Source organism: Phaenicophaeus curvirostris, unplaced genomic scaffold, assembly GCF_032191515.1.
Source record: "Phaenicophaeus curvirostris isolate KB17595 unplaced genomic scaffold, BPBGC_Pcur_1.0 scaffold_127, whole genome shotgun sequence".
NCBI lineage: Eukaryota > Metazoa > Chordata > Aves > Cuculiformes > Cuculidae > Phaenicophaeus > Phaenicophaeus curvirostris.
This window is the reverse complement of record NW_027206748.1, coordinates 65,784-118,222: the sequence shown is the minus strand read 5'-3', so window position 1 is coordinate 118,222 and position 52,439 is coordinate 65,784. Positions and strand designations below refer to the sequence as shown.

Sequence of the window (52,439 nt, the reverse complement as noted above, 5' to 3'; positions counted from 1 at the left end):
CCTCCTTCCATTCTCTCTTCCTCCTTCCCTGCCTTCCTCCTCCGTCTTCCTCTTGTTCTTCGTCCTCCTCCCTGCCTTCCTCCACCCTCCCTCCTCATCTTCCTCCTCGTCCCAGTCTTCCTCTTGCTCTTCATCCTCCTTGCCTTCCTCCCTCCATCCTCCTTTTCCTCCATCCTCCTTTTCCTCCATCCTCCTTTTCCTCCATCCTCCTTTTCCTCCATCCTCCTCTTCCTCCATCCTCTTCCTCCTTCCCTGCTTTCCTCTTCTGTCTTCCTCTTGTTCTTCATCCTCTTCCCGGCCTTCCTCCCACCCTCCCTCCTCATCTTCCTCCTCCTCCCAGTCTTCCTCTTGCTCTCCATCCTCCTTGCCTTCCTCCCTCCATCCTCCTTTTCCTCCATCCTCCTTTTCCTCCATCCTCCTCTTCCTCCTTCCCTGCCTTCCTCCTCTGTCTTCCTCTTGTTCTTCATCCTCTTCCCGGCCTTCCTCCAACCCTCCCTCCTCATCTTCCTCCTCCTCCCCGTCTTCCTCTTGCTCTTCATCCTCCTTGCCTCCTCTTCCTCCATCCTCCCCTCCCTCCATCCTCCCCTCCCTCCATCCTCCCCTCCCTCCATCCTCCCCTGCCTCCTTCCCTGCCTTCCTCCTTCCCTGCCTTCCTCCCTCCATCCTCCTCCTCGTGCGGCTGTGCCCTCAGAGATGACGCTGCGGGAGGTGTCGGGCTTCGCCATCGGGGGCCTGAGCGGGGGCGAGGACAAGGCCGAGTTCTGGCGGGCGGTGAAGCTGAGCACCGAGCGGGCTGCCGCCCCACAAACCCCGCTACCTCATGGGCGTCGGGTGAGCCCCGCGACGGGGGACGTGGGGCTGGGGGACGTGGGGTGGGGGACGTGGGGTGGGGGACGTGGGGCTGGGGGACGTGGGGGTGGGGGACGTGGGGGTGGGGGACGTGGGGCTGGGGGACGTGGGGCTGGGGACGTGGGGCTGGGGGACGTGGGGCTGGAATGGGGACGTGGGGCTGGAATGGGGACGTGGGGCTGGGGGACGTGGGGCTGGGGGACGTGGGGCTGAGGGACGTGGGGCTGGAATGGGGACGTGGGGCTGGAATGGGACGTGGGGCTGGAATGGGAACGTGGGGCTGGAATGGGGACGTGGGGCTGGGGAACGTGGGGCTGGAATGGGGACGTGGGGCTGGAATGGGGACGTGGGGCTGGGGGACGTGGGGGCTGGGGGACGTGGGGCTGAGGGACGTGGGGCTGGAATGGGGACGTGGGGCTGGGGGGACGTGGGGCTGGGGGACGTGGGGCTGGGATGGGGACGTGGGGCTGGGGGACGTGGGGCTGGGATGGGGACGTGGGCTGGGGGACGTGGGGCTGGGATGGGGGACGTGGGGCTGGGGGACGTGGGGCTGGGATGGGGACGTGGGGCTGGGGGACGTGGGGCTGGGGCAGGGACGTGGGGCTGGGATGGAGGACGTGGGGCTGGGGACGTGGGGCTGGGGGACGTGGGGGCTGGGATGGGGACGTGGGGCTGGGGCAGGGACGTGGGGCTGGGATGGGGGACGTGGGGCTGGGATGGGGGACGTGGGGCTGGAATTGGGGACGTGGGGCTGGGGACGGGGCTGGGATGGGGACGTGGGGCTGGACGTGGGGCTGGGACGTGGGGCTGGGATGGGGGACGTGGGGCTGGGGACGTGGGGCTTGGGGGACGTGGGGCTGGGGGACGTGGGGCTGGGACGGGGGACGTGGGGCTGGAATTGGGGACGTGGGGCTGGGGGACGTGGGGCTGGGATGGGGACGTGGGGCTGGGGGACGTGGGCTGGGATGGGGACGTGGGGCTGGGGCGGGGACGTGGGGCTGGGATGGGGACGTGGGGCTGGGATGGAGGACGTGGGGCTGGGGACGTGGGGCTGGGATGGGGGACGTGGGGCTGGGATGGAGGACGTGGGGCTGGGGACGTGGGGCTGGGATGGGGACGTGGGGCTGGGATGGAGGACGTGGGGCTGGGGACGGGGCTGGGATGGGGGACGTGGGGCTGGGATGCGGCTGTGGGGCTGGAATGGGATGGGAATGTGGGGCAGGGATGGGGACGTGGGGCTGGGACGGGGCTTTGGGGCTGGGACGGGCTTTGGGGCTGGGATGGGGACGTGGGGCTGGGATGGGGACGTGGGGCTGGAATGGGAATGTGGGGCAGGGATGGGGATGGGGCTGTGGGGCTGGGTTGGGGGTGTGGGGCAGGGATGTGGGGCAGGATGTGGGGCTGTGGGGCAGGGACTGGGGGGCACACCACAAGTGGAACGCAGGGCGGGGCTGTGGGGCAGGATGTGGGGCAGGATGTGGCCTGTGGGGTCAGGCTATAGGGCAGGGGCACTGTGGGGCAGGCTATGGGTCAGGCTGTGGGGCAGGGCCGCTGTGGGGCACGGGCACTGTGGGTCAGGCTATGGGTCAGCACTGCTGTGGGTCCGGCTATGGGGCAGGGCCACTATGGGGCAGGCCGTGAGTCCAGCTATGGGTCCGGCTATGGGTCAGGGCTGCTATGGGTCCGGCTGTGGGTCCGGCTATGGGGCAGGGCTGCTATGGGGCAGCCTGTGAGTCTAGCTATGGGTCAGACTATGGGTCAGGGCCTCTATGGGTCCGGCTGTGGGTCAGGCTATGGGTGAGGGCCACTATGGGGCAGGCCGTGGGTCCGGCTATGGGTCCGGCTATGGGTCAGGGCCGCTATGGGTCAGGCCGTGGGTCCGGCTATGGGTCAGGCTGTGGGTCAGGCTATGGGTCAGGCTGTGGGTCCAGCTATGGGTCAGGGCCTCTATGGGGCAGGCTGTGGGTCTGGCTATGGGTCAGGGGCCGCTGTGGGTCCGGCTGTGGGTCCGGCTGTGGGTCAGGCTCTGGGTCAGGGCTGCTATGGGGCAGCCTGTGAGTCTGGCTATGGGTCAGACTATGGGTCAGGGCCTCTATGGGTCCGGCTGTGGGGTCAGGCTATGGGTCAGGGCCGCTATGGGTCCAGCTATGGGTCCGGCTATGGGTCAGGGCCACTATGGGTCCGGCTGTGGATCAGGCTCTGGGTCAGGGCCGCTATGGGGCAGGCCTTGGGTCCGGCTATGGGTCAGACTATGGGTCAGGGCCTCTATGGGTCCGGCTATGGGTCAGACTATGGGTCAGGGCCTCTATGGGTCCGGCTGTGGGTCAGGCTATGGGTCAGGGCCACTATGGGGCAGGCCGTGGGTCCAGCTATGGGTCAGACTATGGGTCAGGGCCTCTATGGGTCCGGCTATGGGTCAGACTATGGGTCAGGGCCTCTATGGGTCCGGCTGTGGGTCAGGCTATGGGTCAGGGCCACTATGGGGCAGGCTGTGGGTCAGGGCCACTATGGGGCAGGGCCGTGGGTCTGGCTATGGGTCTGGCTATGGGTCAGGGCCGCTATGGGTCCAGCTGTGGTCTGGCTATGGGTCTGGCTATGGGTCAGGGCCTCTATGGGTCCGGCTGTGGGTCAGGCTATGGGTCAGGGCCACTATGGGGCAGGCCGTGGGTCTGGCTATGGGTCTGGCTATGGGTCAGGGCCTCTATGGGTCCAGCTGTGGGTCTGGCTATGGGTCAGGGCCTCTATGGGTCCAGCTGTGGGTCTGGCTATGGGTCAGGGCCTCTATGGGGCAGGCCGTGGGTCCGGCTATGGGTCAGGGCCGCTATGGGGCAGGCCGTGGGTCCATCTCTGGGTCCGAGCCCCCCACCTGCCCCCCAGTTACCCCACGGACCTGGTGGTGTGCGTGGCCCTCGGGCTGCGACATGTTCGACTGCGTCTTCCCCACGCGCACGGCGGTGAGGAGCCCGTGTGGGGCGGGATGTGGGGCACAGGCTCCCCCTGCCCCATAGATTTGGGGGGGGGGCGGTTGCCCTGACCCCTAAGTGCCCCCCCCCTCTCTCTCGCCCCCACGCCCCAGCGCTTCGGCTCGGCCCCTGGTCCCCGAGGGGTCCCTGCAGCTCAAGAACCGGCGCTTCGCCAAGGATTTCCGCCCCCATCGACGAGCGCTGCTCCTGCCCCACGTGTCAGAGGTGAGGAGGGTGGGGGAAAGGGGGTGCCCCCCTCAAAAAAAAAAACCCCTCAATTGCCCCCGAATGCTGGTGCCCCCCCCAGACACAGCCGAGCCTTCCTGCACGCCCTGCTGCGCACCGACCCGGCCGCCCTGCACCACATCACCCTGCACAACATCGCCTACCAGGTGGGGGGGGGGCTCGAAATGGGGCTGAGGGGGTGAAAAGTGGGGCTGGGGGGGTGAAAAGTGGGGCTGGGGGGTGAAAAGTGGGGCTGGGGGGGTGAAAAGTGGGGCTGGGGGGGTGAAAAGTGGGGCTGAGGGGGCTTAAAATGGGGCTGGGGGGGTGAAAAGTGGGGCTGGGGGGCCTTAAAATGGGGCTGGGGGGGCTCAAGTGGGGCTGGGGGGGTGAAAAGTGGGGCTGGGGGGCTTAAAATGGGGCTGGGGGGGGCTTAAAGTGGGGCTGGGGGTGTGAAAAATGGGGCTGAGGGGCCTTAAAATGGGACTAGGAGGGCTTAAAATGGGGCTGGGGGGTTAAAAGTGGGGTGGGGGGGTGAAAAATGGGGCTGAGGGGCCTTAAAGTGGGGCTGGGGGGTTGAAAAGTGGGGCTGGGGGGCCTTAAAATGGGGCTAGGGGGGCTCAAGTGGGGCTGCGGGGGTGAAAAGTGGGGCTGGGGGGGTGGAAAATGGGGCTGGGGGGGTGAAAAGTGGGGCTGGGGGAGTGGAAAATGGGGCTGGGGGGCTTAGAGTGGGGCTTGAGGGGCTTAAAGTGGGGCTGGGTGGTGAAAAATGGGGCTTGGGGGGCTTAAAATGGGGCTGGGGGGGTGAAAAGTGGGGCTGAGGGGCCTTAAAATGGGGCTAGGGGTGCTCAAGTGGGGCTGAAGGGACTTAAAATGGGGCTGGGGGGGTGAAAAGTGGGGCTGAGGGGGCTCAAAGTGGGGTTGGGGGGGCTTAAAATGGGGCTGGGGGGGTGAAATGGGGCTCAAAGAGGGGCGCGCATGGGGTTGGGGGGGTCTGGGGGGGCTCAAATGGGGCTGGAGGGGTCAAAGAGGGGCTCAAATGGGTCTGGGGGGGCTCAAATGAGGCTCAAAGAGGGGCTCAGATGGGTCTGGGGGGGCTCAAATGGGGCTGGGGGGTGAAAAGTGGGGCTGGGGGTGAAAAGAGGGGGCAAAATGGGTCAGGGGGGCTCAAATGGGGCTGAAAGAGGGGCTCAAATGGGTCTGGGGGGCTGAAATGGGGCTCAAAGAGGGGCTGAAATGGGTCTGGGGGGGCTCAATTGGGGCTGGGGGGTGAAAAGTGGGGCTGGGGGGTGAAAAGAGGGGGCAAAATGGGTCTGGGGGGCTGAAATGGGGCTCAAAGAGGGGCTGAAATGGGTCTCAAAGAGGGGCTTAGATGGGTCTGGGGGGGCTCAAATGGGGCTAGGGGGTGAAAAGTGGGTCTGGGGGGTGAAAAGAGGGGGCAAAATGGGTCAGGGGGGCTCAAATGGGGCTCAAAGAGGGGCTCAAATGGGTCTGGGGGGCTGAAATGGGGCTCAAAGAGGGGCTTAGATGGGTCTGGGGGGGCTCAAATGGGTCTGGGGGGCTCAAGGGGGGCTGGAGGGGTCAAAGAGGGGCTCAAATGGTTCTGGGGGGGCTCAAATAGGGCTGGGGGGGGCTGAAATCGGGCTCGAAGAGGGGCTGAAATGGGTCTGGGGGGCTGAAATGGGGCTCAAAGAGGGGCTCAGATGGGTTGGGGGGGGCTCAAATGGGTCTGGGGGGTGAAAGGTGGGGCTGGGGGGGCTGAACTGGGGCTCAAAGAGGGGCTCAAATGGGTCTGGGGGTCTCAAAAGGGGCTGAAATGGGTCTGGGGGGGCTCAGAGAGGGGCTCAAATGGGTCTGGGGGGGGCTGAACTGGGGCTGGGGGGTGAAAAGTGGGGCTGGGGGGGTGAAATGGGTCTGGGGGGGCCCTTGGGGGGGGCTCAAAATCAGGCTTTGGGGGGGTCATAGTGGGGCGAGAGGGTGAAATGGGGCTCTAAGTGGGGCTCAAATGGAGCTGGGAGGGGCTCGGGGTGGGGGGGGTCCCACTGCTTTGGGGTCCCCCCCTTTTTTTTTTATTTTTGGGGGGGGGGGGGGGGGGTCCTCACGGTGCCCCCCCAGCTGTCTCTGATGGGCGCCGCGCGCGAGAGCATCGTGGAGCGGCGCTTCCCGGCCTTCGTGCGGGGGTTCCTGCGGCAGCGGTACGGGGGGGCCGAGGGGGGGCCCCCCCCAGTGGGTGCGCGACGCCCTCGCCTCCGTCGGCATCGACGTCGACTAGGGGAACCCCCCCCGCACCCCAAAAACCGGAGGAGAAGTGTGGAGACCCCCCCCTGCACCCCAAAAACCAGAGGAGAAGTGTGGAGACCCCCCCCTGCACCCCAAAAACTGCAGGAGAAGTGTGGAGACCCCCAAAACCTGGAGGAGAAGTGTGGAGACCCCCCCCTGCACCCCAAAAAATGGAGGAGAAGTATGGAGACCCCCCTGCACCCCAAAAAATGGAGGAGAAGTATGGAGACCCCCCCTGCACCCCAAAAACTGGAGGAGAAGTGTGGAGACCCCCCTGCACCCCAAAAACTGGAGGAGAAGTGTGGAGACCCCCAAAAACCAGAGGAGAAGTGTGGAGACCCCCCCTACACCCCAAAGCCTGGAAGCGAAGCGTGGAGACCCCCCCCCACACCCCAAAAACTGCAGGAGAAGTGTGGAGACACCCCCCTGCACCCCAAAAACTGGAAGAGAAGTGTGGAGACCCCCAAAAACTGGAGGAGAAGTGTGGAGACCCACCCCGCACCCCAAAACCTGGAGGAGAAGTGTGGAGACCCCCCCTGCACCCCAAAACTTGAGGGGCCCCAAAACCTGGGGGGGGGGGAGTTGGGACCCCCCCCCAGACCCCCAAACTGGGGGGACAGAGCTTGTGGGGACCCCCCCCTGCACCCCAAAATTTGAGGACATCACCCCCTGTACCCCAAAACCTGGGGGGGGAAGCTTGGGGACCCCCCCCGCACCCCAAACTCCAGTCGCTTTTTCCCCCCCCCCCCCCGAGAATTTTATACTTTTTTATGGATTTTTATGACTTTGAGGGTTTTTTGGGGGTGGGGGGGGGATCCCGGTTGCTGACGTCACACCCGGATCGGCCTCTGACGTCATCGGTGTCACCGGGACCCCACCCTGAGGGAAAGGGGGGGGGGGGGGACTGGGAGGGACTGGGAGGACTGGGAGGGACTGGGAGGACTGGGAGGGACTGGGAGCAGCAGCTGTGCTGGACTGGGAGGGACTGGGAGGGACTGGGAGGACTGGGAGCAGCAGCTGTGCTGAACTGGGAGGGACTGGGAAGCACTGGGAGGACTGGGAGCAGCAACTGTGCTGAACTGGGAGGCACTGGGAAGCACTGGGAGGACTGGGAACAGCAGCTGTGCTGGACTGGGAGGGACTGGGAGGCACTGGGAGGACTGGGAGCAGCAGCTGTGCTGAACTGGGAGGGACTGGGAGGCACTGGGAGGACTGGGAGCAGCAGCTGTGCTGAACTGGGAGGGACTGGGAGGCACTGGGAGGACTGGGAGCAGCAGCTGGGCTGAACTGGGAGGGACTGGGAAGCACTGGGAGGGACTGGGAAGCACTGGGAGGACTGGGAGCAGCAGCTGGGCTGAACTGGGAGGACTGGGAAGCACTGGGAGGGACTGGGAGCAGCAGCTGTGCTGGACTGGGAGGCACTGGGTAGCACTGGGAGCAGCACCTGTGCTATACTGGGAGGACTGGGAGGACTGGGAGGGACTGGGAGCAGGAGCTGTGCTGAACTGGGAGGACTGGGAAGCACTGGGAGGACTGGGAACAGCAGCTTTGCTGAACTGGGAGGGACTGGGAGCTACTGGGAAGGCGGAAAGCGGCACCTGCGCTGAACTGGGAGGACTGGGAGCGACCTCTGCTCTGACCTGGGAGCTCCCGGGTGTGTCTGGGAGGGGCCCCGGAGCGAACTGGGAACAACTGGGAGGGGCCACGAGCTGCACCTGGAGGCAACTGGGAGAACTGGGCAGAGCCGGCAGCGGCGCCTGCGGGGACTGGGAGAACTGGGAGCTGCAGCTGAGGTGAACTGGGAGAACTGGGAGCTGAAGCCAGGGGGAACTGGGAGAACTGGGAGCTGAAGCCGGAGGAAACTGGGAGAACTGGGAGCTGAAGCCAGAGAGAACTGGGAGAACTGGGAGCTGAAGCCAGAGGGAACTGGGAGAACTGGGAGCTGAAGCCAAAGGGAACTGGGAGAACTGGGAGCTGAAGCCAGAGGGAACTGGGAGAACTGGGAGCTGAAGCCGGAGGGAACTGGGAGAACTGGGGGCTGAAGCCAGAGAGAACTGGGAGAACTGGGAGCTGAAGCCAGAGGGAACTGGGAGAACTGGGAGCTGCAGCTGAGGTGAACTGGGAGAACTGGGAGCTGAAGCCAGGGGGAACTGGGAGAACTGGGAGCTGAAGCCGGAGGAAACTGGGAGAACTGGGAGCTGAAGCCAGAGAAAACTGGGAGAACTGGGAGCTGAAGCCAGAGGGAACTGGGAGAACTGGGAGCTGAAGCCATAGGGAACTGGGAGAACTGGGAGCTGAAGCCGGAGGGAACTGGGAGAACTGGGAGCTGAAGCCAGAGGGAACTGGGAGAACTGGGAGCTGAAGCCATAGGGAACTGGGAGAACTGGGAGCTGAAGCCGGAGGGAACTGGGAGAACTGGGAGCTGAAGCCGGAGGGAACTGGGAGAACTGGGAGCTGAAGCCAGAGGGAACTGGGAGAACTGGGAGCTGAAGCCAGAGGGAACTGGGAGAACTGGGAGCTGAAGCCAGAGGGAACTGGGAGAACTGGGAGCTGAAGCCAGAGGGAACTGGGAGAACTGGGAGCTGAAGCCAGAGGGAACTGGGAGAACTGGGAGCTGAAGCCAGGGGGAACTGGGAGAACTGGGAGCTGAAGCCAGAGGGAACTGGGAGAACTGGGAACTGTAGCCAGAGAGAACTGGGAGAACTGGGAGCTACAGCCGTAGGGAACTGGGAGAACTGGGAGCTGAAGCCAGAGGGAACTGGGAGAACTGGGAGCTGAAGCCAGAGGGAACTGGGAGAACTGGGAGCTGAAGCCAGAGAGAACTGGGAGAACTGGGAGCTGAAGCCAGAGAGAACTGGGAGAACTGGGAGCTGAAGCCAGAGGGAACTGGGAGAACTGGGAGCTGAAGCCAGAGGGAACTGGGAGAACTGGGGGCTGAAGCCAGAGAGAACTGGGAGAACTGGGAGCTGAAGCCGGAGGGAACTGGGAGAACTGGGAGCTGAAGCCGGAGGGAACTGGGAGAACTGGGAGCTGAAGCCAAAGGGAACTGGGAGAACTGGGAGCTGAAGCCGGAGGGAACTGGGAGAACTGGGAGCTGAAGCCGGAGGGAACTGGGAGAACTGGGAGCTGAAGCCAGGGGGAACTGGGAGAACTGGGAGCTGCACCTGAGGGTAACTGGCAGAACTGGGAGCTGAAGCCAGAGGGAACTGGGAGAACTGGGGGCTGAAGCCAGAGAGAACTGGGAGAACTGGGAGCTGAAGCCAGAGGGAACTGGGAGAACTGGGAGCTGAAGCCAGAGGGAACTGGGAGAACTGGGAGCTGAAGCCAGAGGGAACTGGGAGAACTGGGAGCTGAAGCCAGAGGGAACTGGGAGAACTGGGAGCTGAAGCCAGAGGGAACTGGGAGAACTGGGAGCTGAAGCCAGAGGGAACTGGGAGAACTGGGAGCTGAAGCCAGGGGGAACTGGGAGAACTGGGAGCTGAAGCCAGAGGGAACTGGGAGAACTGGGAACTGTAGCCAGAGAGAACTGGGAGAACTGGGAGCTACAGCCGTAGGGAACTGGGAGAACTGGGAGCTGAAGCCAGAGGGAACTGGGAGAACTGGGAGCTGAAGCCAGAGGGAACTGGGAGAACTGGGAGCTGAAGCCAGAGGGAACTGGGAGAACTGGGAACTGTAGCCAGAGAGAACTGGGAGAACTGGGAGCTACAGCCGTAGGGAACTGGGAGAACTGGGAGCTGAAGCCAGAGGGAACTGGGAGAACTGGGAGCTGAAGCCAGAGGGAACTGGGAGAACTGGGAGCTGAAGCCAGAGAGAACTGGGAGAACTGGGAGCTGAAGCCAGAGAGAACTGGGAGAACTGGGAGCTGAAGCCAGAGGGAACTGGGAGAACTGGGAGCTGAAGCCAGAGGGAACTGGGAGAACTGGGGGCTGAAGCCAGAGAGAACTGGGAGAACTGGGAGCTGAAGCCGGAGGGAACTGGTAGAACTGGGAGCTGAAGCCGGAGGGAACTGGGAGAACTGGGAGCTGAAGCCAAAGGGAACTGGGAGAACTGGGAGCTGAAGCCGGAGAGAACTGGGAGAACTGGGAGCTGAAGCCGGAGGGAACTGGGAGAACTGGGAGCTGAAGCCAGGGGGAACTGGGAGAACTGGGAGCTGAAGCCAGAGGGAACTGGGAGAACTGGGGGCTGAAGCCAGAGAGAACTGGGAGAACTGGGAGCTGAAGCCAGAGGGAACTGGGAGAACTGGGAGCTGAAGCCAGAGGGAACTGGGAGAACTGGGAGCTGAAGCCAGAGGGAACTGGGAGAACTGGGAGCTGAAGCCAGAGGGAACTGGGAGAACTGGGAGCTGAAGCCAGAGGGAACTGGGAGAACTGGGAGCTGAAGCCAGAGGGAACTGGGAGAACTGGGAGCTGAAGCCAGAGGGAACTGGGAGAACTGGGAACTGTAGCCAGAGAGAACTGGGAGAACTGGGAGCTACAGCCGTAGGGAACTGGGAGAACTGGGAGCTGAAGCCAGAGGGAACTGGGAGAACTGGGAGCTGAAGCCAGAGGGAACTGGGAGAACTGGGAGCTGAAGCCAGAGAGAACTGGGAGAACTGGGAGCTGAAGCCAGAGAGAACTGGGAGAACTGGGAGCTGAAGCCAGAGGGAACTGGGAGAACTGGGAGCTGAAGCCAGAGGGAACTGGGAGAACTGGGGGCTGAAGCCAGAGAGAACTGGGAGAACTGGGAGCTGAAGCCAGAGGGAACTGGGAGAACTGGGAGCTGAAGCCGGAGGGAACTGGGAGAACTGGGAGCTGAAGCCGGAGGGAACTGGGAGAACTGGGAGCTGAAGCCAAAGGGAACTGGGAGAACTGGGAGCTGAAGCCGGAGAGAACTGGGAGAACTGGGAGCTGAAGCCGGAGGGAACTGGGAGAACTGGGAGCTGAAGCCAGAGGGAACTGGGAGAACTGGGAGCTGAAGCCGGAGAGAACTGGGAGAACTGGGAGCTGAAGCCGGAGGGAACTGGGAGAACTGGGAGCTGAAGCCAGAGAGAACTGGGAGAACTGGGAGCTGAAGCCAAAGGGAACTGGGAGAACTGGGAGCTGAAGCCAGAGGGAACTGGGAGAACTGGGAGCTGAAGCCAGAGGGAACTGGGAGAACTGGGAGCTGAAGCCAGAGGGAACTGGGAGAACTGGGGGCTGAAGCCAGAGGGAACTGGGAGAACTGGGAGCTGAAGCCGGAGGGAACTGGGAGAACTGGGAGCTACAGCCAGGGGGAACTGGGAGAACTGGGAGCTGAAGCCGGAGGGAACTGGGAGAACTGGGATCTGATGCCAGAGGGAACTGGGAGAACTGGGAGCTGAAGCCAGAGGGAACTGGGAGAACTGGGAGCTGAAGCCAGAGGGAACTGGGAGAACTGGGAGCTGAAGCCGGAGGGAACTGGGAGAACTGGGAGCTGAAGCCAGAGGGAACTGGGAGAACTGGGATCTGATGCCAGAGGAAACTGGGAGAACTGGGAGCTGAAGCCGGAGGGAACTGGGAGAACTGGGAGCTGAAGCCAAAGGGAACTGGGAGAACTGGGAGCTGAAGCCGGAGGGAACTGGGAGAACTGGGAGCTGCACCTGAGGGTAACTGGGAGAACTGGGGGCTGAAGCCGGAGGGAACTGGGAGAACTGGGAGCTGAAGCCAAAGGGAACTGGGAGAACTGGGAGCTGAAGCCAAAGGGAACTGGGAGAACTGGGAGCTACAGCCAAAGCGAACTGGGAGAACTGGGAGCTGAAGCCAAAGGGAACTGGGAGAACTGGGAGCTGAAGCCGGAGGGAACTGGGAGAACTGGGAGCTGAAGCCGGAGAGAACTGGGAGAACTGGGAGCTGAAGCCGGAGGGAACTGGGAGAACTGGGAGCTGAAGCCAAAGGGAACTGGGAGAACTGGGAGCTGAAGCCGGAGAGAACTGGGAGAACTGGGAGCTGAAGCCAGAGGGAACTGGGAGAACTGGGAGCTGAAGCCAGAGGGAACTGGGAGAACTGGGAGCTGAAGCCAGAGGGAACTGGGAGAACTGGGAGCTGAAGCCAGAGGGAACTGGGAGAACTGGGAGCTGAAGCCAGAGGGAACTGGGAGAACTGGGGGCTGAAGCCAGAGGGAACTGGGAGAACTGGGAGCTGAAGCCAAAGGGAACTGGGAGAACTGGGAGCTGAAGCCGGAGAGAACTGGGAGAACTGGGAGCTGAAGCCAGAGGGAACTGGGAGAACTGGGAGCTGAAGCCGGAGGGAACTGGGAGAACTGGGAGCTGAAGCCGGAGGGAACTGGGAGAACTGGGAGCTGAAGCCAAAGGGAACTGGGAGAACTGGGAGCTGAAGCCGGAGAGAACTGGGAGAACTGGGAGCTGAAGCCAGAGGGAACTGGGAGAACTGGGAGCTGAAGCCGGAGGGAACTGGGAGAACTGGGAGCTGAAGCCGTAGGGAACTGGGAGAACTGGGAGCTGAAGCCAGAGGGAACTGGGAGAACTGGGAGCTGAAGCCAGAGGGAACTGGGAGAACTGGGAGCTGAAGCCGGAGGGAACTGGGAGAACTGGGAGCTGAAGCCAAAGGGAACTGGGAGAACTGGGAGCTGAAGCCGGAGGGAACTGGGAGAACTGGGAGCTGAAGCCGGAGGGAACTGGGAGAACTGGGGGCTGAAGCCAGAGGGAACTGGGAGAACTGGGAGCTGAAGCCGGACGGAACTGGGAGAACTGGGAGCTACAGCCAGGGGGAACTGGGAGAACTGGGAGCTGAAGCCGGAGGGAACTGGGAGAACTGGGAGCTACAGCCAGGGGGAACTGGGAGAACTGGGAGCTGAAGCCGGAGGGAACTGGGAGAACTGGGATCTGATGCCAGAGGGAACTGGGAGAACTGGGAGCTGAAGCCAGAGGGAACTGGGAGAACTGGGAGCTGAAGCCAGAGGGAACTGGGAGAACTGGGAGCTGAAGCCGGAGAGAACTGGGAGAACTGGGAGCTGAAGCCGGAGGGAACTGGGAGAACTGGGAGCTGAAGCCAAAGGGAACTGGGAGAACTGGGAGCTGAAGCCGGAGGGAACTGGGAGAACTGGGAGCTGAAGCCGGAGAGAACTGGGAGAACTGGGAGCTGAAGCCGGAGGGAACTGGGAGAACTGGGAGCTGAAGCCAAAGGGAACTGGGAGAACTGGGAGCTGAAGCCGGAGGGAACTGGGAGAACTGGGAGCTGAAGCCGGAGAGAACTGGGAGAACTGGGAGCTGAAGCCAGAGGGAACTGGGAGAACTGGGAGCTGAAGCCAGAGGGAACTGGGAGAACTGGGGGCTGAAGCCGGAGGGAACTGGGAGAACTGGGAGCTGAAGCCAAAGGGAACTGGGAGAACTGGGAGCTGAAGCCGGACGGAACTGGGAGAACTGGGAGCTGAAGCCAGAGGGAACTGGGAGAACTGGGAGCTGAAGCCGGAGAGAACTGGGAGAACTGGGAGCTGAAGCCAGAGGGAACTGGGAGAACTGGGAGCTGAAGCCGGAGGGAACTGGGAGAACTGGGAGCTGAAGCCGGAGGGAACTGGGAGAACTGGGAGCTGAAGCCAAAGGGAACTGGGAGAACTGGGAGCTGAAGCCAGAGGGAACTGGGAGAACTGGGAGCTGAAGCCAGAGGGAACTGGGAGAACTGGGAGCTGAAGCCAGAGGGAACTGGGAGAACTGGGGGCTGAAGCCAGAGGGAACTGGGAGAACTGGGAGCTGAAGCCGGACGGAACTGGGAGAACTGGGAGCTACAGCCAGGGGGAACTGGGAGAACTGGGAGCTGAAGCCGGAGGGAACTGGGAGAACTGGGAGCTACAGCCAGGGGGAACTGGGAGAACTGGGAGCTGAAGCCGGAGGGAACTGGGAGAACTGGGATCTGATGCCAGAGGGAACTGGGAGAACTGGGAGCTGAAGCCAGAGGGAACTGGGAGAACTGGGAGCTGAAGCCAGAGGGAACTGGGAGAACTGGGAGCTGAAGCCGGAGGGAACTGGGAGAACTGGGAGCTGAAGCCGGAGGGAACTGGGAGAACTGGGAGCTGAAGCCAAAGGGAACTGGGAGAACTGGGAGCTGAAGCCGGAGAGAACTGGGAGAACTGGGAGCTGAAGCCAGAGGGAACTGGGAGAACTGGGAGCTGAAGCCAGAGAGAACTGGGAGAACTGGGAGCTGAAGCCAGAGAGAACTGGGAGAACTGGGAGCTGAAGCCAGAGGGAACTGGGAGAACTGGGAACTGTAGCCAGAGAGAACTGGGAGAACTGGGAGCTGAAGCCAGAGGGAACTGGGAGAACTGGGAGCTGAAGCCGGAGGGAACTGGGAGAACTGGGATCTGATGCCAGAGGGAACTGGGAGAACTGGGAGCTGAAGCCAGAGGGAACTGGGAGAACTGGGAGCTGAAGCCAGAGGGAACTGGGAGAACTGGGAGCTGAAGCCGTAGGGAACTGGGAGAACTGGGAGCTGAAGCCAGAGGGAACTGGGAGAACTGGGATCTGATGCCAGAGGAAACTGGGAGAACTGGGAGCTGAAGCCGGAGGGAACTGGGAGAACTGGGAGCTGAAGCCAAAGGGAACTGGGAGAACTGGGAGCTGAAGCCGGAGGGAACTGGGAGAACTGGGAGCTGAAGCCGGAGGGAACTGGGAGAACTGGGAGCTGAAGCCAAAGGGAACTGGGAGAACTGGGAGCTGAAGCCGGAGAGAACTGGGAGAACTGGGAGCTGAAGCCGGAGGGAACTGGGAGAACTGGGAGCTGAAGCCAGAGGGAACTGGGAGAACTGGGGGCTGAAGCCAGAGAGAACTGGGAGAACTGGGAACTGTAGCCAGAGAGAACTGGGAGAACTGGGAGCTACAGCCGTAGGGAACTGGGAGAACTGGGAGCTGAAGCCAGAGGGAACTGGGAGAACTGGGAGCTGAAGCCAGAGGGAACTGGGAGAACTGGGAGCTGAAGCCAGAGGGAACTGGGAGAACTGGGAACTGTAGCCAGAGAGAACTGGGAGAACTGGGAGCTACAGCCGTAGGGAACTGGGAGAACTGGGAGCTGAAGCCAGAGGGAACTGGGAGAACTGGGAGCTGAAGCCAGAGGGAACTGGGAGAACTGGGAGCTGAAGCCAGAGAGAACTGGGAGAACTGGGAGCTGAAGCCAGAGAGAACTGGGAGAACTGGGAGCTGAAGCCAGAGGGAACTGGGAGAACTGGGAGCTGAAGCCAGAGGGAACTGGGAGAACTGGGGGCTGAAGCCAGAGAGAACTGGGAGAACTGGGAGCTGAAGCCGGAGGGAACTGGTAGAACTGGGAGCTGAAGCCGGAGGGAACTGGGAGAACTGGGAGCTGAAGCCAAAGGGAACTGGGAGAACTGGGAGCTGAAGCCGGAGAGAACTGGGAGAACTGGGAGCTGAAGCCGGAGGGAACTGGGAGAACTGGGAGCTGAAGCCAGGGGGAACTGGGAGAACTGGGAGCTGAAGCCAGAGGGAACTGGGAGAACTGGGGGCTGAAGCCAGAGAGAACTGGGAGAACTGGGAGCTGAAGCCAGAGGGAACTGGGAGAACTGGGAGCTGAAGCCAGAGGGAACTGGGAGAACTGGGAGCTGAAGCCAGAGGGAACTGGGAGAACTGGGAGCTGAAGCCAGAGGGAACTGGGAGAACTGGGAGCTGAAGCCAGAGGGAACTGGGAGAACTGGGAGCTGAAGCCAGAGGGAACTGGGAGAACTGGGAGCTGAAGCCAGAGGGAACTGGGAGAACTGGGAGCTGAAGCCAGAGGGAACTGGGAGAACTGGGAACTGTAGCCAGAGAGAACTGGGAGAACTGGGAGCTACAGCCGTAGGGAACTGGGAGAACTGGGAGCTGAAGCCAGAGGGAACTGGGAGAACTGGGAGCTGAAGCCAGAGGGAACTGGGAGAACTGGGAGCTGAAGCCAGAGAGAACTGGGAGAACTGGGAGCTGAAGCCAGAGAGAACTGGGAGAACTGGGAGCTGAAGCCAGAGGGAACTGGGAGAACTGGGAGCTGAAGCCAGAGGGAACTGGGAGAACTGGGGGCTGAAGCCAGAGAGAACTGGGAGAACTGGGAGCTGAAGCCAGAGGGAACTGGGAGAACTGGGAGCTGAAGCCGGAGGGAACTGGGAGAACTGGGAGCTGAAGCCGGAGGGAACTGGGAGAACTGGGAGCTGAAGCCAAAGGGAACTGGGAGAACTGGGAGCTGAAGCCGGAGAGAACTGGGAGAACTGGGAGCTGAAGCCGGAGGGAACTGGGAGAACTGGGAGCTGAAGCCAGAGGGAACTGGGAGAACTGGGAGCTGAAGCCGGAGAGAACTGGGAGAACTGGGAGCTGAAGCCGGAGGGAACTGGGAGAACTGGGAGCTGAAGCCAGAGAGAACTGGGAGAACTGGGAGCTGAAGCCAAAGGGAACTGGGAGAACTGGGAGCTGAAGCCAGAGGGAACTGGGAGAACTGGGAGCTGAAGCCAGAGGGAACTGGGAGAACTGGGAGCTGAAGCCAGAGGGAACTGGGAGAACTGGGGGCTGAAGCCAGAGGGAACTGGGAGAACTGGGAGCTGAAGCCGGAGGGAACTGGGAGAACTGGGAGCTACAGCCAGGGGGAACTGGGAGAACTGGGAGCTGAAGCCGGAGGGAACTGGGAGAACTGGGATCTGATGCCAGAGGGAACTGGGAGAACTGGGAGCTGAAGCCAGAGGGAACTGGGAGAACTGGGAGCTGAAGCCAGAGGGAACTGGGAGAACTGGGAGCTGAAGCCGGAGGGAACTGGGAGAACTGGGAGCTGAAGCCAGAGGGAACTGGGAGAACTGGGATCTGATGCCAGAGGAAACTGGGAGAACTGGGAGCTGAAGCCGGAGGGAACTGGGAGAACTGGGAGCTGAAGCCAAAGGGAACTGGGAGAACTGGGAGCTGAAGCCGGAGGGAACTGGGAGAACTGGGAGCTGCACCTGAGGGTAACTGGGAGAACTGGGGGCTGAAGCCGGAGGGAACTGGGAGAACTGGGAGCTGAAGCCAAAGGGAACTGGGAGAACTGGGAGCTGAAGCCAAAGGGAACTGGGAGAACTGGGAGCTACAGCCAAAGCGAACTGGGAGAACTGGGAGCTGAAGCCAAAGGGAACTGGGAGAACTGGGAGCTGAAGCCGGAGGGAACTGGGAGAACTGGGAGCTGAAGCCGGAGAGAACTGGGAGAACTGGGAGCTGAAGCCGGAGGGAACTGGGAGAACTGGGAGCTGAAGCCAAAGGGAACTGGGAGAACTGGGAGCTGAAGCCGGAGAGAACTGGGAGAACTGGGAGCTGAAGCCAGAGGGAACTGGGAGAACTGGGAGCTGAAGCCAGAGGGAACTGGGAGAACTGGGAGCTGAAGCCAGAGGGAACTGGGAGAACTGGGAGCTGAAGCCAGAGGGAACTGGGAGAACTGGGGGCTGAAGCCAGAGAGAACTGGGAGAACTGGGAGCTGAAGCCGGAGGGAACTGGGAGAACTGGGAGCTGAAGCCGGAGGGAACTGGGAGAACTGGGAGCTGAAGCCAAAGGGAACTGGGAGAACTGGGAGCTGAAGCCGGAGAGAACTGGGAGAACTGGGAGCTGAAGCCAGAGGGAACTGGGAGAACTGGGAGCTGAAGCCGTAGGGAACTGGGAGAACTGGGAGCTGAAGCCGGAGAGAACTGGGAGAACTGGGAGCTGAAGCCAGAGGGAACTGGGAGAACTGGGAGCTGAAGCCAGAGAGAACTGGGAGAACTGGGAGCTGAAGCCAGAGAGAACTGGGAGAACTGGGAGCTGAAGCCAGAGGGAACTGGGAGAACTGGGAGCTGAAGCCAGAGAGAACTGGGAGAACTGGGAGCTGAAGCCAGAGAGAACTGGGAGAACTGGGAGCTGAAGCCAGAGGGAACTGGGAGAACTGGGGGCTGAAGCCAGAGAGAACTGGGAGAACTGGGAGCTGAAGCCGGAGGGAACTGGGAGAACTGGGAGCTGAAGCCGGAGGGAACTGGGAGAACTGGGAGCTGAAGCCAAAGGGAACTGGGAGAACTGGGAGCTGAAGCCGGAGGGAACTGGGAGAACTGGGAGCTGAAGCCAGAGGGAACTGGGAGAACTGGGAGCTGAAGCCAAAGGGAACTGGGAGAACTGGGAGCTGAAGCCAGAGAGAACTGGGAGAACTGGGAGCTGAAGCCGGAGGGAACTGGGAGAACTGGGAGCTGAAGCCAAAGGGAACTGGGAGAACTGGGAGCTGAAGCCGGACGGAACTGGGAGAACTGGGAGCTGAAGCCAGAGGGAACTGGGAGAACTGGGAGCTGAAGCCGGAGAGAACTGGGAGAACTGGGAGCTGAAGCCAGAGGGAACTGGGAGAACTGGGAGCTGAAGCCGGAGGGAACTGGGAGAACTGGGAGCTGAAGCCGGAGGGAACTGGGAGAACTGGGAGCTGAAGCCAAAGGGAACTGGGAGAACTGGGAGCTGAAGCCAGAGGGAACTGGGAGAACTGGGAGCTGAAGCCAGAGGGAACTGGGAGAACTGGGAGCTGAAGCCAGAGGGAACTGGGAGAACTGGGGGCTGAAGCCAGAGGGAACTGGGAGAACTGGGAGCTGAAGCCGGACGGAACTGGGAGAACTGGGAGCTACAGCCAGGGGGAACTGGGAGAACTGGGAGCTGAAGCCGGAGGGAACTGGGAGAACTGGGAGCTACAGCCAGGGGGAACTGGGAGAACTGGGAGCTGAAGCCGGAGGGAACTGGGAGAACTGGGATCTGATGCCAGAGGGAACTGGGAGAACTGGGAGCTGAAGCCAGAGGGAACTGGGAGAACTGGGAGCTGAAGCCAGAGGGAACTGGGAGAACTGGGAGCTGAAGCCGGAGGGAACTGGGAGAACTGGGAGCTGAAGCCGGAGGGAACTGGGAGAACTGGGAGCTGAAGCCAAAGGGAACTGGGAGAACTGGGAGCTGAAGCCGGAGAGAACTGGGAGAACTGGGAGCTGAAGCCAGAGGGAACTGGGAGAACTGGGAGCTGAAGCCAGAGAGAACTGGGAGAACTGGGAGCTGAAGCCAGAGAGAACTGGGAGAACTGGGAGCTGAAGCCAGAGGGAACTGGGAGAACTGGGAACTGTAGCCAGAGAGAACTGGGAGAACTGGGAGCTGAAGCCAGAGGGAACTGGGAGAACTGGGAGCTGAAGCCGGAGGGAACTGGGAGAACTGGGATCTGATGCCAGAGGGAACTGGGAGAACTGGGAGCTGAAGCCAGAGGGAACTGGGAGAACTGGGAGCTGAAGCCAGAGGGAACTGGGAGAACTGGGAGCTGAAGCCGTAGGGAACTGGGAGAACTGGGAGCTGAAGCCAGAGGGAACTGGGAGAACTGGGATCTGATGCCAGAGGAAACTGGGAGAACTGGGAGCTGAAGCCGGAGGGAACTGGGAGAACTGGGAGCTGAAGCCAAAGGGAACTGGGAGAACTGGGAGCTGAAGCCGGAGGGAACTGGGAGAACTGGGAGCTGAAGCCGGAGGGAACTGGGAGAACTGGGAGCTGAAGCCAGGGGGAACTGGGAGAACTGGGAGCTGAAGCCAAAGGGAACTGGGAGAACTGGGAGCTGAAGCCGGAGGAAACTGGGAGAACTGGGAGCTGCATGTGAGGTGAACTGGGAGGACTGAGAATTGAAGCCGGAGGGAACTGGGAGAACTGGGAGCACTGGGTGGTTTTGGGGTGCAGGGGGAGCCCTCCGGTGGTTTGGGGGCTCTGTGGGATTTGGGGGCTCTGTGGGATTTTTGGGGTTCTGTGGGGTTTTTGGGGTGCCACAGGGATTTTTTGGGGTGCTGTGGCATTTTTGGGGTTCCACAGGGTTTTTTTGGGGTGCTGTGGCATTTTTGGGGTGCTGGGGGGTTTTGGGGATGTCACAGGTTTTTTTGGGGGGGCTGCCACAGGGTTTTTTCGGGGCTCTGTGTGATTATGGGGGCTCTGTGTGATTTTTGGGGTGCTGTGTGATTTTCGGGACTCCGTGTGATTTCGGGGCTCTGATTTTTGGGGCTCTGTGTGATTTTGGGGCTCTGATTTTTGGGGCTCTGATTTTCGGGGTGCTGTGTGATTTTTGGGTCTCTGTGAGATTTTGGGGCTCTGTGTGATTTTGGGGCTCTGATTTTTGGGGTGCTGTGTGGTTTCCGGGCTCTGATTTTGGGGCTCCATGTGATTTCAGGGCTCTGATTTTTGGGGTGCTGTGTGATTTCAGGGCTCTGCGTGATTTTGGGGCTCTGATTTTGGGGGTCCATGTGATTTTGGGGCTCTGTGTGATTTTTGGGGCTCTGTGTGATTTTGGGGCTCTGATTTTTGGGGTGCTGTGTGATTTTCGGCCTCTGTGTGATTTTCGGGGCTCTGTGTGATTTCGGGGCTCTGTGTGAATTTTGAGGCTCTGTGTGATTTTTGGGGTGCTGTGTGGTTTCCGGGCTCTGATTTTGGGGCTCTGTGTGATTTTGGGGCTCTGATTTCGGGGCTCCATGTGATTTCAGGGCTCTGATTTTCGGGGTGCCGTGTGCTTTCGGGGCTCTGTGTGATTTCAGGGCTCTGATTTTTGGGGCTCTGTGTGATTTCGGGGTTCTGATTTTTGGGGTGCTGTGTGATTTCGGGGCTCCGTGTGATTTCAGGGCTCTGATATTTGGTCTCTGTGTGATTTTTGGGCTCTGTGTGCTTTTGGGGCTCTGATTTTGGGGCTCTCTGTGATTTCAGGGCTCTGATTTTCGGGCCTCTGTGTGATTTTGGGGCTCTGATTTTGGGGCTCTGATTTTGGGGACTCCATGTGATTTCAGGGCTCTGATTTTTGGGGCTCCATGTGATTTCGGGGCTCTGATTTCGGGGCTCTGATTTTGGGTCTCTGTGTGATTTCTGGGCTCTGATTTTGGGGCTCTGATTTCGGGGCTCCATGTGATTTCAAGGCTCTGATTTCGGGGCTCCGTGTGATTTCAGGGCTCTGATTTTTGGGGCTCCATGTGATTTCCGGGCTCTGATTTCGGGGCTCTGTGTGATTTCAGGGCTCTGATTTTGGGGCTCCATGTGATTTCTGGGCTCTGATTTTGGGGCTCTGATTTTGGGTCTCTGTGTGATTTCTGGGCTCTGATTTCGGGGCTCCATGTGATTTCTGGGCTCTGATTTCGGGGCTCTGTGTGATTTCGGGGCTCTGATTTTTGGGGCTCCGTGTGATTTTGGGGCTCCATGTGATTTCCGGGCTCTGATTTCGGGGCTCCATGTGATTTCCGGGCTCTGATTTTGGGGCTCCGTGTGATTTCAGGGCTCTGATTTTGGGGCTCTGATTTCGGGGCTCCATGTGATTTCTGGGCTCTGATTTTGGGGCTCTGACTTTGGGGCTCTGATTTTGGGGCTCTGTGTGATTTCAGGGCTCTGATTTTGGGGCTCTGATATTCGGGGCTCCATGTGGCTTCAGGGCTCTGATTTTGGGGCTCCGTGTGATTTCAGGGCTCTGATTTCGGGGCTCCATGTGATTTTCGGGGCGCCGTGTGCTCCCGGGTCCCCCCTGACCCCCTTTTTCCGCAGGGGATGCTTCCGGGCTCGCCGTGGTGGCCGCGGCTGCTGCTGCTGCTGCCGCTCTCGCTCTGGCTGCTGCTCCTTGTGCCGCGGGTCCCGCTGGTGCCGCGAGCGTCCGAGGAGCCCGCGACGCCCCATCCTGACGCGGCTCCGAGCCGGCACCCGCTGCGGCCCCCGTACCCCCATCCCTACCGCTTCCTCCTCAACCAGCCCCACAAGTGCCGCCGGCGGGCGCCGTTCCTGGTGCTGCTGGTGGCGACGGAGCCGCGCGACGTGGCCGCCCGCGACGCCATCCGCGCCACGTGGGGCTGCGAGGCCGCGGTGCCCGGCGGCTCCGTCCTGCGGCTCTTCCTGCTGGGCGTGCCGGCGGCCTTCGCCGCGGAGCTGCAGCCGGTGCTGGAGGAGGAGAACGAGCGGCACGGGGACCTCCTCCAGCAGGACTTCGTGGACACCTACAACAACCTGACGCTCAAGACGCTGATGGGCTTCGAGTGGGTGGCCAAGTACTGCCCCGGCGCCGCCTACGTGGTGAAGGCCGACCAAGACGTCTTCCTCAACTTGGACTTCCTCGCCGAGCGCTTCCTCCTGCCGCCCAAGAAGAACTTCATGACGGGCTTCATCTACCGCGGGACGGGGCCGATCCGGCGCAAGAGCTCCAAGTGGTACGTGCCGCGCGAGCTCTACCCCAACGCCACCTACCCGCCCTACTGCGGCGGCCCCGGCTACGTCCTCTCCGCGGATTTGGCCGCCAAGGTGTACGCGGTGGCTCCGACGGTGCCGCTCATCAACATGGAGGACGCCTACGTGGGCATCTGCCTGCGGGCCTTGGGCGTGGACGTGGCCGCCAGCCCCCGCGGCGCCTTCAACATGGGCCGCGTGGCCTACGAGCCGTGTCGCTTCGCCCGCCTCGTCATGGTCCATCGCTACCAGCCCGGCGAGATGCGGCACCTCTGGCCGCGCTTCCAACGCGAGAGGCGGCTGTGCCGGCGTTAGCCGCGACGCCGTTAGCCACGACGCCGTTAGCCGCGCCCGCGGGGCCCGGCCGCCGCCTTCGCCCTCCGCCAGGACTCGCCCAGGCGCGGGGAGCCCCTCGGGGCCGCCGGCAGCACGGAGGCCGCCCCCCCTGAGCCGCGGCCGCGCCGGCGGGGCCGAGCGCCGGGGCCACGCGCCGCGCCGTTTTAGTCTGTATAGTATTATTAATTATTATTTAATAAAATAATAATGAAAGGGCTCGTTTTGATGAGAAAAGGGGGGGTTTGGTAAGAAAATGGGTGGGTTTGGTGAGAAAAGGGGTGATTTTGGTAAGAAAAGGGTGATTTTGGTGAGAAAAGGGGTGATTTTGGTGAGAAAAGGGTGATTTTGGTGAGAAAAGGGGTGGGTTTGGTGAGAAAAGGGGTGATTTTGGTAAGAAAAGGGGTGGGTTTGGTGAGAAAAGGGGTGATTTTGGTAAGAAAAGGGGTGGGTTTGGTGAGAAAAGGGCTCATTTCCATTAGAAAACGGCGCAATGTGGTTAGAAAAGGTGGTTTTGGTGAGGAAAGGGGTGATTTTGTGGGAAAAGGGTGATTTTGATGAGAAAACGGGTGATTTTGGTAAGAAAAGGGGTGGGTTTGGTGAGAAAAGGGCTGGTTTTGGTAAGAAAATGGGTGGTTTTGGTGAGAAAATGGTTGGTTTTATGAGAAAAAGGGTGGTTTTGTTGAGAAAAGGGTTTGGTTTGGTGAGAAAAGCGGTGATTTTAGGGAAAAAAAGCTGGGTTTGGTGGGAAATAGGCTGGTTTTAGTGAGAAAAGGGGTGATTTTGATGAGAAAAGGGGCGATTTTGGTAAGAAAATGGGTGGTTTTGGTAAGAAAATGGGTGGTTTTGGTGGGAAAAGGTGGTTTTGGTGAGAAAGGGGGTGGTTTTGATGAAAAAAAGGGCTGGCTTTGGTGGCAAAAAGGCTGGTTATGGTGGGAAAAGGGCTCATTTTGGTGAGAAAAGAGCTGGTTTTGTGAGAAAAGGGCTGTTTTTTGTGGGAAAAGGGGTTTTTTTTGTGGGAAAAGGGCTGGTTTTGGTGAGAAAAGGTGAGAAAACAGCTGGTTTTGGTGGGAAAAGGGGATTTTTTTGGTGAGAAAAGGGGATTTGGTGAGAACACGGCTGGTGTTGGTGCGTAAAGGGCTCATTTTGGTTAGAAAAGGTGTTTTTGGTGAGAAAAGGGGTGATTTTGGTGAGACAAGCTCTGGGTTTGGTGGGAAAAGGGCTGGTTTTCATGAGAAAAGGGGTGATTTTAGTGAGAAAAGGGCTGGTTTTGGTGAGAAAAGGGCTGGTTTTGGTTGGAAAAGGGCTGGTTTTGGTGAGAAAAGGGCTCATTTCCATTAGAAAACGGCACAATGTGGTTAGAAAAGGTCGTTTTGGTGAGGAAAGGGCTGGTTTTGGTGGGAAAAGGGCTGGTTTTGGTGAGAAAAGGGCTCATTTCCATTAGAAAACGGTTCAATGTGGTTAGAAAAGGTGGTTTTGGTGAGGAAAGGGGTGTTTTTGGTGAGAAAAGGGCTGGTTTTGGAGGAAAAAGGGCTGGGTTTGGTTAGAAAAGGGGTGATTTTGGTGCGAAAAGTGGTCCTTTTAGTGATAAAAGGGCTCTTTTTAGTGAGAGATAAGCTGGTTTCAGTGGGAAAAAGGCTTTTTTGGTGAGAAAAGGGGCGATTTTGGCGAGTCACCCTATGGGTTTGGTGGGAAAAGGGCTGGTGTTCATAAGAAAAGGGCTGATTTGGTTAGAAAGGGGGTGATTTTGGTGGAAAAGGGGTGTTTTGGGTGAGAAAAGGGCTGGTTTTGGTGGGAAAAGGGCTGGTTTTGGTGAGAAAAGGGGTGATTTTGGTAAGAAAACGGGTGGTTTTGGTGAGAAAAGGGCTGGGTTTGGTGGGAAAAAGGGGGATTTTGGTGAGAAAAGGGCTCGTTTTCGTTAGAAAAGGGCTCAATGTGGTTAGAAAAGGTGTTTTTGGTGAGCAAAGGGTTGGTTTTCGTGGGAAAAGGGGCTCGTTTTGGTGAGAAAAGGTGGGTTTGGAGAAAAAAGGGCTGGGTTTGGTTAGAAAAGGGGTGATTTTGGTGCGAAAAGTGGTCCTTTTAGTGATAAAAGGGCTCTTTTTAGTGAGAAAACAGCTGGTTTCAGTGGGAAAGGGTTTTTTTGGTGAGAAAAGCAGTGATTTTGGTGAGAAAAGGGCTGGTTTTGGTGAGAAAAGGGACGATATTAGTAAGAAAAGGGGTGGGTTTGGTGAGAAAAGGGGTGATCTTGGTAAGAAAACAGCTGGTCTTGGTGGGGAAAAAGGCTGGTTATGGTGGGAAAAGGGCTCATTTTGGTGAGAAAAGGTTTTTTTTGGTGAGAAAAGGGCTGGTTTTGGTGAGAAAAGGTGGTTTTGCTGAGAAAGGGGGTGGATTTGATGAAAAAACGGCTGGTTATGGTGGGAAAAGGGCTCATTTTGGTGAGAAAAGGGGGGATTTGGTGAGAAAAGGGCTGTTTTCGGTGGGGAGAAGGGTCATTTTGGTGAGAAAAGGGGTGTTTTTGGTGGGAAAAGGGCTGGGTTTGGTGAGAAAAGGTGGGTTTGGTGAGGCAGTGGGTGGCACCTTCACCTCGTGCCGCGTGGCCCACGAGCCGGGTCGCTGTCCCCAAGCTGCCACCCCCGGTGTTTGCCCCGAGCCGGTGACGCCGCGGCAGGCGCCGGGCTGGGCGCGGGATCGGCCCTGGGGTTGGCACCCAAGGTGCAAAGTTTACGGAGAAGAGACGCGCGAGGCCGGCGCTGACGCCTCCCAACGGGGCGTGAGGAGAGATACGGCAACGGCGGCAGCCGGCACGGGGCGAAGGGTCACGCCGGGGGGGGGCTGGGGGGAGAACGGGTGGGTTTGGTAGGAGAAGGGGTGATATTAGAGAGAAAAGGGCTGGTTTGGCTGAGAAAAGGGCTCGTTTGGGTGAGAAGAGGTGATTTTGGTGAGAAAAGGGGTGATTTTGGTGGGAAAAGGAGTGATTTTGGTGAGAAAATGAGTGATTTTGGTAGGAAAAGAGCTCGTTTCGGTGAGAAAAGGGTGATTTTGGTGAGAAAAGGGGTGATTTTGGTAGGAAAAGGAGTGATTTTGGTGAGAAAATGAGTGATTTTGGTAGGAAAAGAGCTCGTTTTGGTGAGCAAAGGGTGATTTTGGTGAGAAAAGGGGTGATTTTGGTAGGAAAAGGGCTCGTTTTGGTGAGAAAAGGCCTGGTTTGGCAGGAAAAAGGCTGGTTTTGGTGAGGAAGAGGGGTAGTATTAGAAATCGGCTGGTTTTGGTAGGAAAAAGGGTGATTTTAGTGAGAAAAGGGGTGATTTTAATGAGAAACGGGCTGGTTTTGGTGAGAAAAGGGGTGATTTTGGTGAGAAAATGAGTGATTTTGGTAGGAAAAGTTTCGTTTTGGTGAGAAAAGGGTGATTTTGGTGGGAAAATGAATATTTTTGGTGAGAAAAGGGGTGATTTTGGTAGGAAAAGGGCTCGTTTTGGTGAGAAAAGGGTGATTTTGGTGAGAAAAGGGGTGATTTCAGTGAGAAAAGGAGTGATTTTGGTAGGAAAAGGGCTCGTTTTGGTGAGAAAAGGGCTGGTTTGGCAGGAAAAAGGCTGGTTTTGGTGAGGAAAAGGCTGGTTTTGGTGAGGAAGAGGGGTAGTGTTAGAAAACGGCTGGTTTTGGTAGGAAAAAGGGTGATTTTAGTGAGAAAAGGGGTGATTTTAATGAGAAACGGGCTGGTTTTGGTGAGAAAAGGGGTGATTTTGGTGAGAAAAGGGGTGATTTCGTTGAGAAAAGGGGTGATTTTGGTGAGAAAATGAGTGATTTTGGTAGGAAAGGTCTCGTTTTGGTGAGAAAAGGGTGATTTTGGTGGGAAAAGGAATATTTTTGGTGAGAAAAGGGGTGATTTTGGTGGGAAAAGGAGTGTTTTTGGTGAGAAAATGAGTGATTTTGGTAGGAAAAGAGCTCGTTTCGGTGAGCAAAGGGTGATTTTGGTGAGAAAAGGGGTGATTTTGGTGGGAAAAGGGCTCGTTTTGGTGAGGAAAAGGGCTCGTTTTGGTGAGAAGAGGTGATTTTGGTGAGAAAAGGGGTGATTTTGGTGAGAAAATGAGTGTTTTTGGTGAGAAAATGAGTGATTTTGGTAGGAAAAGAGCTCGTTTCGGTGAGCAAAGGGTGATTTTGGTGAGAAAAGGGGTGATTTCAGTGAGAAAAGGAGTGATTTTGGTAGGAAAAGGGCTCGTTTTGGTGAGAAAAGGGCTGGTTTGGCAGGAAAAAGGCTGGTTTTGGTGAGGAAAAGGAGTGGTGTTATTAAAGGGCTGGTTTTGGTGGGAAAAAGGGTGATTTTAGTGAGAAAAGGGGTGATTTTAATGAGAAACGGGCTGGTTTTGGTGAGAAAAGGGCTTGGTTTGATGTGAAAACAGCTAGTTTTGGTGGGAAAAGGGCTGGTTTTTGCGAGAAAATGTGGTTTTGGTGAGAAAAGGGTTGGTTTTGGTGCGAAAAGAGCTGGTTTTGATGAGAACAGGGCTGGTTTTGGTGGGAAAGAGGGTGTTTTTGGTGAGAAAAGGGTGGTTTTTTGGGGAAAGGGGGTGTTTGTGCAGCTCTCACCCCGGCTCCTTCGGTGGAGGAGGCTCCATCCCTGAGAGCAGCTGGAATGTTTGAGCGGAGGAGGAGGAGAAGGAGCAGCTTGGTGCCGGCGCTCGGCAAACACGGCTCCACCTTTGCCCGGCAAGGCGGAGAGCGGCACCAGGATTTAGTTTGACGCAGGTTTGGGCCCCGGGAAATCCCCAGGGGCGCTTCCGCACGGGGAAACAGGATTCCGGGTTCCTCCTGGGCCGCGAGTCCAGCCCCACGTCACCCCCGGCGAGCCGGCGCGGCGGTTTCGTAGCTCACCGGCCCCGTTTTCCTCGGCGAATGCCCCGCTGCCGCGCTCCGAATCCCTTCACCTCGCCGTCAGGCCCCGGTTTCATCCCAAACCCAGGAATTTGGGGGTCAATAAAACGAGGGATTCGCCCCGGCGCGGGGAGGCCGAGAAGCGAGTTCCGTGTTTATTTGCCTACATGGAGGTGACGCCGAGCCCTCCCGCTCCCCGCCGGCCGGGAAAATAAAATCTTTTCACGTATAAAACAAAAAAAAACCCACGAAGGCGTTAAAATACAGCAAAGCTCCAACTCACTCCACGAAGCGTTAAACGGGGGGGGGGAGAGGGGAGGGAGGGAGCGGATCCTTTCGGATCCCAGCGGATCCTTCCGCCATTTAAACACCCGGAAATGTTTAAATAGGGGAAAGGAGAGCGGGACTTGTCGGAATTCCAAAATCAAACCACAACCCTTCCTATGCGGAGAGCGGGAACGGGCCCTAACGCCAACCCCCCCCGGGGTACGGTGATGCCCAAACACAGCTACTATGGGATGGCAGGGACTCAAACCCATCGGCGACCGCGATGGCGGAGAGCACGGCAACGTGGAACCGGGGGCGCGAGGCGGGGGAAGCGGGCTCGCCGCCAGGCCGAGAGCCCGTTCCCGGCGCGGAGGTGGGGGGCGGCTTTATCTGTACTGGTAGCTCATGCTGTGGTCGTTCCGGCCGTAACCGCCTTGCGACGCTTGGTAGGAGCTGGGGCCGCTGTAGTTCTGGCCGGAGCCGGGGGAGTTGTAGTTGGATTGGGAGGAGTAGCCGCCTGCGGAGGGAGGGACGAGCGCGCTTTAGCGGGGAATTAAAGGAAACGGGCTTTGGCTCCCATCCCGGGCCCCACGCGCCGAGGGAACGAGGCCCGGAGAGGATTTGGCTCATACTGACCTTGCTTACCTTGGTAGGAGGAGCCGCCGGAGCCGCCGCCGTAGCCGCCGTGGGAGCCGGAGTTGTAGGAGGAGCCGCCGGAATAGTTGTTGCCGCCGCGGCCGCTGTTGCCGCCGTAGCCTGGAAGGGGAGAGCGCGGAGAGGTGGGTTGGGGCCGGCCAGGCATTCCCACAGCGATTCCACGGGCCGTTCCAGCCCCTTTCTGAGCTCAGCCAACCCCAACAACCAACCCCAAGCACCTCAGGCTCCTCGAGTTCATGGAATCCCCGCATGGTTTGTGCGGAACGAGGCCTTTCCGGGCCTAGGATGTTCCCAAGATTTGCTCGGTGCTCTATTTCGAGCCGAAGCCCCTCTGTTTTTAGCCAAACCCGTCCCTTATCCCATCACTCCGGCCCCGTTTAAGGTTAGGCCCAAGCTAATGGATCTGCTGGAGGGTTTGAGGTTCTCCAGAGGGATCTGAGCTGGGTGGATCCATGGGCTGAGACCAAGGGGAGGAGGTTGGAGCAGGACCTTGGGGCACAACGACCCTGGGCAGCTCCAGCCTAGGAGGAGTCTGGCTGGAAAGGGCCTGGAGGAGAAGGACCTGGGGGGGTTGGTGGAACAGGAGCCAGCAGGGGCCCAGGGGGCCAAGAAGGCCAAGGGCATCTGGGCTTGGAGCAGCCCCGGCGTGGCCAGCAGGGCCAGGGAAGGAATCCCATTGGTGAGGCTGCACCTCAGAATCTGGGTTCAGTTTTGGGTTCTTCACTCCAAGAAGGACATTGAGGTCCTGGAGAGCGTCTGGAGTTGGGGAAGGGGTTGGAGAACAAGCGTTATGAGATGTGGAAAGGCTGGAAAGGGCCTGGAGGAGAAGGACCTGGGGGGGTTGGTGGGACACGAGGATGTGGAGGCTCTGGAGCGAGTGCAGAGAAGAGCAACGAAGCCGGGGAGGGGGCTGGAGAAGAAGAGGAGCGGCTGAGAGAGCTGGGGGGGTTCAGCCTGGAGAAGAGGAGCCTGAGGGGAGACCTCCTTGCTCTTTCCCTGCAAGGAGCTGGTGGAGAGGAGGGAGCTGGGCTCTTCTCCCCAGGGCCAGGGGCCAGGCCGAGAGGGAACGGCCTCAAGCTCCACCAGGGGAGGCTCCGCATGGACAGCAGGATGGAATCTTTCCTGGAAAGGGTCCCTGGGCCCTGGGACAGGGAGGGGGTTGAGTCCCCTGCCCTGGGGGGGTTGAAGGGCCGGGTGGACGCGGCGCTGAGGGACACGGATTGATGGGGACGGTTGGACTCCATGATCCTGAGGGCCTTTTCCAAGCTGGTGACTCTCTAATTCCCAGTTTACACTCGGCTCCCTGGCAAAGCGATGCCGGCACTCACTGAATTTGCTCTCATAGTTGTAATCGGAGCCTCCTCCTCCGGGCGAGTTGTAGGAGTTGGAGTAGGAGGAGTAGTTGCCTTGGCCGTGGTTGTAGCCCTTCTGCTTGCCGGGCCCGTAGTTGCCGTACTGGTTCTGCCCGTAGGATTGCTGCTGCTGGCCCTGGTGCGACTGGTAGCCCGAGCCGTAGGCCGCTTTCTGCTGCCCGCCGTGCTGCTGCTTCTTGCCGCCGTGCTTGGGCCCCGAGGAGCTGTAGTTGTCGCTGCCGCCGCCCTGGTAGTAGGAGCCGTAGCCGGAGGAGCCGCCGCCGCCGCCGCCGGAGTTGGAGTGGCCCCCGTTGCTGTAGAACTGGCCTGAGGAGAGAGAAAACCATCAGCTCCAGGCGCCCCGGAGGAGGCGTCGTACGGAGGCGGGATGAGCGACGGGGTCGCTCCGAGGCTCAAAAAGCACCACGGGAGGTGGAAAAGCGCGTTTAGAACAAGGAGGCGCGGCAGCACGGCGGCCTCGCTGAGGAAATCTGGGCTGCGACCCCCGGCAGGTCCCTCCCGGCTTGAATTCCGGCGCCAGCGCGACAGCGAGGGGGGAAATCCAGAAGGAAACGGATCCCGTCACGCTCGGCAAAGGGGAAGGAGCGACACCGGGGACGCGTTGGCCTGGTGGAGGCCGGAATCCAGGATGGGGGTGGCTGAAAACAGATCTTTCCAGGCCCACTCAGGATGTTGCCGAGGGCTTTGGCCTCCCTGCCCTCAGCCAAGAGGAATTTTGGGATGAATCCCTGTTCTTTTAGCTCCGACCCAGCTCTTAACTCACGGCTACAGGCCCAACCGAAGTTTGAGCAGCCCTGATGGGGAAGAACCTCATTCCAGGAACGAGGGATTCCGTCTGTGTCCACGGGGATCGCTCCCACGCGGATCTGACGGCACGAGAGGCGCGTGTGCCGCCAACTCTGCCTCGGAATTCCGGCCCTGCCGCCAGGATCCAAGGCTCCCGGCTCCCGCTCGCCGCTCCGAGCCCTTCGGGGAGCCGAGACGCAGCAGCGCCGGGCGCTCATCTGGGTTTAAATCTGCTTTAGAGAGCGACGGGCTGGGTTTTTCCAGGGATTCTCTTCCTGTCTTGTTGCCCCACGTTCAATTCCAGGCCCTCGGGCTCCAGAAGAAACCGATTTTTAGGGAATAAAAGCACTAGAACCTACCCGCCCCCTGCTCCCGCGTCTCCAAGAGCGCGGATGCCACAGGAATCAAGGAAAGGGGGGGGATTTTTTTACAGAGGAGGCAAAACCACGGTTCTCCTGCTCTCGGCTTCCACAATTCCATGGGAAATCCCGGGAATCCCGGCTCTCCAAGGCTCCTCGCTCGCCTTTTCCCCATCGTTGAGGTGATTCCAGGCTTTCTAGGCTTTATCTTTTCCCTCTTCCGCGGATTGGGATCGATTTGTGCTCCTAGGATAAATCCCTCTCCAGCCCCGAAGGCCACGGCCACAGGGAAACGTTTCTCCGCCTCATCCCGTCCCGTGGAATCCGCGGATTCGGCCCTCGCGCGCCGAGAAGGAGCCTCGATCCCAACCGGCGCCGCGGAAACTCGAGCTGGAGTTGTTCCAAGCTGGTTTTTTCCCCCCAAGGAATTCGGGTTTCGCAGCAGCCAAGAGGGTTTACGGCTCCGACATCGGATTCGTCGTGGCAAACGAGAGCTCGGGAATCATCCCGGGATGATCCAGGAATCATCCGGGACAGGATCGCGCGCGGCTAACGAGTCGTTATCCCCAAAAAAGGAGCCTCCTCCATAAAATCAGGAATTCTCTGCCGCTCTTACGTATCCAAGAACACCTCGGAGCGGGTTTTCCCTAAACCCGGGGCTTCCTGCCTCCGAGGTTTTCCCCTCGGCGAGTTCCTTCGCCGCACGGGAAGCGCCGCAGAGAGAAACGCAGGAAGAACGAGGAGCCCGCGCTCGGAATTCTGACACTAGGATGGCGACCGGCCGAGCAGGACGCTTCCCACTTGCCCACTTCCGCTGAAATTCAACCCCCCGCAGGCGTCGCCGGAGCCGCTGGGCGCTCGGGGCCTTCCCAGCCGGCTGGAGGATCCCGCTCCCGTGTTCCCAGCTGGATGGCGACGGCACCAGCGAGCCCTCCGCCCGGACGTTTATTGGATCGGGATGAGACGCGCGGTTACAAAACCCTCGGGAAGCGCTCGGGCTCCCGCCCGCGGCCCTCGCCGAGTTACACAAGCCGGAGACGCCGCTTGAGGCCCCGCGAATTCCGCGGATAATCAGCGTTTCGCATGCTGAAAACGCCGGCTCGACGGATTCAGGATGTCGGAAGGCGGCTCCCACCCTCCCTCTCCCCGGCCCCGACCGCTGGGGTTTATTAAAAGGCTCGTTTTTGTACAAAACCCGCTGTGAATTAAGACAAACGTCGATTAAAACGCTTCGGGGGCTTAAAAATCAAGGAACGCTTTCCCATAAAAAGCAAAGACGGGGCTCGGCGCTGAACGGAGCCGGCGGGGGGATCGGAGCCGGCTGGGGAATCGGTGCCGGGAGCACAAAAAAAAAAACCCAAAAACGTTCTCGGATACGGGGGAGGCCCCAAAGTTCCTCGGAAGGCCCAAGTTCAAAGGCCAGCGGCGCTGCAGGCGGGCGCTGCAGGCTAAGGGAGCTGGGCCGGGCGGCGCTGGGAGCCACGGCTGGAAGCGGAGGGACGCGGCGCGGACACTGGGGGTTGGAGTTGGAGGAAATTGGAGTAAAAAGCTCTTTTTTTGGGGTGCAAGGCTGCTCTAGGAAGACCCGAAATCATGAAAGCCGTAGCAGTCTGTGAAAAAGTCACCTACAGAAGGGGGAGACAGAGCAGAGAAGAACAATTAGAATCCCTCGGAAGCCGGCAAGCCGCCAACACGCCGGAGCGTCCCGGGTTCGATCTCTCTGCTCCTGTCACCCCCCAGTGCAGCTGCTCCTCACGACCCAGGGACTTCCCGCTGTCGGGGCGCTAACGGGGCCGAGGGGGAGAGGCGCACGGGGATTGGCTAACGAGCCGCGCTGGGAAAAAGGGGAGAATTCCGCAAGGCCGGCAGCGCGACGCTCGAGGCAAGATGGAAAAGCTACTTACTGTAGCCGGCCGTGGCGGAATTCCCTCCGTAGCCGTAGCTGCCGTAGCCAGCGCCTGCGTGGGGAAAGCAATCGTTAAACAAAAGGGGATGGAATCGCGCCGAGGCCTAACCGCTCGGCTTCCCCGCTTGGAGTTTGGGATCTCACCTGCGTTCATGTAGCCACCGTGGTTGCCGCCGTAGCCGCCTCGGCCTCTGCCGCGCCCGCGGATGTTGCCGCCTCGGCCGCGGCCGCGCATGTTGGGGGGTGGAGGGACCTCGTTGTGCATGGGGCCTCCCATCCCGAATCCCGGGTTGTGTTGCTGGGGGAGAGAGAGAGAGAGAGAGAGAAGGAGTTATCCGGCTCCGGCGTCGGCACCGCCATCCCTGCCGCAACAGGGAACGCACCTCGGAAGGGAGAGGCCTGAAAACCGAGGCCGTTTCCTGCGAAACGTGGTGGTTTCCCCACAAAACTTGGCAGCAGTCCCGCTCCCGAGCCCGGTGCCCGCAAGCAGATCCCGTTTTCCCCACGCACAGAGCCTTTCCCTCTCCCAAAATCGGATCAGAACCGATTCCGCCCCCGAGCCGCGGAATCAGGGATTCGCTTACCTTTACAGCAAACTTGGGGCCGCCCCGCGCAGGCACCGGGGCCCTTTTCTTCTTGTTTTGCTCGATGGGAACCGGAGCATCCGGGAACAACTTCTCCAGCGCGGCCAGCGCCGCGTAGGCCTTGGCCACCTTCTTGTTGGAACCGGCTCCTTGGAATTTCTGACCGTCCACCTCCACCTTCGAAAGGAAGAAAAGCGTTGGGGTAAGTGGAATCGTTTTTTCCAGCGCTGGAAGGGAATTCGGAGAGTCGGAAGCGCTTGGGGTCGGGTTGGATGAGGTTTGAATCGCGTGAAAACCATCCCGAAAGGTCCGTTCCCACTCAAACCCTTCCCCGATTTATTTGGATCCGAGCTGAGCCTCCTCACCTCCATGACAAAGCGCTTGTCGTGGCTGCCGCCCGTCTCCGAAATCAACTCGTACTTCAGCCCCCGCCGCTTCTCGTTCAGCTCCATCACGGGATTCTTGCCGTGCTTCGTCAGGATCGGGCCCTGCTGCTTCACGTTCTGGAAGCGGAGAGGAAAATTCCAAGATTGGGGGCGGGAAGAAATAACCCGGCAAGGACCTAAAGTCGCTCCCCAACCAGGCCCCGGGGGGGAAACGCCTTGAAGATCAGCTGGGAAGAAGCTTCCCAACCTTCTCCTCGCGGCCTTGAAGGCGTTTCCGAGGATTCCCGCTCCGGATTCCCGGCTGCTCTCACCTCCGGGGTCTGATCGGCAGGCGGCGAAGCGGCAGCGGGCGCGGAAACGGTTTCTACGACAGGCGGGGGAGCGACGACAACGGGTTTCTGTTCCGTCTCCTCGGCCGATTCGTCTCCTTTCCCGGCTTCCTTGCCCTCCACTCCCGTGGGCAGCCCCATATCCTGCAGGACCTGGCGCAGGGAGCGAGGGAGAGGGGGCGATGAGCCCTGCGGCCTTCCCAGAAGCCACCGTTCCCCGCTCGCTTTGGGGCAAACCCTCCGGAAAGCAGCTCTGGGATTCCACCCGGGGAGTCCCAGGATCCCGCAGACGCCGCCTCAGGGTTTCGCTCCTCCCCAAAGGGCTCAGGATGTTTTCCGCGAGCGCTTTCCAGCTCGGATTTCCAGGCCGGGCTCTCACCTTGACGGCCACGTGCAGCTTAGCCGTCTTTTTGGAAGGCCCCGAGGCCTCGAAGGTGCTGCCGTCGATCTCCACGGACATGGTGAAGATGGGAGCGTGGACGGGGCCCGTCTGCGACACCAGCTTGTACTGCAGCCCCGGCTTCAGCTGGTTGAGCTTCATCAACGCGTTCATGGCCTGCGGAGGCTCCAGCTTTTCCTCTGTCGGAGAGAAAACACCCGCGATTCGGGGAGGTTCGGGGCCTCCTGCGAAGCAGCAAAGCCCATTTCAGACAATCCCCGTCCCTTTTTTCCCCTCCCCGCCACGAGTCGAAGCGCAAACCCCGCAGCGCGAAGCTGGGTTGGGGTGGAACCCGCCTCTCCGCGGCCTCTCCCGCCCTCCCGGCCCCGTGAGCGCTCGCGGAGCCTCGGTACCTACCTCGCGTCAGCTCAATACCTTTTTTCTGAATCTTCTTTTTCTTCTTGCTGGGAGATTTCTCCTCCCCGTCCTCCTCCATCGGACGCTTCATGGGGGTGACGGCGTAGGTCGTGCTGGGAGGGATCTGGACTGTAACAGCGCAATAAAAAAAAAAACCCTCAGGATTCCCGTTTCCAGCAGGAAAAAGCCTCGGGAGCGTGGCTTGCGGAGGATCCGAGTCCGGAGGAGGCCACGGAGATGATCCAAGGGCTGGAGAACCTCCTGTATTGGATGAGAACTGGAGGAGCTGGAGAAGAGAAGGCTCCACGAAGACCTTAGAGCAGCTTCCAGGACTGAAAGGGGCTCCGGGAAAGCTGGGAAAAGGGTCCTGGTCAAGGAGAGCAGGGGCAGGACGAGGGGGAATTGTTTTCAGTTGGAGGAGGTGGTCAAGAAGGCCACCAGCATCCTGGCTTGGATCAGCCCCGGGGTGACCAGCAGGAGCAGGGATGAGATCAACCCCTGGGCTCGGCCGCACCTCGAATCCTGGGTCCAGGTTTGGGGCCCTCACCCCAAGAGGGGCTGGAGAGCGTCTGGAGGAGCTGGAGAAGGGGCTGGAGAAGCAGGGAAGCGGCTGAGGGATCTCAGGGGGGTTTGGTTGGGAGGAGGCCGAGGGGAGACCTCATCGCTCTGAGCAGCTCCCAGAGAGGGGGTCGTGGTGAGCGGGGTGCCAGGCTCTGCTCCCAAGGAACAAGCGATGGATGAGAAGAAATGGCCTCGTTCTGCAGGGGAGGTTTAGGATGGATATCAGGAAAAATTCCTACGTGGAAGGAGCGGTGGAGCCTCCATCCCTGGAGAGCTTCAAAACAGGTGGAGCCGTGGCACTTGGGGACACGGTTTGGTGGTGGATGAGCTTGGAGAGCAATTCCAACCTCAAAAATTCCATGACTCTCCTGTGAGGGTTGGGGAGGCCCTGGAACAGGTTGCCAACCCCTGGAGGTGTTGAAGACCAGGTTGGACGGGGTTTGGAGCAACCGGATCCAGAGGGAAGTGTCCCTGCCCATGGGGCTGGAACTGGATGGGCTTCGAGGGCCTTCCAACCCAACCCAACCCATTCCACGGTTCTACGAATCCATCGCAATTCACTTTAATGGCTGCTGCTTGAGCCACGGTGGCGTTTCCACGCTGCGAAGATCATTTAAACCATCACAGAAAGATAAAAAAACGCGTCTTGGAGGGGTTCAAGGCCAGGTTGGGGCTTGGAGTGACCTGAGCAGCGGGAAAGGTCCCTGCCCGTGGTACAAGGTGGATCCAGGAGGGCTTGGAGGTCCCTTCCAACCCTTTCCACGATTTCCAACCCAAGCACCTACCCGTGTAGTCGACGGGGTTCTCGTTCTTTGGTTTCTTGGGCATTTTGGAAGGCAGGGGATCCATCCCCAAGACTTTGTGGAGCTGGCCGAAAGCCGCGAGCCTCAGAGCGTGCTGGAAGGACAGAAGGAGGTGTCAGCACGGACGCCGTGCCGAGCCGGTCCCTGCAGTTCCGGCCAGGAACAAAGTCTCTCCCCACCCCTACACACAAATCCTCAGCCGGTTTAACCAGGACTCTCTGAATTTCGAGCCGAAATACGGGGGCCTCGGCAGCCAAGTCGTTTTTTTTTTAAAAAACCCTGAAACTTTTGCTTCTGGTTGGGCCAAGCTACAAATTCCTTCTGGGCGCGGGACCCCTGGGTAGCGTTTAAGCGGTTCAAAGAGTTAACGGGTGCCGGCGGGAGGGTTCCGTGCTACCCTTAACCCCCACGGGAGTCCGGGCTCGGTGGAATCGAGCAAGTTTCCATAACATTTCTGGAGGCAGAACTATACCTGAGCACTCTGTGTGATATCTTCCCTTTGTTGTCTGTCTAGATGCCCAATAGCATCAGTGGCTTCTTTTTCACAAGGATCATAAATACCAGAACCATCTGAAGGCAGGAAACAAGGAAGATATGCAGAGAATTATCCTGGTGTTTGCTAAAGACACTAAACTAAAGTATTCCGCTCGTCTCTCCAAGAACACGGAGCGGCACGATGCGGCCTTCCCGCGTTCTGGAACTCGGCTGAGCTATTTGACACGGATAACCCGGCAGTGAGGCTGGTCAGGAAGCCATTTTACACTCATAGGAACTGGAACCTCTCGCTAGGGGCGGGGGGTTTAACATCCGCAGCTCGCCGGGGGCTTTTCCGAGCTCCGGCTTGAAGCTGCTCGTCCAAGGGAACCGTTAACCACGCTTGGGAGCTGCCACCCGAGTGGTTTTTGGTTTTTTTTTTTTTGTGGCTTGGGCTTCGCTTTGAAAATGTAAATGTGGAGAAAGGCCCTAACCTGGCATGACGATTCCCGAGGCGAGGCATTCGAGGACCCTGCGCAAGGCCTCGCCGGCCCCCATGGGCCTGTTGGCCGTCCCGATGGATTTCTCGCACAGCAGCTCCAGAGGCTGGAAGAGAAGTTTGGAAAAGTGAGGGGAGAGCGAAGAATCCGCTCACACCGGCTAAATCCCTAGCGGAACGAGGAGAGCCGAAGGGCGGCTCCGAGAAGCGGCGCCGCCACCCCAAGAAGGAAAGGGGGATTTTACCCATCCTCGGAGCGGGGCCCAGGTGGGGACGCGGGTGCAAAGGTCTCGCAGCACTCGGATGACGATAACGCAGGATTTCAGCCCGTTGGCCCTGGCCTGGAACAAACGGAGAGCGGGAAAGGGATTCAACGCAAAGCCCCGGGCCCGGTCGCAGACTCGTTTCCGCAGTGCTACTTTGTCAAGGGTAAATAGGATTGTGCTTTACGACCGATAACGGGAGTTGTCGTGTACAAGGCGACATTACTCTTAGCACAAAGCAGCAGCCACGCGTCTGCTCCTTCAAACGGGGCCCTTCCGAGCGATTAATCGGCTTACGTGCTTCGTTAGCAGCTGCGCCGCTGACAGACGCTAAGTCCAGCACCTCTAACTACCGTCCGACGGGCAACGGTTTAAATAAGAGAAGAGTTAAACCCCGTAACGGTTTACGAATTCTCTACTTTAAAAGACAAAAATAAGAACAAAATGCAAACCTGGAACCACTTGGCGTGTCGCAGAGACGCCAAGGCAGCAAGGCATTTCTGCCTGTCCAGAACGTCCGGGGAGTCGGAGACTGATAGCGTTTCTAGTCGTGGATGGAATAAGAAGACAAGGCACGGTTTGACCAAGGGGGTTCTGTCAGGCGGAGAGGGGACGAGGCAGCTTCCCAACGGGCAGCCGGGGCTCCCAAAGATCCTGGGCCTGGAGGGAGGCTCGGCAGGGCGCTCGCTCCCAAACCGCAGCCGCTCAGCTGGGAGTCGCTAAACGGGGGGGAGCTGGGAGCTGTTCTGGGCCGGGAAATGGCATGGGAGAGGGGAGGAAATCCATTCCGGCTCGGCTGGCGACGCAGCGTGTGAGCAGAGCCAGGGAGTCGCTAAATGGGGACGGGCAGGAGCTGTTCTGGGGTGGGAAACTGGATGGGAGGGGAGAAAATCCATTCCGGCTCGGCTGGCGAGGCAGCGTGTGAGCAGAGCCAGGGATCCGCTAAACGGGGGGAGCTGGGAGATGTTCTGGGGTGGGAAATGGCATGGGAGAGGGGAGAAAATCCATTCCGGCTCGGCTGGCGACGCAGCGTGTGAGCAGAGCCAGGGATTCACTAAACAGGGGGAGCTGGGAGACATTCTGGGATGGGAAACTGGATGGGAGAGGGGAGAAAATCCATTCCAGCTCGGCTGGTGACACAGCGTGTGAGCAGAGCCAGGGAGTCGCTAAACGGGGACGGGCTGGGATCTGTTCCGGGGTGGGAAACTCGCTGCGAGAGGGAGGAATTCTGTTACAGCTCTCTCGGAGCGGCAGCATGCGAGCAGAGCCAGGGATTCACTAAATGGGGATGGGATGGGATCTGTTCTGGGGTGGGAAACTCGCTGCGAGAGGGAGGAAATCCATTCTGGCTCAGCTGGAGACGCAGCGTGTGAGCAGAGCCAGGGAGTCGCTAAACGGGGACGGGCTGGGAGATGTTCTGGGGTGGGAAACTGGATGGGAGAGGGAGAAAATCCATTCCGGCTCACCCGGTGATGCAGCGTGTGAGCAGAGCCAGGGAGTCGCTAAACTGGGGGAGCTGGGAGATGTTCTGGGCCGGGAAATGGCATGGGAGAGGGGAGAAAATCCATTCCGGCTCGGCTGGCGACGCAGCGTGTGAGCAGAGCCAGGGAGTCGCTAAACAGGGGGGGCTGGGAGATGTTCTGGGGTGGGAAACTCGCTGCGGGAGGGAGGAAATCCATTCTGGCTCACCTGGAGACACAGCGTGTGAGCAGAGCCAGGGAGTCGCTAAATGGTGACAGGATGGGATCTGTTCTGGGGTGGGAAACTGGATGGGAGAGGGGGAAAATCCGTTCCAGCTCGCCTGGTATGGCAGTGTGTGAGCAGAGCCAGGGAGTCGCTAAACGGGGATGAGCTGGGAGATGTTCTGGGGTGGGAAAGTGAATGGGAGAGGGGAGAAAATCCATTCCAGCTCGGCTGGCAACACAGTGTGTGAGCAGAGCCAGGGATTCCCCAAATAGGATGGGCTGGGATCTGTTCTGGGGTGGGAAACTCACTGCGAGAGGGAGGAAATCCATTCTGGCTCACCTGGAGACGCAGCATGTGAGCAGAGCCAGGGAGTCGCTAAATGGTGATGGGCTGGGAGATGTTCTGAGGTGGGAAAGTGGATGGGAGAGGGGAGAAAATCCATTCCAGCTCGGCTGGCAACACAGTGTGTGAGCAGAGCCAGGGATTCCCCAAATAGGATGGGCTGGGATCTGTTCTGGGGTGGGAAACTCACTGGGAGAGGAGGGAATTTCCATTTTGGATTGTCTGGTGCGGCAGCTTGAGAGCTGAACCAGGATTTACTGAGTGGGAATGGGCTGGGATCTGCTCTGGAGCAGGGAACTTGCTGGGAGAGGAGGGAATTTCCATTCTGGATTGTCTGGTGCAGCAGAGCGAGAGCTGAGCTGGGATTTACTGAGTGGGAACGGGCTGGGATCTATTCTAGGTTGGAAAACTCACTGGGAGAGGAGGGAATTCCATTCTGGATTGTCTAGTGTGGCAGCGTGGGAGCTGAACCAGGATTTACTGAGTGGGAATGGGCTGGGATCTGCTCTGGAGCAGGGAACTCTCTAGGAGGGGAGGGAATTTCCATTCTGGATTGGTCAGTGTGGCAGCTTGAGAGCTGAACCAGGATTGATTGAGTGGGAATGGGCTGGGATCTATTCTAGGTTGGAAAACTCGCTGGGAGAGGAGGGAATTCTGGATTGTCTGGTGTGGCAGCGTGAGAGCTGAACCAGGATTTACTGAGTGGGAACAGGCTGGGATCTGCCCTGGAGCAGGGAACTTGCTAGGAGAGGAGGGAATTTCCATTCTGGATTGTCTGGTGCGGCAGCTTGAGAGGTGAGCCGGGATTTACTGAGTGGGAATGGGCTGGGATCTATTCTAGGTTGGAAAACTCGCTGGGAGAGGAGGGAATTTCCATTCAGGATTGTCTGGTGCGGCAGAGCGAGAGCTGAGCCGGGATTTACTGAGTGGGAATGGGCTGGGATCTATTCTAGGTTGGAAAACTCGCTGGGAGAGGAGGGAATTTCCATTCTGGATTGTCTAGTGTGGCAGCGTGGGAGCTGAGCCGGGATTGATTGAGTGGGAACGGGCTGGGATCTATTCTAGGTTGGAAAACTCGCTGGGAGAGGAAGGAATTTCCATTCTGGATTGTCTGGTGCAGCAGAGTGAGAGCTGAGCCGCGATTTACTGAGTGGGAATGGGCTGGGATCTATTCTAGGCTGGAAAACTCGCTGGGAGAGGAGGGAATTTCCATTCTGGATTGTCTGGTGCAGCAGAGCGAGAGCTGAGCCGAGATTGATTGAGTGGGAATGGGCTGGGATCTATTCTAGGTTGGAAAACTCACTGGGAGAGGAGGGAATTTCCATTCTGGATTGTCTGGTGTGGCAGCGTGGGAGCTGAGCCGAGATTTACTGAGTGGGAATGGGCTGGGATCTGCTCTGGAGCAGGGAATTTGCTAGGAGAGGAGGGAATTTCCATTCTGGATTGTCTGGTGCGGCAGAGTGAGAGCTGAGCCAGGATTTACTGAGTGGGAACAGGCTGGGATCTATTCTAGGTTGGAAAACTTGCTGGGAGAGGAAGGAATTTCCATTCTGGATTGTCTGGTGCAGCAGAGGGAGAGCTGAGCTCGGATTTACTTAAGGGGAATGGGCCGGGATCTGCTCTGGAGCAGGAAACTCACTGGAACGAGAGGGAATTTCCATTCTGGATTGTCTGGTGCGGCAGCGTGAGAGCTGAGCCGGGATTTACCGAGTGGGAACGGGCTGGGATCTGCTCTGGGTTAGAAAACTCACTGGGAGAGGAGGGAATTCCATTCCAGCTCGCCTGGTGCGGCGGCGCACGAGGCCGGTTGCGTGTAGGGAAGGGATTTAAAGGCAGCGGCCTGCTCTGCGCTAGTGGGAGCGAGGGGACGGCTCGGATGGAGGATCGAGGGAAGCCCTTGCGCCCGGAAGGCCCGGCTGCCCCGGCCCCGGCCCGCGACAGAGAGCGTCCTGTTGGCCAAAGGTCCAGCGTCCCTAAAATCACAAACTAGAAGGCTGGGCAGACGAAGTCAGAGATCAAAACCAGAGACACAAGAGCACAACGAGATTGTCCGGTCTGTGCTGCAGCAAAACGGGAGGATTCGGATTGGAAAAAAAAAACAAACCAACTCGGAATTGCTGGAGATCAGGGTTTTAGATAAGGCTGGTGCGGAGCGCGAGCGCCCGCGGCCACCGAGCGCTTCCAGCGCCGAACCCAGCCCTGAGTTCTCGTTCCAAAAGGAACCGGAGAGCTAACGTTATCCAAAACTCTGGATCGCTTTCCGGAATTCCGGACCGCGCAGAGGGAGGAGGCCCGGAGCTCCGATCGCTCTTGCTGCAACACAAACCGCCTGGGACACCCAACGGCACGGACATGCAAGGCGTTTCGCGGGAAGCGTCCCGGAACGCGTGTCAAACGGAGCTGGTTCCGTGGAGTTAACGGCGCTGCGCGAGGAACGGAGCGGGATCACGCACCGGGATGGCGGAGCAGCCAACCGGAGGCCGAGGAGAAACCCCCAGGGAGAAAGCCCCAAAGAGGATCAAAACAACAACCCCAAAGGGGATGAAAAACGGGGCAAAACCCCCAAAAGGGGAAAAAAAAAAAAACTCGAGAGGAGGAAACCACCACCCCAAATAGGGAAAAAACCTACAACAGGGGCAAAACTGTCCCCACAGGGATCAAAAACTCTCCCCACGGGGATCAAAAACTCCCAACAGGATAAATAATCCCAAAGGGTCAGAAAAAGGGAGCAAAAAAACCACCCAAGAGGGGCAAAACTCCCCCAAAAAGCAATCCAACCCCCCAAAAGGAAAAAAAAAAACCAAACCAGAAGCAAAATCCCCTCCGAAAGGAGCTCTCCAGTTTCAGGAATCCCGTTCCAAAAGAGCTGCCTGGTTGTGGGAATCCCCTCCCAAAGGAGCTCCAAGTTCTGGGAATCTCCTCCTGAAGGAGCTTCCAGTTTTGGGAATCTCCTCCTGAAGGAGCTTCCAGTTTTGGGAATCTCCTCCTGAAGGAGCTTCCAGTTTTGGGAATCTCCTCCTGAAGGAGCTTCCAGTTTTGGGAACCTCCTCCTGAAGGAGCTTCCAGTTTTGGGAATCTCCTCCTGAAGGAGCTCCAAGTTCTGGGAATCTCCTCCCAGAGGAGCTTCCAGTTTTGGGAATCTCCTCCTGAAGGAGCTTCCAGTTTTGGGAATCTCCTCCTGAAGGAGCTTCCAGTTTTGGGAATCCACTCCCAGAGGAGCTTCCAGTTTTGGGAATCTCCTCCCAGAGGAGCTTCCAGTTTTGGGAATCTCCTCCCGAAGGAGCTTCCAGTTTTGGGAATCTCCTCCCGAAGGAGCTTCCAGTTTTGGGAATCTCCTCCCGAAGGAGCTTCCAGTTTTGGGAATCTCCTCCCGAAGGAGCTTCCAGTTTTGGGAATCCCCTCCCAAAGGAGCTCCATGGTTTTGGGAATCCCATCCTTTAAAAGCTCCCTGATTTCGGGAATCCCGTCCCTCGAGAGCTCCCCAATTTCAGGACTCCCGTCCCTCGAGAGCTCCCCGGTTTGGGGAATCCCATCCCAAAGCAGCTCCCCAATTTCGGGAGCCGAATCCAAAGGAAGGTGAGCACACGGTGACCCTTATGGAATTGGGAATGGCGAGGGATGGGCTGAAACTGAAGAGCTTTAGCGGAGAGTTGGCCCCGGAGCCGTAGGGGTTCCCAGCCGCCTGGTGGCCGGCTCCAGCTCCCGTACCTCCCGCGATTTGCTTCTCCAGCTCCTCCCGGACAACGGGCGACGTCAAGTGGATGGTGAGCGTCAAGGGCGGCTCCTTCGTGTTCTTGATGACGATGGCGGCGTCTCCGACCGACTGGATGATCTCGTACTTGTCCTCGGTGACAGCCTGAAACGGGATTTCCCGGCTCAGCATCCGGCTTGCTCATTCCCACCACCCCTTTCCCAACAAACCCCGAGTTTATAAACACAACGTGACTCCTCCCAGGGTACAAAACCACCGTCGCCACCACCTTTCAACCATTCCCGACCTCTTCCGCTCGCTCCATAACCGATTCCGACCGGCTCGACTCACCGCAAGCTGCACTCCGAGGTTTTCCGCCACCTTCTCCAGCAGGTCCGCGGTGGGTTTGTCCTTGCAGAGGAGAACCAGCTCCAGATCCAGGTCCCCCTTCAGCAGGAGGCCCTTGGCCACCAGCCCCACGCGCATCACCCCGCGCAGGGTGCGGGTCAGCTGCTCCGTGGATTTCTGATCCCTGCGGACACAGAGGCCACCGTCACCGCGGCTCCGCAACTCGGAAACGGAGCCGGGGAAGCACCAGCAGGTGGTGTGAATGGACGCAAAGACTCGGATTTCCCACACCTGCAGGGAAAAAGCCGCTCCGGACTTTGCTTAGTTCATTCCTCTTGATTCCACAGGCAGGGATAACAACATCCCCAGCACCAGCGAGTGGATTTTCCCTGATTTAAGACGGTGCTGCCGCTTCCGAGAGCGCCGTTTGCTGCCACGTGTTCCTTATTCTGCTTCCTTGTTTTCAAAAACCTAATTCCCAGCCCCAGCGAGCGGATTTTCCCTCATCTAAGACAGTGCTGCTGCTTCTGAGCGCGCCCTTTGCTGCCACATGTCCCTTACTCTCTTTCCTTGTTTCCAAAAACCTCATTCCCAGCCCCAGCGAGCAGGTTTTCCCTGATCTAAGACGGTGCCAACACTTCCGACAGCGCCCTTGGCTGCCACGTGTTCCTTACCCTCCTTCCTTGTTTTCAAAAACCACATTCCCAGCTCCAGCGAGCGGATTTTCCCTGATCTAAGACGGTGCCGCTGCTTCTGAGCGCGCCCTTTGCTGCCACATGTTCCTTACTCTCTTTCCTTGTTTCCAAAAACCTCATTCCCAGCTCCATCGAGCGCATTTTCCCTCATCTAAGACGGTGCCACCACTTCCGACAGCGCCCTTGGCTGCCACGTGTTCCTTACCCTCCTTCCTTGTCTTCGAACACAACATTCCCAGCTCCAGCGAGCGGATTTTCCCGGATCTAAGACAGTGCTGCTGCTTCCGACAGCGCCCCTTGCTGTAATGTGTTCCTTACCCTCCTTCCTTTTTTTTCAAAAACCTCATTCCCAGCTTCAGCGAGCGGATTTTCCCTGATCAAAGACGGTGCCACCACTTCCGACAGCGCCCTTGGCTGCCACGTGTTCCTTACCCTCCTTCCTTGTTTTCAAAAACCACATTCCCAGCTCCAGCGAGTGGATTTTCCCTCATCTAAGACGGTGCCGCTGCTTCTGAGCGCGCCCTTTGCTGCCACATGTTCCTTACTCTCTTTCCTTGTTTCCAAAAACCTCATTCCCAGCTCCATCGAGCGCATTTTCCCTCATCTAAGACGGTGCCGCCACTTCCAACAGCGCCCTTGGCTGCCACGTGTTCCTTACCCTCCTTCCTTGTCTTCGAACACAACATTCCCAGCTCCAGCGAGCGGATTTTCCCTGATCTAAGACAGTGCTGCTGCTTCCAACAGCGCCCATTGCTAGCACGCGTTCCTTACTCTCCTTCCTCGTGTTCAAAAACCACATTCCCAGCTCCAGCGAGTGGATTTTCCCTCATCTAAGACGGTGCCGCTGCTTCTGAGCGCGCCCTTTGCTGCCACATGTTCCTTACCCTCCTTCCTTGTTTCCAAAAACCTCATTCCCAGCTCCAGAGAGCGGATTTTCCCTCATCTAAGACGGTGCCGCCACTTCCAACAGCACTTTTTGCTGGCACACGTTCCTTACCCTCCTTCCTTGTGTTCGAAAACCTCATTCCCAGCTCCAGCAAGCGGATCTTCCCTCATCTAAGACGGTGCAGCCACTTCTACCAGCGCCCTTGGCTGCCACATGTTCCTTACCCTCCTTCCTCGTTTTCAAAAAAGACATTCCCAGCTCCAGCGAGTGGATTTTCCCTCATCTAAAACGGTGCCACCGCTTCTGACAGCGCCCTTTGCTGCCACACGATCCTTACTCTCCTTCCTTGTTTTCAAACACAACATTCCCAGCTCCAGCAAGCGGATTTTCCCGGATCTAAGACAGTGCTGCTGCTTCCGAGAGCGCCCTTTGCTGTAATGTGTTCCTTACCCTCCTTCCTTTTTTTCAAAAACCTCATTCCCAGCCCCAGCGAGCGGATTTTCCCTGATCTAAGACGGTGCCACCACTTCTGAGCGCGCCCTTGGCTGCCACATGTTCCTTACTCTCCTTCCTTGTTTCCAAAAACCTCATTCCCAGCCCCAGCGAGTGGATTTTCCCTGATCTAAGACGGTGCCATCGCTTCCGACAGCGCCCTTGGCTGCCACGTGTTCCTTACTCTCTTTCCTTGTTTCCAAAAACCTCATTCCCAGCTCCAGCGAGTGGATTTTCCCTGATCTAAGACGGTGCCACCGCTTCCGACGCCGCTTTTTGCTGCCACATGTTCCTTACCCTCCTTCCTTGTTTCCAAAAACCTCATTCCCAGCTCCAGCGAGTGGATTTTCCCTGATCTAAGACGGAGCCGTCGCTTCCGACAGCACTTTTTGCTGGCACGCGTTCCTTACCCTCCTTCCTTGTTTTCCTCGTCGGCCGCCGTCTCCATGGACTCCGTTTCTGGCTGCTCCCCGCTGACCTTTTCCTGCTCATCGATCCAGTCGGAGACGGCTTTGAGCGCTCGCTCCGTGTGGGAAACCATGTTCTGCACGGCTTCCAGCTCCTCCTGCGTCGGGTAGACGGCCGAGTGCTTGGCCATCACGTGCCGGTCGTCGTTCACAAAGATCCGCATCGGGCGCTGGGAAAGGGCACGGAAGCGACTTTAGTCGGAGCCAAAAAGCAAACGTGAACCTCGTGAGGTTCTACAAGGCCAAGATCCTACAGCTGGGTCGGGGCTGGAATCCCCAGTTTCAATCCAGGCTGGGGGAGGATGCTGGGATCGGGAGCAGCGGGAGGAGAAGGATCTGGGGGGCTGGGGGAGGAGAAGCTCGAGAGGAGCCGGTAACCACGTCCTGGGCTGCATCAGGAGCTCCTCTCTCCTCAGCTGGAGGGTCGGGGCCAGCTCTGGAATCCTCCCCAGGAGGAGGAGATGGAGCTGCTGGAAGGGGCCCAGAGGAGGCTCTGAGGAGGATCCGAGGGCTGGAGCAGCTCCCGTGCGAGGCCGGGCTGGCAGAGTTGGGCTCGTGCGGCCTGGAGAGGAGAAGGCTGCGAGGAGCCCTCCGAGCAGCTTCCAGCACCTGCAGGGGCTCCAGGAAAGCTGGGGAGGGGCTGGTTGCAAAGGCCTGGAGGGACGGGCCGAGGGGAACTGGGAGAAACTGGAGAGGGGCAGGGTTAGACTGGGCAGGAGGAGGAACTTCTCCCTGAGGAGAGCGGGGAGGCCCTGGGACAGGCTGCCCAGAGCAGAGGTGGCTGCTCCAGCCCTGGAGGGGCTCAAGGCCAGGCTGGATGGGGCTTGGAGCATCTAAACCCTTGGGAGGTGTCCCCATGGCAGGGGTGGGACTGGATGGGCTTGGAGGTCCCTTCCAACCCAAACCATTCCAAGATTATTGGCCTCGTGAACCCAAATCTGCAGATTCTTACCATTTTTGCTCCCCAACACCCGTCTGGACGTTCAAACTGTGCTTATGCCGCACCCTCCGGGCCGACCACGCTTCTCTGTAACCTGGAAAGAGCAGGAAAGTGGGGTCAGCGCTGCCAGCAGGCAGCAGGAACGACGGGATTCGCTCACTGGCAGCAAGAAGAGAAACCGGAACGACACAAACTCGTTAGGGAAAGCCCTTTTTCCGCTGCCGCTGGTCCCAGACCATCCACCAGCTCCACACGGAGCTGAGCGAACGCTTCCTATCCCTCCCTCGGTTCAAAGACGCATCCAAGCGCTTCTTCTCCTCTCCTGCTTCTCCTCGTGGCTCCTCATTCCCAAGGTTTTCCCACTGCAGCCGGATATTTCCAAAGCTGCCGCTCCTAGGCCTAAACCGAAGCGCGATGGAGGCGCTACGCGATGCAAAAAGGAGCAGCCAGGTTTAATTCCAGAGGTCTGGAACCGGCTGCCGTTGCCTGCTGGCCCCGCGAGGCCACGGATTCCATTCCCCCTCCCCGGAACACAGCGATTTGTAAGGATTTCCATCCCATGTGCCGCTTTTTATCCCAAATCCACCTCACAGCCCCAGAATAAAGGAGGCGGCTTCTAATTAGGATGCACATTTAGCGAGGCCGGTTGCTCCATCGCATCCCTTCCCTCCCTTGAGCAAACTTGGGATTGAAGGAAGCGCTCGCAAGCTTGAAAATCCAACGGATTCAAACGGAATTAGAGCTTCTTCCTGACCAAGGAGCCCTTTCCGAAGGGAATCAGCCCGCTCCGAGAGCCCCAGGGAGGCAGCAAACTCCCCTCGGGCACTCGGAGTCTTCACCCAGGGAAGAGTTTGTGTCCCGGGGGATCTCTGCTCCGGAGAAGGTGGCTTCCCGGGATCACAGGCTTCCGGAGGAAACGCCGCCTTGCACCAATTGGCTCTTTGGCACCAAGAACGTCGGTTCCAACGCCACCAGGGTTGTTAATTTGACTCAACTGCGTTAATGAAGCTCTTAATTAAGCCCTAGCGGCAACAGCATGGGGGCAGCCCCAGCCCTCGGAACTCTGGGAATCACTAAGCGCCACGGAAAAGCGTTGCTGGAAGGAACGGAAGCGCCCGAAGCCCTGAGGATGATGAGGACGATGGGATCCGCAGCCCGCAGCCTCCGCTCCACGTCATTCCCCATGGATAAAGCCTCAGTGGCTCCAGAGCTCCCAACAAATCCCCTTCCTCGGGAACGGCCGGAGCAGGAAGGGACCCAGCGGGATCATCGCGTCCCTCTGCATGGAAGGAGTTTCACCCAGAAGGAGCTTGTGCTTTCCTGATGGAAACTTCCCGGTGCCAGCCCGTTCCCGGGGCTTCTAGGAATGACGCAAACTGCAAGTGAGCCAGATCGATCCCAAGCCCAGATTATCCAAGATACTGGAATAATAGTAATTAAAATCCCACGTAACGAGGTGCTGGAGCAGAATCTGGGGCCCTGCTGTGCTGTGGGCTTCACAACCCGAGCCAGGGCTCACGGCCTGGGGAATTTTCTGGGATAAACCAGGTTTAATCGTGTTCTTTGCAAGCCAAGATGTGATTTTGTCCCTCTAAACCGCATCGACTCCGGATCGTTCCCAGAATCAGGGCAGGATGAGTCTGGGAGCCACCTGGAATGTGCTCAAAGGGTGATGTGGTACGGAACCACCTCTGGTTCCGATCCTGCACAAGACGGCTCCGGAATTGTTGCCAATCTGGATTAAATTGGGATTCGATCCAGATCCTCAAGAAGTCACAGGCTCTGCAAAGCCGTCTGGCCTAAAGTTTCCGGAATTCCCTCTGCGTAAGGTAAGGAATCGGCTGGAAGGCGGCAGCCGCTGCTCCTCCAGCTGGAAAACGCGATGGAGAGGTGGCATTCCTGCCTCCGTCAGCTCCCATTCCCAGCGGGACCTCGGGAGCCTCTCGGGAATCGCGCCTCTTGGGGCAAGAAGCCACAGAACAGGTTAAAAACCAGGACGTGCTCCGCACCGGCAGCTCCCAGCGCCGGGAAGCGTTAAAATGGAGGGAAAAAGAATAAATCGCACACCCTGGCCTGGTCTGAGGCCTCCCCTGCTCCGCTCTCCCAGTCTCACCAGCTCCATCGCACCAAACTTCTAACTGGGATGAGAACGGGGCCGTGTTCGGAACAGAATCCGTTTTCCATGGGAATTCCAGCGCTTTCTATCCGATGGAAGCTGCAGGATTTTTGTTTGGGAATTTCCAACGGCGCCGGGCAACCCGCCTGGCAAACAAAAGCCGCCGGCTCCGGCCCAGGGAGAAGGTCGGGATGGCGAAGGCTCTGGAAACGGAGCCGCTGCGGATAACGGGACGGCTGGAACGGGGAGGAGACGATGGGAGAGACGGGAAAAGAGGGGGGGAAAGCGGGAATAAAAGATGGAGGGGAAAAAGCAGGAATAAAAGACGGAGGGGGAAAAAGCAGGAATAAAAGACGGAGGGGGAAAAAGCAGGAATAAAAGACGGAGGGGGAAAAAGCAGGAATAAAAGACGGAGGGGGAAAAAGCAGGAATAAAAGACGGAGGGGGAAAAAGCAGGAATAAAAGACGGAGGGGAAAAAGCAGGAATAAAAGACGGAGGGGAAGCATGAGGGGAAAATAGGGAATAAAGGATGGAGTGGGGAAAAGTGGGAATAAAAGGAGGGGGAAGCGGGACTAAAAGATACGGAGAGGAAAGAGGGAATAAAAGATTGGGGGGGGGAAGAGGGAATAAAAGGGGGGGGAAGCAGGAGTAAAAAGTGGGGGGGGAAGCGGGAATAAGAGACAATGGGAGAACTGGGATGCGGTGGGAGAAACTGGGATGCGGATGGGGAGGAGAGCGTGGTCCAGCCCCTTTGGGGGGGGGGGTTTGAATCTCTCGTGGTGGGGGGGAAGGTCGAACCTCGAGGAAAAGGGGGGGGTCAATCCCACTCCCCTTACCAGGAGAATCCCACAGGGAGATCCCGGAGTCTCTGGGATCTCCCCCTTCTCCACTGCTGCCGCCATTTGCAAAGCAGGAGAACAAAGAGGTTGGAAAAGATGGGGGGGGGGGGGTCTCAAAGAGCCCCCCCTCCGCCTCTCACGGGGTGGGGAGGTTGTGGGGGGCCTGGGGGGGGATGAATTACACCCCCCCCACCCTCAGCTTTCCCTCCCCCATCCCATTTGTAAAGCGCAGGGAGAACAAAAGCGATGGGAAAGGGGATGGGGGGGCGCACTTTGAGACCCCCCCCTCTTTATTGATTGCGGGGAGGGGGCACTTTGAGACCCCCCCTTCTTTATTGAGACTCCCCCCCTTCTTTATCCAGTGGGGGGTTGTTTAAGATGTGAATTAGGAAGGGATTTACCGCAGCCCCCCCCCCCCAATTAAAAGCACAGGGAGAACAAAGGAGGTGGGAAAGGGGGGGGGGGGCACAGCCCCCCTCTAATCCCTGTTCCCCCCCTCGGCATGGGGAGAATAAAAGATGGAAAAAAGAGACCCCTCCCAATTTATAATCACGGGGAGAACAAAAGAAGCGGGGGGGACGCTTTGAGCCCCCCCTAAATGGGGTGAGGGGTCTGAAGCTGGGGGGGAGGGTGATTTGCAGCCCCCACCCCTCATTTTACTCTTTCCACCCCCCATGTTGCGGGGGGGGAACACGTTGGGGGTTTGAATCACAGCCCTCCCCCCATTTATAATCACGGGGGGCAACAAAAGAGGAGGAAAAAGGGGGGGGGGGCGCTTTGAGCCCCCCAAAATGGGGTGAGGGGTATGAAGGGGGGTTGATTCGCAGCCCCTCACCCCCCATTTCACTCATTCTCCCCCTCATGTTGGGGGGGGCACATGGGGGGGGGTTGAATCACAGCTCCGCCCCCCCCATTTACAATCACAGGAGGAACAAAAGGGGGGGGGGCGGTTTGAACCCCCACAAAATGGGGTGCGAGGTCTCAAGAGGGGGGGTGACTCGCACTCCCTCCCTCCCATGTCGGGGGTTTGAATCACAGCCCCCCCCCCCCCCAAATTTACAATCACGGGGGGAACAAAAGAGGTGGGAAAAGGCGGGGGGGGGCCCTTTGAGCCCCCCAAAATGGGGTGAGGAGTCTGAATAAGGGGTGAATCACAGCCCCCCCCCCCATTTACAATCACGGGGGGAACAAAAAAGGCGGGAAAAGGCGGGGGGGGGCGCTTTGAGCCCCCCAAAATGGGATGAGGGGTCTGAATACGGGGTGAATCGCAGCCCCCCCCCCCGCCATTTGCAAGCGCCCAAAAAAGGCGGGAAAAGGAGGGGGGGGGGCTGTGAGGGGGATTCGCCGCCGCCATTTTGTCCGCTCCGCACAATGGGCGGGAGGCGGAGGGGGCGGGTTACCGGCTCCCCCCCCCCCCAAACCCCTCCCACAGCGGGTGCTGCCTTCCCCCCACAGCCCCCCCAGACCCTCCCGCGAGGCTCTTACCGGGCTGGGATGGAGGCGGGGGGCGGCGGCGGCTCCTCCCGGGGCGGCGGGGGCCCGGGCCTGGGCCGGACCGGGGCCGCGGGCGGCGAGCGGCGAGCGGCGCGGGGTCACGTGGTGGCGCGCGGGGGCCAATGGGCGCGCGGCGGGCGGTGACGCCGAGGGGGGCGGGGCTGAGGAGGGTCACGTGGGGCGCGCGGAGCCAATGGGAGAGCGCCCCGGGGCCCGGTGGGGGGGTGGGGGGAGCGCGCGGTCACGCGTTCGCGCGCGGCGGCGTTAGGGGGCGGGGCTGGTGGGGGTCACGTGTTTACGCGCGGTAGACGCTAGGGGGCGGGGCTAACCGAGGTCACGTGGGGCGCGCGGAGCCAATGGGAGCGCGCGGCGGGGCTGGAGGCGGTGGGGGAGCGCGGGGTCACGTGTTTACGCGCGGTAGACGCTAGGGGGCGGGGTTAACCGAGGTCACGTGGGGCGCGCGGAGCCAATGGGAGCGCGGGGGGGGGAGGAGACGCCAGGGGCGGGGCTAAGGGGGGTCACGTGGGACGCGCGGTGACGTCATGGCGGGCGCGTGTCCGTCCGTCCCCTCGGGTCCGTCTGTCCCGGCCTTTCCCCTCTTCAACCTTTCCCTCTTCTTCCTTTCTCTTTCCCCCTTTCCCTTTTTCCCCTTCTCTTCTTCCCCTCCTCCCTTTCCCCTTTTCCCCCTTTCCCCTTTTCCCCCTTTCCCCCTTTCCCCTTTTCCCCCTTTCCCCTTTTCCC

At 59.2% G+C, this 52,439-nt stretch overlaps 3 protein-coding genes across 7 annotated transcripts; 2 read left to right on the top strand and 1 right to left on the bottom strand.

Moving 5' to 3' along the window:
* The first annotated feature begins 693 nt into the window (after nt 1-693).
* Nucleotides 694-6,389, top strand: QTRT1 (queuine tRNA-ribosyltransferase catalytic subunit 1). The gene is given in 10 exon segments (XM_069882428.1): nt 694-792; nt 794-831; nt 3,727-3,760; nt 3,762-3,803; nt 3,926-3,940; nt 3,942-3,998; nt 4,000-4,037; nt 4,120-4,204; nt 6,150-6,248; nt 6,250-6,389. Coding segments are annotated over 10 exon segments (564 nt in total). The 3' UTR covers nt 6,307-6,389.
* Nucleotides 6,390-21,792: 15,403 nt separating this feature from the next.
* On the top strand, nt 21,793-22,773 carry LOC138734646 (beta-1,3-galactosyltransferase 2-like). Its single transcript, XM_069882402.1, has one exon. The coding sequence runs from the start codon at nt 21,793-21,795 to the stop codon at nt 22,771-22,773; it is 981 nt and encodes a 326-aa protein (XP_069738503.1).
* A 5,452-nt stretch (nt 22,774-28,225) lies between these two features.
* ILF3 (interleukin enhancer binding factor 3) lies at nt 28,226-47,359 on the bottom strand. Of its 5 annotated transcripts, none has more exons than XM_069882411.1 (19): nt 47,261-47,359; nt 46,252-46,478; nt 43,772-43,952; nt 43,438-43,585; nt 38,154-38,245; nt 37,684-37,779; nt 37,434-37,545; nt 36,938-37,035; nt 36,448-36,559; nt 35,102-35,230; nt 34,685-34,884; nt 34,288-34,458; nt 33,956-34,093; nt 33,591-33,767; nt 33,151-33,304; nt 33,005-33,058; nt 29,911-30,261; nt 28,571-28,681; nt 28,226-28,442 (listed from the first exon to the last, which is right to left on the bottom strand). In XM_069882411.1, the coding sequence occupies exons 1-19, from the start codon at nt 47,261-47,263 to the stop codon at nt 28,312-28,314; spliced, it is 2,685 nt and encodes an 894-aa protein (XP_069738512.1). In that variant the 5' UTR covers nt 47,264-47,359; the 3' UTR covers nt 28,226-28,311. The 5 variants fall into 5 exon arrangements, with proteins under 5 accessions (XP_069738512.1, XP_069738514.1, XP_069738517.1 ...); XM_069882413.1 differs by having other exon boundaries at nt 28,562-28,681; nt 35,120-35,230; XM_069882416.1 differs by having other exon boundaries at nt 35,120-35,230.
* Between the last annotated feature and the right edge of the window lie 5,080 nt (nt 47,360-52,439).

What these genes read in the sequence shown, in the direction of transcription:
- ILF3 (XM_069882411.1), bottom strand. An exon ending in GACACGCCAAGTGGTTCCAG is followed by an intron (nt 37,780 to 38,153) that starts GTTTGCATTTTG and finishes CGTTTGTTCCAG; the next exon opens with GCCAGGGCCAACGGGCTGAA. An exon ending in ATATCACACAGAGTGCTCAG is followed by an intron (nt 36,560 to 36,937) that starts GTATAGTTCTGC and finishes CTGTCCTTCCAG; the next exon opens with CACGCTCTGAGGCTCGCGGC.
- LOC138734646 (XM_069882402.1), top strand. Translation starts at nt 21,793, where the DNA reads ATGCTTCCGGGCTCGCCGTGGTGGCCGCGGCTGCTGCTGCTGCTGCCG.